Source organism: Dasypus novemcinctus, chromosome 23, assembly GCF_030445035.2.
Source record: "Dasypus novemcinctus isolate mDasNov1 chromosome 23, mDasNov1.1.hap2, whole genome shotgun sequence".
Classification (NCBI taxonomy): domain Eukaryota; kingdom Metazoa; phylum Chordata; class Mammalia; order Cingulata; family Dasypodidae; genus Dasypus; species Dasypus novemcinctus.
The window spans coordinates 8,220,575-8,291,616 of NC_080695.1; the positions used below are offsets into that span (position 1 = coordinate 8,220,575).

The 71,042-nt window shown below is 51.6% G+C and overlaps 1 long non-coding RNA gene across 2 annotated transcripts; it reads left to right on the forward strand.

Annotated features, from left to right (window-relative positions):
• Positions 1-8,403: 8,403 nt before the first annotated feature.
• LOC101430758 (uncharacterized) lies at positions 8,404-14,354 on the forward strand. 2 transcript variants are annotated; one of them, XR_188063.4, is made up of 4 exons: positions 8,404-8,635; positions 11,321-11,447; positions 11,952-12,197; positions 12,923-14,354. It is a non-coding gene; the product is annotated as an uncharacterized lncRNA (long non-coding RNA). The 2 variants fall into 2 exon arrangements; XR_009182898.2 differs by having other exon boundaries at positions 8,405-11,447.
• Positions 14,355-71,042: the final 56,688 nt, after the last annotated feature.

Consider the following 71,042-nt stretch of genomic DNA (forward strand, 5'->3'; position numbering starts at 1 on the left):
ATTCTTTTGCATGGGGTGATAGCCAGTTGTGCCAGGACTTTGTTAAAAAGACTGTTCTTTCCCCTATTGAATTGTCTTGGACCTTTTGTCAAAAATCAGTTGATAGGAAGAGGACATGGCTCAACTGATAGAGTGTCCATCTACCATATGGAGGGTCCAGGTTTGGTCCCCAGGGCCTCCTGACCCGTGTGGTAAGCTGGCCCATGCACAGTGCTGCTGCGCGCAAGGAACGTCATGTCATGAAGGGGTGGCCCCATGTAGGGGTGCCCCATATGCATTAAGTGCTCCCCACAAGGAGAGCTGCCCCATGTGAAAAAAGCTCAGCCTGTCCAGGAGTGGCACCGCTCACACAGAGAGCTGAAGCAGCAAGATGATGCAACAGAAAGAGACACAGATTCCCAGTGCCGCCGTATAATGCAAGCGGACACAGAAGAGCACACAGCAAATGGACACAGAGAGCAGACAATGGTCGGGGGGGGGGAAAGGGGGAGAAATAAGTAAATCTTAAAAAAAATCAATTGACCATAAATGTAAGGATTTATTTCTGGACTCTCTATTTTATCTGTTATTTAGATGTTTATCCTTATGTCTTGATTGCTATAGCTTTTTGGTAAGTTTTGAAATTGGGAGGTGTGAGTCCTTTATTTTGTTCTTTTTCAAGATTGTTTTGGGCATTCTGGATCCCTAGAATTTCCATATGAATTTTAGGGTCAGCTTGTTGATTTCTATAAAACACCATCTTGGATTTTGTTAGGAGTTTTGTTGAACCTGTAGACCAGTTGGGATGTATTTCTAGTTACTTAGATCTTTAATTTCTTTTAAGAACGTTTCTGTAGTTTTCATTGTAAAAATCTTGTGTTTCTTTTGTGAAATTTATTCATAAGTATTTTATTCTTTTTTGTTTTCATAATGAGTTGTTTTCTTAATTTCATGTTTTGTTTGTTTATTGCTAGTAGAAATACCATTGATTTTTGTATATTGATCTTGTATCTGCTCTTTGTTGGGTTCATTTCCAGTTTTTTGTTTTTTTCCAGATGTCCAGGGATGGATCCTGGGACCTCATACACATGAAGCTCAACCACCGAGCTGTATCCACTTCCCTTGTTTAATAGCTCTAATAGTTGTTAGTGAAAATTTTCAGGATTTTCTATATACAAGCTCATCACCTGTGAATAGAGGTAGTTTAACTTCTTCCTTTCCAATATGGATTCCTTTTATTTTTTTTTCTTGCCTAATTGCCTTGGCTGGAACTTCCAGTAGAAGTGGCCAGAGCAGACAACCTCATCTTTTCCCCATGGGCACTGACTCTTGAAACAAGCATGTGTAGCTGAGTTCCTGTGTACTGGGGATAAACTTGCACGGCTGGGAGCTCTCTGAATTAACTTCCATGTTGGACACAATATTTACTAAAGTTTCAATAATAAAAATGTGCTCATTTAAGGCTCACATATAGATCATTAAAACTCAGTAGTAAACGCAACGATTGTTAAGAATTTGTCCACCAAAGATTTTTGGGGGGAGGAATACTTTCTCACTGAGATGGTGTCCTCGTGAAAGCAAAAGCAGACCAACCTCAGTTGATTTTGTACTTGCTTTTAAATTCTTTGCGGACCTGTACTTCTATTGCCTGCCCCTGCTTGGACACTAGTCTCCACTAGCTCCCCCTACAGGGAGGAGCCGGGTCTTGCCCACTGCTGCCTTCCTGGCACACACCTGGGCAGCTGAGCTGAAACCGTTTGGAGACTGGCCGCCGCCTCTGCTCGGCCCCGAGGCACCTCTTGGGGCTCCGCGTTCCCGGAGCGCAGCTCGGTGCAGCTCTGAGCCTGCAAACCTCTGGGCGGAGCGAGCAGGCACAGGGATGGCAGCCTGAGTTTCTCACTTCCACCGTGAGCTCACCGTGTGACCGCGCCCACGCGGCGGCACTTTCGGTTTCTCATCTGCGAAACTGGGGGGTGAGTGGCGCAGGCCCGACCACTGCCCCCACGCCCGCCCCCCCCCCCTCCACCTCCTCCCCAGACCGCCTGGAGGGGAAGGTTTTGTTCACGTGGCTTGGTCCCCGAGCCCTTGGAAGGAGTGAGGAGTCCTGAAGAGGAAAGGGGAGAAACAAATGGTTACCAACAGGCCTGCCCGCTGGGGTGCGTGTTCTCGGGCTCAGCAGAAATCTGTAAAAAGGCGTCTTGTTTTTTACGTGGGTGAGGAGAAAATGGAGAGGGTGTGGTTTCCTGGCACGAGCCCACTAATCGAGATCAGCTATTTCCAGGACACAGAGCGGTGGACACTTGCTCTGAATAAGGCTGGGCGTGCTCCCGAAGGAGCTGTGCAGCGGAGCGAGCCCCGCCGCCCCCGCGCCTCTCCTTTCTGGGGCCAGGGCCCCGCAGTCGCTGCTCTGGACATCTGGGTCCACCTGACACAGCAGTTTCAGCAAGGACTGACGGCCCTTGGAGGACAGACACCCCGTCTCTCTCCCCTCCTAGTGGGGAAAGCCTGGGGCGTGTCCTGCCCTGGCTGCCAGAGGCCCCCGGCAGTGCTGGCCCCAGTGGAGCTGCCCCAGCGGAGCTGCCCCCAGCGGAGCTGCCACCAGCCGTAACTGGCAGGACTACGACCCCTTGATCCTTGCCTTCCCACTCCCATCTCCCTGTGCCCCGCCTCTCCTGGGAATTTGTGGGACCATTTCCTGTATCAGCAACTCCCCTTCCAGTCTTTGTTGCACAGGATCTGCTTCTGGAACCCTAACCCAAGACCTGGAAAAAGGCAAAGGAGGGTCTGGGCGGGAGGTCTTCCCAGGGCCGGGAGAGGACAGCCCACCTCCACCTTTTAAGGTTGCGGTAATTCTTAACATGTGCGAGCATCCCCAAATAGTTACAAAATTGAATAGATGTAAAGTCTTCTCCTTAAATAGACTCACTCCTTAACACACAATGCAAACAGTTGTGCCATTCGAGAACTGAGTGGAGGATTTGTTTTAAAATACGGTGACTCAGTTTGGCGGTTCCTCAAGTCAAACCTGGAATTACCATATGGCCCAGCAATTCTGCTCTAGGTATATAAACATGCACAGAAGAACTGAAGACAGGGACCCAGACACTGCCTAGCAGCGCTGTTCACAACAGCCCAAGGTAGAAACTCAAGCGTCCACCAACAGATAAGTGGCCTCTCCACGCAAAGCACAAACAGGCAGCGCTGCTCCACGCTCCGGCTTCCGCACGCCTTGGAAACGCCGTGCCGAGTGAAAGAAGCCAGACACAAAAGGACAACTGCTGTATGATTCCACTTCTATGAAATAACGAGACTATGCAAATTCACAGAGACCGAAAGTAGACTGGAGGCTACCAGGGGCTGGCAGAGGGGAAATGGGGGGTTATTGCTTAACGGGGGGGAGAGCTTCTGTTTGGGGGGATGGGAACTTTGGGTTGTGAATGGTGGTGATGGCAGCACAATCTTGTAAATGTCATTAATGTGACTGAATTGCACATTTAAAAATGGTTAGAATAGAGATTTTATTTATGTCATATTCATGTTAGGCAACAAAGTAAAAAAAGTTGACTCATTGTGCAGTCCGGGGGTGCAGGCAGAGAGTGGGGCGGCGTTCACAGCTCTGCGCGGGAAGGCATCTTCTTTCAAGCCCATCTGCCTGCCGTGACCGCAGGTGCAGGCGGCATCACCTGTCCAGGTGGGGAGGCCTCTGGAAATGGGAGGTCTGGGTCGAAGGACCTTGGTTTGAGAAACCAGTTGGTTCACTCCTGGAAAGCTCTTTTCTGTGGCTATAAAACGAGGATCATAGTTCCTACGTCACCGGTTTGTTGTGCGAAGTCAAGGAAATACTGTTTATGAAAAGCTCGCCTCGGCGCCTCGCAGCGGGGGCCGGTCGAGCTGGGTGTGACCCACTTCCTTCCCTGCCCCACGCTTGCCTTTGAGATCAGGATGGAGAGAAGCAGAGCTCCGAGCTGCTTCTTTAAAGCTTCCAGGGCCCTCTGTGAGTGTCAGCCGTGTGTCAGATGAAAGGCTGCTTATAAACATAAGGTGCTGTACTGATGACGGTAAATCTTTATGTCCAAAGTGATCAAAATAACGTGATAATAATAAAGAGAGGAAAGAAGCGCAGTCAAGGGGGAGTCCAATTCTCCACCGACCCTGCTGGCTGTGGGGGAGGTCGCGGGAGTGTGAGACACACGCTTGAATAGGACCCGCTAAGGGTGGAGAGGACCATGGAGCTAGAGCACGAGGGGTGAGACCTGGAGATCAGTCCAGCCACGCTGGGCTGAGGACATCGGGCTTGAAGAGGGGAACCCCCTCTGCCATCCTCCCGTGGATGACCTCGGCCAGCCCTTCTCCCAGGGGGACCTCTGTTCTCCTTGCTTCACACCCCTCTTTGGCCACTTCACCCACCGCCATGGTCTCAGCCCTCCCTTCTCCACCGACAGCGTCCAACTCTTCCTCCAAGGCCAATCTCAAGTCACATCAGTGAGGGCGGATTTTACGGGTCAGCTTGGCTGGGCTACAGTGGCCAGTTGTTTGGGCGAACCCTAGTCTAGATGTTTCTGTGAAGGTATGGTGTAGATGGGACCAGCATCTACAGTCAGTGGACTTTTAGAAAAGGAAGTTGCCCTCGACGATTGGGAGGACCTCATCTGATCAGGTGACTGCCTTAAGAGCAAGAAGGAATTCTGTCTCAAGACAGCAACAAGACTGCCGGACTGCCGGACTCACCTTTGGGTTCAAACTCAAGACTTTAGAATCCCCTCTTGCCTGAGGGTCCAGTCTCCTGACCTGCCCCGTGGATTTCAGATTTGTCAGCCCCCCCCCCCCAGCTGCATGCGCAATTCCTTAAATAAATCTCCTAATACGTGGAGAGACAAGTGTCCTTGAGAACCCTGCCTGACACAGCACCTCTTCCATGAAGCCCTTCCAAAGTTTCTGGCTGCGTCTGATATTAATGAATCTTTAGATATGATCTCCATCAATCTCATGGTAACTTCTGTCTGAGTCTGGCCTCTCCCAGGAGCCAGTGCTGAGACAAGGATTTCTGTACCAGTGGTTAATTTGAGAGATGATTCTGGAAACACTGGTGGGAAAGTGGACAAGTGAGGCTGGGCCTGGGGGACAGCCGATGGAGAGTGCCTTGGTGGGCCACCACGCAAGAGCCGAGTCATTGCACGGAGCAACTCTGGGAGACAATCTAGGGTGCATGGCAGAATTAGCCCACCTGTGAGTGGGGAGCTGGGGCATTTACACAGCCATTCTTTGCATATCTGGAAAACACCCCTTAGGCTTAGAAATGCAGAAACCAGTCAAGGGGAGTCGGCAGGGGCTCTCTAAAATGGTAAGTTCCCAAAGGAGCCGGGAGACGCAGGGCCTGGCTGATTGTCAGACACAGAGGGAGAAGGCCATGGAAGACGGAGGAGAAGGTAGAGCTTGAAGGGGGCAGCTGCAATCCCAGGAGGGTGGCCACCACCAGACGCTGGGTGAGGCAGGGAAGGAGGGAGCGTGGCCCCGCCAACACCTTCGTTTTGGATTTCTAGTCTCCTGAACTCTGAGAGAAAGAGTTTCTGTGTTTTAGGCCACCTGGAGTGGGGTCTCTTGTTATAGCAGCTGCAGGAGACTAATACAGATCAGGAGATGGAGGCTGAGTGGGAGAAGTCGAGGCACTGCCTATGGACCTGGGAGTCAAACCCAGGTCAGTCTGATCCTGAGGACTCTGTGCCTCCCTGGCTCCTGTCATCCCACTGTGTGGTCTCCGTCCCTGTCCAGGAGTGGCACAAAGGAGCAGGTGTGGCTCAGCTTCGTCACCTTTGTTTCTTTATCTGTGTGCTCCACAGGGCCTCATGCGACGTCTTCCTTGCCCATCTAAGGAGGCTGAAGCTCGCGTCTAGTTTGAATGGACAGGTTACCGGGGGCTGGCGGCGGTGGGGAATGGGGAGTTAATCCTTCACTGGTACAGAAATTCTATTGGGGATGATGGAAAAATTTTGCCAATGGCTGGTGGTGATGGTAGCACAACATCGTGAATGTCACTAATAGCTCTGGATTATGTTTAAGTTGGTTAAAAGGGGAAATTTTAGTTGAGATATATATATATATATCTTTCTGAATAAAGGTTTTTAAAAAAGTGGTAGGACTGTACAACACAAAAAAAAAATGAACCCTAAAGTAGACTATGGACTGTGGTTAATAGTAAAATTACAATGACATTCATCAATTGTAACAAAGCTGCCACACTAATGCAAAGTGTTAATAATAGGGGAGGTATATGGGAATTCTGTATTTTCTGCACGATTTTTCTGTAAACCTACAACTTCCCTAATAAAAAGATTATATAAAAAATTTGAATGGGCCCACACTTTTAACGTGAAGAAGAGCTCATTGTTAGAGCAAGAAGATCGATATGAGAAGAAAACAATGATAAATCCCAGGGGGCTGAGCCTCACAGCTCAGTGTCTGCCTCGGAGCTGTTAAAAGCTCAGGCCCATAGTCAAAGGAAATGAAACGCATTTCATGCCTAAGCCACGTCTCTCCCAGCATATTACAGGGAACTTGATTTTAAGCCCACATGAGCAACTCTGAAAGCCCTCTTCCTCCTGCTTCCCATCCTCGGCCGCCACCAAAGCCCTGGTGCCTCAGTGCCCCCAGCCCCCCACTCTTGCCCTGAGCCCCGCTCTCCCCTTACAGACCCCCAGTCTGCAGTGTAGGTCGAATTCCAACCACCTCCCTGCGGGAGCTGGAAAGGTGACCCAGATGGGGAGAGGGGGCCACCCACACTTGACTTATTTGCATGCCGTCACGTGGGTGCCTAAGCTATATATAGGCTAGGGAGGAGCGTGTGCCATTTCTGCTTGGAGAAATCGCTTTTCAGGGCGAGATGACTGATTTGCTTCTCTGGGACCCAGATTTTGTCCCTTAGAGTTTAGGTTCTGTCCTTGGGTTTTATTTTCTGCTATTGACCCATGATGAGCACAAAGGTAGGAAATGGTTGTGTGGGGATTGGAAACCAGGACAAAATGAGCTGGGAGACCCAAAGCCTGAAGTCCTGCCCGTGTGTCCCTCTGGCGGTTGGGGCCAGAGGCCACATTCTTAAGGAGGCCTAACTGCCCGCTGCGGTTTGTGCTATCTGATGGCTCTGCCTAAACACTTCCACAGGAGCCAGCAGATGACTCATAAGAACCTTCACACTCGTAAGCAGCAAAGAAACGGAAGAGAAGAGCCGGTTTGTTTGGCTGCGAGCTATTGGGGTCAAGCAGGGTTCGGTTTCTTTCATTTATTCATTTGTTTCTAAAAATGAATTTGGGGAGACTAGAACCTTGAGAATAGAAGATGACCCAGGACACTGGAAAAATGTTTGGGAAACAAATAAAAAGGCGATAAAACATGCAGTTGATTGTGGTTGAGGGTTTTGCTCCTGCCGTGGACAGCAGCATTAGAGAGAGGCTACTTAGAGAGAAGCACATCCGTGGGAAATGCCTCCTGGCCTCCTCCAGCTTTCCTGGGCTAAAGGTCCCCAACAGGTAGGCACAAAAGACGGGCATGCTGCTTGTGTGTAGACCCTGGAATCTGGCGTCCTTCTGCAGTAGTCATTTGAGGTACACCACAAACACAGGTGGTCCTCATCATTCCTGCACTCCACATTTGCAAAGTCACCTACTCACCGAAGTTTATCTGTAACCTCCAGGTAACGTGCCGAGGGCTTTCACCGCCAGTGGAGGACGTTTGCAGAAGAGTGAGAACTTAGAGTCGCCCACGCACAGACTCCAACTGAGGTCCACGCCCCTCCCAGCATCTGGGGGCTCCCTGCCGTCCTCGGCTCGGGCACATCCCCCCATTCTCTGCCTCCCTCTTTACTGGGCCGTCTTCCCTCTCGCCTGGATCTTGGGGTTCACGTGTCCCTCTGCTCACGAGGACACCAGTCACGTTGGATTTAGGGCCCACCCTGTCCAGTGCAACTGCATCTTAGCCTGCTGTTGAAGAGACCTATTTCTGCATGTTCTGGGGTTCCAGGTAGACATGGATTTTGGGGGGACTCTATTCAACCCAGGACAAACCATTTCGTCCGAGTTGGGGGACTCACTTTTGGACTTTCTGGCTTATTTTAGCATCTGTAGCCGGCGTGCTGAGGCCCTGCCTGCACCCCCCTGGGCACCCCTCATTTCCACGCATGCCCCCCGCCCCCGATGGCTCACACCCACTTCCTGAGAGCTGTCTCTGGCACCTGCCTGGCTCACTGAGGGAGCTCCTCCAGAGCAGCCTCGAGCCCCTGGCTGAGCGGAGGCACCCCCGGTCCCCAGTCCCCAGCCACGATGACTCTGCGTTGCCGCAGTGACCCCGGGAGCCCCTCACACCCCCGAGCTCTGCCTGACCGGTAGGCCTGCCTGGTAACATTGGCTGACTTCCTGTATTGGTTTCCTTGGCTGCGGTAACAGATCACCTCCAGTTTGCAGTTAGTTTGGCTGGGCCGAAATCCAGATGCCAGCAGGGCCGTGCTCCTTCCGGACGCCGCAGGGGACAGTCTGTTCTGGCCCCTTCCAGCTTCTGGGGGCCGCAGGTGTTCCACTCCACCCCAGCCGGTGCCTCCTCTTCTGCCTGTCTCACCTGCCTCTGCCTCCCTCTTGGAAGGACACACAGGAGGCGTTTAGGGCCCGCACAGGTAACCTAGAATCATCTCCCCATCGCAAGGTCCTTAACGTGATCAAGCCTGCAACAGCCTCTTCCACCCCTGAGGTCCCACGCGCACGTCAGGGATTAGAGCGCAGACGTCTCCGGGGGGCGGGCACCTGGTGGTTTAGCCACTCCCTTGCCTTGTCTCCCTTCTCCCTCTCAGCGCTTCTGGGATCAGCTTCCCGCTCATCTGCTCGGGCTCGCCTCCTTCTCTCAGGTCCCAGGGGCCCTCACCTCTGACGACATCCTTTGCAGGGCGTGCGCTTCCGTCTTTTGCGAAGTGGTTTACCAATTTGTTGCCTCGCATTTCACCAATGATTATACTTGCACGAATTTGAACAAGGCTGTTAAATTCTATGAGGGTTGTTTATTAAGCCACAATCACAATCGTAAGTTGGTGGTGACGGTTGCTTTCAAAGGGCTTTTTTATTTTAAAAGATTTACTTTTTATTTATTTCACTCCGCTTATCCCCCCCCCCGCATTGTCTGCTCTCTGTGTCCATTCGCTGTGTGTTCTTCTGTGTCCGCTTGCATTATCCGGCGGCACTGGGAATCTGCGTCTCTTTTTGTTGTGTCATCTTGCTGCGTCATCTCTCCATGTGTGCGGCGCCGCTTCTGGGCAGGCTGCGCTTTTTTCGCGCGGGGCGGCTCTCCTTACGGGGCGCGCCCCTTGCGTGAGGGGCTTTTGAATGACAATAACTTAAGTAAAAGAAGATAGCGCAAGAGGAGGACTCTGACTACTGCTTGAAACAGGGCTCAGCTTCAGGCCTGTGGCTTAAAATTTGATCTCTCTAGGGGACAGAAGTTTGGGTGGGAGGGTCGTAGGCCCAAGAGAGCCTAAATGCCAAAAGCTGTTGGTCATCGCCCATGTGTAATGGTTTGACTTCTGTCCCCCAGAAGATGTTGAAGTGCTACTTCCCAGCACTGCAGAATGGGACGTTGTTTGGAAATCAGGTCACTGCAGATAAAATTGGGCAGAGTGACATGAAGGCGCAGTGGAACTGGGTGGGCCCCATAGCCCAGTGTGACTGGTGTCCTTAAAAGAAAGTTGGACACAGACAGACAGAGGGGAATGCCACGGGATGGCTCAGGGAGAGAGCGCCCCGGATTGCCCATGAACCACCACTGGAAGCCAGGAGAGAGGCGAGGAGCAGGTCCTGCCCTTTTGGGGTGCGGCCGGCCGATCCCTCGGCCCCATGCTCGAGGCCTCTGGGACTTGAGACGGTGAGTTTCTGTGGTTGGAAGCCTCCCAGTTTGTGGTATGTTGTTATGGCCGATCCAGGAAACAGACACAGTGGGTTGAGGACCTAACAAGTCTAAAAAAGAGGTGACCCCTTCTGGTAGAAAAGGGAAGAGAACACCCCAAATCCCTGCGGCTGTCTTCCCCCTGTACCCGTGTTGACGTCGCGAGAGGCTCCAGGTACTGTCTCTGGAGACATTCGTTTGTTGGTCCGTGTCTCTCCATCTACCCATCCACCCATCCGCTCGCCTAGCCAGGCATTTTCTCTGCAATTGGACAAGGATCTTTGAGCCCCTGCCATGTGCCAGGCTTCTTTGGATCAGGAGGAGTAGATTCAGGGGAGGCTTCCCGGAGGAGGAGCAGGAGCCAGCCAGGCTACCACAGGCAGAGAGGGCTCTCTGGGCTTAAGGAACTGTGCCCGCCAATGCCCGGAGGCAGAGAAGAAAAGACCTCGAAGGTTCAAGGGAAGGAAACGGGCGGGCGATGTCTGGGGGCGGCGGTGGAGAGCTGGGCAGGGGCAGCTCCCCCCGGGCCCTAAACGCCCTGTTGAGGAGCGGGTCTTTATCCCAAATGCGGTGGAAGAGCCTCCGCTTGGGGGAGTGACATGACCTTGACGGTAGGCTTAGGTCTCCAGCTCAGGCGAGCGTGGGAGCAGGGAGAGCAGGTGGGGTGGGCCAGCATGGCGGCTTGGAGGGATGGCACTGGGCTTGGGGCTGTGGATGCTAAAACCGAGCCAGCCCAGCAGGCAGGCCTCAGCCTGGCCCCCTGCTTTCTCCAGATGCCTCCTCTCTCTGCCCTTCACAGCTGTCACTTGGCTGTCAGGGCTAAATTCCCCTGGACTTGCCTGCTGGGGTGTCCTCTCCACCAGCAGACAAAGGCTGTCCTCTCTGGAAAGCTGGTTTGCCTTCTGTCCTCTCCTGCTTCCGTCCTTGATTTCTTACAAAAGACCCGGCCACACTGGAAAATTCTGACCTGCCCCTCCTGCTGCCCCAAGTCTCCTATATACCTACAGCAATTCCCTGACCGAATGAATGTCACTTTTACATTACAGAGGCAGGCCAAATTAGCATTTAGCAGAGAAAGGGTTTTGTTTTTTTTTTCTTTTTGCAAATCACATAACTCTAAATTACCTTCAATTTCCTAAATGGAATTTGGCTGGAGATTCACTCTGCTATGGAGTAGTCTGTAATGAGATTATACTATGTTTGGGGGAAAACATTCAAATGACCAAGATAATTAATTTTGCATAACAACTAACATATAGCAAGACCAGGGCCTTAACTCAAGCCTGCAACCTGCCAGGGCGCTGGGGGTGATAGTGCTGCTTTCAGAATGCAGCAACAAAGACAGTTCCCGCGACCTGGGCAATGCAGGGTTTTAGAGCTGGAAATGCCGGGTGCTCTCTGTTCTGGCCACAGTCCCTGTATTTTCTAGGAGCTGTCATTTACCGCAGGAACTCTCCGGGTTTAGGAAGAAGAAAGGACCCCAAGGCCCGAGAAAGCACCCTGGATGAGCGAGAGGAGGCTTCTGAGAATGGTTCCCGAGCACCCAACAATTTTTGGTGCAGTTTCAGGGTTCTGCCTATAGTGGGATGGTGTGTGTGTCTGTATGTGCATGCATGTGTGTGTAACTTTACGTGTGTGCACGTATGTGGGCATGTGTGTTCATGTATGTGTGTATTATGTGTATATAGGTTTATTTGTGTGTGCATGTGTATTATGTGTGCATGTGTATAGGTTTATTAGTGTATGTGTGCATGCATACATGTCTTATGCATGTGTATAGGTTTATTTGTGCTTATGTGTGCATGTGTGTATTATGTGTGCACGTTTAATAGGTGCATGCATGCATCTATTATGCGTGTGTGCATAGGTATATTTGTGTATGTGTGTATATATATTATGTGTATAGGTGTATTTGTGTATTTATACATGTGAGTGCATGTGTCACGTGTGTATGTGTATAGGTGTATTTGTGTGCATACATGTATTATGTATGTACATGTATAGGTTTGTGTATGTGTGTGTGTATTGTGTGTGCACACACACATGCTCATCTTTTACAGGAAAGAATACGCTCCAGCCCCCTCGGCTCACTGACCCCCTGCCAGGGGGCTTTATTTGTGTGCTATTAGACTCGTCTGAAAATCTGGGAAGGAGCCGATCAGGGGCAATTTCCTTGTTCTGATTCATTGTTAGAATCACCTCAGAAATCGGCAGCACCTGGCTGGTGGCTCGCCTCCAAGTCCTGTTTCTTTCAGCTGCATCTGATTCTAACAGAGGAATAAGCCTTCGAGCAGGCGCCGGGGAAGGTACATTATCTTCAGGACTGCTTCTAGCAGCCTGCATGGCCTTAAAAATAAGCTTCTGTGCTCACCCAAATCCTTGTACATGCATGTTCACACAAGAGCCCAATGTCAGTAACAGACCAAGTGTTTATCACTGATGGAAGGATAAACGGAACGCACCGTATCCGTACAACAGAATATTATTCAACCGTAAAAGGAAGGATGCTTCAATCAGCATCCTTTCATAGGGTGAACCTTGAAAATATTATGCCAAGTGAAAGAAGCCAGGTGCAAATGGTCAACGGAGTAGATAATTCCACTTACAGAAAATATCCCAAATCAGTAAACCCACAGAGACAGGAAGTAGCTTCGAGATTAGCAAGCTCTGAGGACAGGAGCAAATGGAGAGACTGCCCATGGGTACGGCGCTGCCACTGGGGGGAGAAAATGTTCTGGCAGCACGTAGGGGTGGTGGCTGCAGAATCACAAATGTCCTAAAGGCCACCAGACTACATTGTAACGTGGTTAATTTTACATTTTGTAAATTTCACCTCAATTTAAAAATGATTAATCTCCTTCCCATCCCTCTCTCCTACCAGATCTTGGATTCTTTATCTGGGAAAATTAGGGTATTAGGTTAGAAACAGAGATTTCATCCTTGCAGTTCGTAGACTAAATTTGGCCTACGTGTTTAATTTGGCCTCAGCAAGGTTGTTGTTTTTAATTCGACATCTGAATTTTCTTTCTAGCTGTTCAGTGACGATGGCCCTCAGCTCCCATAAACCATGCTTATGTAGCCCCCTCCTCTGACTCTGGGATGGCCTCATAATTCACTTTGACAAGAGGATGCAGAGGTCCAAGCTGGGCCTTCAGACGTCTGCAGCTTCCGCCTTCGTCTCGTCAAACGCTCCCTCTCAGATCCCGGAGGCCTTGCTGGCCACACGGAGGGGCCCCCTGGGGGATCTCCCGCTGGTGGTCTGGGTGAACCATCTTGGGCAGCCTAGCCCGCCCGAGCCTCCAGACAGTACTGCCCCGGCCGACACGCGGGGAGCGGAAGAGCCACCCAGCTGAGCCCAGCAGCCCACACAGTCATAAAGCGGCTACTGTCTTGAAGCCACCAAGTTTCGGGGTGGTTTGTTACGCAGCAACAGACAACAAGAACAGTTGGGTATAGAAGGGCTTTGGCGGTTTCTTCAACTCACCACAGACCTCAGGACCCCTCGCTGCTTCAGCTGGCTCTCTTCCTGTGGCTTTCATCACCTGCCTGACCCCTGCAGGCATCTGGGCTCAAGGATGACCTTGACGTTCCCATCCAGGTCTCAGTGGACATCTGGGCTCAAGGACGACCTCGAAGTTCCCATCCGGGTCTCAATGGGCATCTGGGCTCAAAGGCGACCTTGCAGTTCTCATCCAGGTCTCGGTGGGCATCTGGGCTCAAGGATGACCTTGAAGTTCCCATCCAGGTCTCAGTGGGCCTCTGGGCTCAAGGACGACCTTGAAGTTCCCACCCAGTTTTGACACTCACAGTCTCCCCATGTTCCCATCCCCCATGGTCAGGGCCACTTGGGGACAGTGAACCAACTGAGAGTGACTCCCACCTGGCTGTGCCAACGCCCAAATTAAGCTTCCGGCTAAGCTCCGCCCAGACCCCTGGGATGCCTTCTATACTCCTGGGCACCGGTCTCCCAGCTCAGCACGCCTTTGCCCCCAGCCCTTCGTCTGGGAGCTGCCCCGGCTCCTCTGGGCACGGCGCTGCCTGAACACGTGGCGCGCTGGAGCGTGGGCGTTTATGTTCCCCAGAGCAGCCTTCGCCAACCACTGAAGAGGACCGGAGGGGAGTCCCAGCTCCCTTGGCACCCACAGGGTGCCGCCACCTCCCCTTCCCAGCCGTGCTTGGCTCCTCCCCCTTCCCCGGAGGCCCCCTGCTCCCCTCAGCCCCCCCACACTTCCTCCTGGGACCACCCTCTTAATAAACCGTGTGCACACACATTCTCATCTCAGGATCTGCTTCTGGGGAACCGAACGCGAGACAGATGTCAGTGTGAGGAGAGCGGCAAGGCGTGACGCCTCCCCTTCGCTCACCAAAGCACCTTCACCTAGCCCATCCTGTGCACCCCACGTTTTTTCTCCACGCAGGAGGGAGCCGTGGACGCAACAGACGTCCGCGCTGGAGTTGGCATTCTTCCGTGCGGCTCGTAGGAGGAGATTTTTCTAGGCTAGGAGAATTGCTAAGTCTGCGCTGATGGAACTGGCCCCTGCTTTGTCACTGCCGGTCCAGCCTGATCCCCATGAGGCCTTGGGTTGCACTGGAGAAAGTGACCTCCGCTGCCATCTGATGTTTGTACACCGTATCTCCTGGTGCCATTCGGTGTCTTGTTCCTACAAGCAGAGATAAAGTGCATGTTGTCTCCACCGCGGGCAGGGGCAGCTCCCACCCCTGGCTGGTGGAGGGCAGCTCCCACCCCTGGCTGGTGGAGGGCAGCTCTCACCCCTGGCTGGTGGAGGGCAGCTCCCACCCCTGGCTGGTGGGGGCAGCTCTCACCTCTGGCTGGTGGAAGGCAGCTCCCACCCCTGGCTGATGGGGACAGCTCCCACCCCTGGCTGATGGGGGCAGCTCCCATCCCTGGCTGGTGGGGGCAGCTCCCACCCCTGGCTGGTGGGGGCAGCTCCCATCCCTGGCTGGTAGAGGGCAGCTCCCACCCCTGGCTGATGGGGGCAGCTCCCACCCCTGGCTGATGGGGGCAGCTCCCATCCCTAGCTGGTAGAGGGCAGCTCCCACCCCTGGCTGGTAGAGGGCAGCTCCCATCCCTGGCTGGTAGAGGGCAGCTCCCACCCCTGGCTGGTAGAGGGCAGCTCCCACCCCTGGCTGATGGGGGCAGCTCCCACCCCTGGCTGGTAGAGGGCAGCTCCCACCCCTGGCTGGTAGAGGGCAGCTCCCACCCCTGGCTGGTGGAAGGCAGCTCCCACCCCTGGCTGGTGGAGGGCAGCTCCCACCCCTGGCCAGCGCGTGAGGCTCCCCACGACTCCTGAGGGCGGCCTCGCTGCTGGGGGCCCTCCATCCTCACACCTACCCCTGCAGACCTGCCCCCAGTCATCTGCAGGCTCAAAACTCAGACACCGTCCCTGGGGGGAGCCTGCAGCTCCTCCCGCGGCCCGAGGCCACGCGTGAACCAGCGCTCCCGGGGGGTGGCGACGACTTTGCGGGCACGCGTACAGGGACGTTGTTGTCTGGTGACCAAAATGGAAATTCAATAAAAGGCAGTTCATAAATAGAGAACAGGCCGTTGCCTGGGGCGGTAAAACGGGCCTGCTTATTATGTGGCAGGGCGTCCAGTTAGAGGGGACAGAGGAGGGGAGAGGGGCCTTTTCCTTGGGGTCTGTTTGACAAAACCTCCTCCCGAGCCCGCGGCCCAGGGGCGGAAGCTTCCAGATGGGCTCGGGAGGCTGGTCCTGGGGCCCCAGGGTGAGGAAAAGCCGCAGGCCGGGAGCTCCGGGACAAGGCGGGGATTGTGTCTGCACCTGCTTGGGCTCCCAGAGCAGGAGTAGCTGGTGCTCGTTGCCATGGCAACGCTGTGACCCCCCCCCCCAACGCCCGACCGCGTCCCATGGCCCAGGTGTGGTTCCACCTGGCGTGGCCCCTGCACCACCTGTGCCTGGCAGGGGCTGGCTCCAGCTGCTCCTCGGCTCCCGTGGGCGTCCTGCTCCACCAGGGGCCCCGGGCCCGTCCCGGGGCCACGAGGGGGGCTCCCAGAGCGGATGTGGGAGTGCACAGGCCTCTTGGGGCCAAGGCTCCCAGCGGGCATGCCGTCACTTCTGCCACATCCTATTGGCCAAACACGTGGCTGTCCCGGATGCAATGGCTGGGGGCTCAGACCCCCCTCTTGATGGCATTTGCTGCAGGTGGCACGGCAAAGGGCGAGGGCTAGAAAGTGGGTCGTTTCTGCACTCAGTCTAGGGGATCACTGGGCATTTTACTTTGAATGAAAACATTTCCTTTTAAATATAAAAATCTGACCTTAAATATGAGTAACTTGGAAAACTAACCAGGTGAAAAAGGATTCTTCACTTTACAGGAGTCACTAGAGGATTCTCCAACGCCGGAACCATTCCGGGGCAGATGAAGGATCGCTGGCTGGGCAAGGGGAGATTGGGGTGGTGGAGAGGGGACAGAAACGCTGGGAAACACGGGGCTGCACTCCCCGCCAGGCAGCGATCAATCCGAGATGAGCGAGAAGGCTCCCTGAAATTAAGTTCCGCAGGAAAATCAGAATCGATTCACAAGATTTCTACTGACATGGTTTCCTAATGTTCATTGTGTACCCCAGGAAGCCTGTACGTGTTCACTAATAAAGTTGCTGATAATCCCTGAGTCGGGTCCAAGAGAAAAAGCGCAACTTTGGCTGCTGTGGTCACGATTTGTCTCAGCTGAAATGCCGCTTGCCCAGAAAGCCCTTCTTTGGATTCCGCTAGTGGGGGCGTCCCCTGCCGCTGCTTCTCCTACACCCCTGAAGAGCGCCCCACAGTGCCCCTCTCCATCAGGCTATGTGCTGACTTGCAATGATGCTCATTGTCGGCTGGACTGCGAGCTGCTGGCAGGCAGGCACCGAGTCTCTTGTTTACCCAGTGCACAGTCAGTATTTGTTGATTGACTTTTCCTCCCCGTCCAGGGAATTTGCTTCCTGGAAAGAAACTGAGAATAACCTTGCTGGGCAAAGTATAAAGTCCTCTCCTTCCTTGGCTGCCCCATTCCTTTTGGGCTGCCTTGGAAAGAAGCGGACATTTATTTACAAGGAAATAAAAAGGTTTGCATTCCTAATGGGCTAGGAACCATTAACTTGATGCCATCTCCAGCTTGCCTGCCAGGGATGGGAGAGAGACAGATGGTAAAACTGTGACCAGCTTTTGAAGCTAAAATAAACGGCCCCCCAGGTCCTGCAGCTGCCCAGTGGGGACCCTCCCTGAGGGGTCCTAAACTAACAGCGGTTTGGTTTATAGCTTTGTTTGAACCTGGTTTTGTCCAGCAAGATGTTTCTCCAAAGGCTCTGAAATATGTGCGTACATTTCTTGAACACTTGTAATTTAGTTCCAATTGCTGCTTGCCGGTGGAACACTGCAAATGAAAATAAACAAGATTCATACTTATTTTCCAGTACGTTGCAATATGAGCAAAATTAACTTTGGTAAATAAGACCTTTCTGAAAAAAGATCGCGTTGGTAGAAACTGCTCTGTACCCTGAAAACTAATTCCAAAACTGAAAAGACCTAGTAATCAAGACAAGAATAGCAATTTTCAGGATGGTAATGCAGCAGGCGAATCTGAGCAGGCAGGGAGCGTCGCACTCTCTCAGGAGTGCAGTACAATACACTGTAATTTATTTTTCTCCATCCCCTTTCACACAGAAGTTTAACAAAATGCTCCACGGCTAATTACCAACTTTCCATGCAAATACAAGCAGAGGAGGTAGTTCCCAGTTCATCCGGTGGGTGGGATCGATGATGTCGTGGGTGGTATCGGAGACAGAGGATGGGGCAAACCTCCCTTCAGCCCAGGGGACTGCTGATGGCTCTGCTAACCAGCTGAAGAAGGGCCTCCTGGAGGGGACATGAGGACACAGGGAAGCTGACGGCAGATGGACCCGGGAACCCAGGAAAGGATTAGAGCGGAGGAAGAGGTGACCTCAAACAGCAGAAATCTACGGCCTCGCAGCTCTGGAGGCCAGGAGGCGGGAATCGGGGTCCCCAAGGCGGCGCTGGGCCTGGGGGTGGCCGGCCGTGGTGCTCCTTGGCTTGTGGCTGCCACGGCCTCCCGTCTCTGTCTCGACATGGACACACGGCCTTCTCCCCGGTGTCTGTCTGAGCCCGTGTCTGGAAAACACCAGCCATGCTGGGTGCAGGGCCGCCTGCCCCGATCCAGTCTGGCGTCATCCTAACCAACCACGTCCTCAAAGACTCTGTTTCAAGCAGGGGTGCGCCCACGGGACCAGGGGCTGGGCCACGAATGTGTCTTTTGGAGGACACGCTCGAGCCCTGACGAGACGTGGGTCCTCCTCGGGCAAGGGCGGGACTCTCGGGCACCCCCTGGCGCGGACGTTTTGAGTGAAATCCCGACGCGGCTGAGAAGCCGGAAGGCTTTGTAGGGACAGCAGGTGGAAGGCGCGCTGGTGTTTGGCTGAAGGCTTGGAGGTGGGGAGAGGGGTGTGTGTGCCCCGGGAGGGGTCCAGCGGCGGGAAAGATGGCCGCGGCGGCCCTCGGGGCCCAGGGACGGCCAGCCTGGGGGAAGGCAAGGAAGCCAAACGCAAACCCTCCTTGTTGCTCCGGATCTGGAGAAGAGGAAGGCGGAGGTGGTGGCTGTAACTTGACCCTCTTTGCGTCCAGAGCTGCCAAGCCACGCAAGTCCAGTGGGCACAGGCCTCTTCAGCCCCGGGGAGGCGGGAGGGAGGACCGGCTGTCCCCCACCTCCAGGAGAGAAATTCAGGGCCTGTTGGAAACACCACCACGAGGCTGCCCTGGAAATCCAGGGCCCACTCGAAATCCAGGGCTCTTAAAATGAAAATGACTTCCCGCTTAAGCCTGATAAATTGATCTGAAATGAGCCCACACACACACAAAAGCAAAAATAGAAATTAATGTTTGAGAACCTCAATGTGTCCAGAATGCTAAGCATTCTGGAAATAATAGAGGAAATCCGTCAAATCAGCTTTTGGCATCTTATAGATGAAATTATTTTCCAGAGTGAAAAACAATCTCGAACAGAAACCTGATGGCTAGACTGATATGTTCCCCCACATCTGCTGTTTGGGTGTTTTGTTTTGTTTTGTTTTGGCCCCACCATCAGAAACACTGCTCATTTTCAGATTAGAAGATGTGAAGGGGGTCTCAGAAGTTCACGGTGAAGAGCAAAGAGAGCCTTCACGGAGGGTGCAGGCTCCCATCTTAACACTTCAAAGCCCCTTTTCTTTGAAATGTCTGAAAGACAGAGCTCAAACCACTTGAGAGTCAAGGTCAGACTCTGCTAATATCCTCCAGGTAATGCTTTTCACCTTCACAAAGAGAAGAATTACGAGGCTCTTCCTCGCACGTCCTCAGCCGATGGCCAGAGAAGAGAGAGAGGATATTTACTATTTTGTCCTTACGAAGCACAGACAGGGATGCCAGCCGTATATTTGGAAAGCGGGGACTTAATATGTTGAGAAGGCTTGTCGGACCAGACGTCGGGGACGATGGCATCTTATTTATTTATTTAACCGCGACAGCGTAACCTTCTCCTGAGGAATTCAAGGCCACGCCTGCGAGATGCGGCGGCCGGCAACGAGGCCATTGCCAACACGGGAAAGAATTAGTTATGATGTACTTACAAGGCAAAGAAGCCAGGAGAGCTGGAAGGTAGTGGAGCGCCATCGCGGGCAGGTCCTGCTGGCTGAGCTGAGCCCGGGATGACAGCTCTGCCTGGAGGCTACAAGCAGGCATTCTGAGCCATCCGGAGCCAGCTTTCTTTTGTATTTTGCTGAGCTGAAGAGTGTCACTTTTCATTTTGTGTTTTAGAGGCTCACGTCCCCTCCTCGTTAGCCCTGAGACGAGAGCTGCCCTGGGCCCCATGGCCGGCTTCTCCCGACGGAGGGGGAGAAACCCTGGAGTCCAGCGCTGGCGGGAGGCAGCCCCTTAGCTCTTGGGGTGGGCGCTTAACAGGGCCGCGGCCGTCAGGGGTTTGGGACTCTGCGCCGCACCTGGGCACACCTGGGAAGCTCTCGTTCTTACCTGAAAACGGCGACCTTGACCCTAAACCCGAATGTGAAGGCTCTGGGGTAATAAAGGCCTTTCTCTTTCCACCTGGGGCAGAGCGGCTCAGGCCAGGACCATCCCGGGAGCAGCCACCCTGCAGTGCTGGAGACCCCCCGCCCCCAGCAGGTGTGGATTTCAGCACAGGGTTGTGCCAGCGGCGGGAAACGGGCGCTCCGGCTCCTGGCGGCGATGGATGGGCTCTTGCTTGGCGGAGAGCCTCTGGCCGGGCCCCGCGGATGTGTTAGGAGAGAATTTAGGGGTGTTTCAGAAGCACTTCTCCGGGGCTACGCCCAGGCCAGGAGACGCAGTGGGGTGGTCGGGGCTGGCACCCACCTCCCCCGGGGTGGGGCCAAAGGGCTCCTGCGCCTGTGCCTTGGTGCAGCAGCGACTGCGGAAGAGACCGGACACCGGCAGCTGCTGCCGCTGCCCTTGAACGTCAGAGGGGGGCAGCCGGCGCGGGCCCCGCTTCACTGAGGACGCCGCGGCTCACCCACACCCCTCTTTGTCCCCCCAAGCATTCCGGGGCCCCTCCACGGCTCGGGCAGCAGATCAGTTGCTGCGGACTGAGGTCAAGCACTGAGGACTGTCCTGGCCCTGCTACACGTGGACTGTCCCCAGTCCTCCCCTGCGCACAGCCTCCCTTCCCCACCACACTCTCTGTGGTCAGCGGCCAGTCCCGGTGGGACTGCAGCGGCTGCACCCTGGGGGAGAATCCAGCTCTGGCTGGTCCCTTAGCCTCGGTTTCCTCCTCTGCGCAGCACACGGGGTAGAGCCAACCTTGCCAGTTGCTGCAGAAATCAAAGGGCAGGCCCGGGACAGCTGGGGGCCTGGCGGAGGGCAGCCAGCGGGGCTGTGAGAGGCCCGGCACCGGGACGAAGCAGGGAAGATGGGCTCTGACGCTGTGGGAACGAAGCCAGAGGCTTCCTCCTTGGAGGCTGGTCAGAGTCAAGGTCAGAGTCACCCACCTGGGTGGGGCGTTCACCCAGGCACCCCGATTCCTGACCTCCCAGCTTCTGCTCTTTGACACGTGAGCCCCGGGCACACGTGGCTGGGAAGGTAATTCCTGCTAGGAAAGGATTCTGTGACGCAGCCCACCCGGACGCCGGGGCTCCCCCCGGGGGCGCCGTCCTCCCCGCCCCCGTGAGCGTGCTGACCCCACTCCCACCAGAGGTCAGGCCCCGCCGTGTGTCCACTAGAGCCACTCACTAAATCTCCACCACCCGTTATTCGTGTCCTCGCTTGGAGAAAGGCGCACCTCCCGACCCCACTGCCGCTAGGTAAGCTGCGGGGTGGCCACTCCTTCACGGCTTTCAGAGGACCCGAAACCGTCCAGCTCTTCCTTTTCTCCTTTTTAAACCATCAATGTGAATACATCACGAGTTTCCTGTGCTGCCCTCCCTTGTGGGGAGTCACCCGTCAAGGACTGGCATCCATGTGCATTCATTCATTCAGCAAACACTTGAGTGTCTGTTATGTGCCCGGCACGTGCAGTTCTCTGGGAGGACGATGGTGAAGCAGCAGCAGAGGTCCCGGGCCTCGGGGCACTTGGTAAAGTGGGAGTCTGGACCGTCATGGGATGACCACACACACCCATGTAAAATGACCAGCTGTGATGCACTACAGCACATCGGCAGCACACGGTGCCCTAACAGTCCCTCCTAGGAGGCCGTGACCTGGCCAGGGAGGTCGGGGGCACTGAGTGACCCTGGGAAGATGAGACGGAGCCCTTAGGTAGGAGCAAAGCAGGAAGAACGATGCAGGCTGCGGTCGCTGCAGTGCAAAGGCCCTGTGGCAGGAGGGAGCGTGGCCAGTGCGTGGTTGTGAAAGGGGTCAGGGTGGTCGGAGCAGGGAGGGATGGGGGCTTGGTGCCAGCTGGGGCTGGGGAGGGGTCAGTGCTGTCAGGGCCAGCAGAGAAATTTGGGGCTTCACCCTAAAAACAATGGAAAACCACGGAGGGCTGGAGGGAGGAGGCGGGGTCCGACCTGTCCTTTAGAAGCTCCCTCTGGCTGGTGGGTGGAGGCCGGCGTGTGCTGGCCAGATCCCCTGCAGAAGTAGAGGCTAATTCTCCCCGCTGCGCCCAGTGCTGCTGGCAGGAAGTCCTCAGCCCAGCCCTGTCAGGTGGCCTCCGCTGGCGAGCCGCTGGCCTGGGGGCACCCCTGCCCAGCAGTCAGCACCTGGCGCTGATTCCCACGGGGTGAAAAGACCCGGCTCCTTCTCCCCCCAACTTGGGACAAATCTGAGGGGTCATCCATCTCCAGAACTCACCTGGGGCGGCCGCGACCCTGGGGCTGTGTGGAATTTCCATCTGCCCGCTGCCCCCTCGGGCGCTCCAAGAGCCTCTGCGGCCACAGCTCTCACATGCACCTCTCCCTCTCTGAGTCTGCTTCCTGGGACCCCCAACCTGCCACCCAATGGCAGAAGAGATCAGAGAGGGTGAAGAGTGGAGGCCACGGCCTTACGAAGGCGGGTGAGAGGCGCCGGCAGCTGGGTGAGCAGACAGAGGGGGTGTGCCCCGGGCAAGCTGTGTGGAGTGCCCCTGACTCAGCCCAAAGGCTCCCAGAGGGCCGAGGCTGGAAATATCAGCAGATGTGGAAAAGAGGATGCTTTTTGGGAAGCAGATGTGGCTCAATGGATAGAGCATCCGCCTACCATATGGGAGGTCCAGGGTTCAAACCCCAGGCCTCCTGACCCATGTGGAGCTGGCCCATGTGCAGTGCTGATGTGCACAAGGAGTCCCCTGCCACACAGGGGTGTCCACCGTGTAGGGAGCCCCACGCGCAAGGAGTGCGCCCCGTAAGGAGAGGCACCCAGTGCAAAAGAAAGTGCAGCCTGTCCAGGAATGGTGCCGCACACACAGAGCTGACGCAGCAAGATGACATAACAAAGAGACACAGATCCTGGTGCTGCTGGCAAGAATACAAGCAGACAGAGAAGAAGACACAGTGAATGGACACAGAGAGCAGACAACTGGGTGGAGGGAGAGACCAAAAAAAAGCGGTAGCTGCAAAAGGAAGGATGGGCGCTGCCCAGCCCGGCTGGGGAGGGAGGCCATGTGATGCTGTGGCGCTCGCTCCTGCATGGTCTTTGGGTTTTGCTGTCGTTTCTGTGTGCACGGAGCTCGAGGCCTCTTCATCCCAGAGCCTCAGGGCTCCTGCGGGCAGCACCTACACACAGCGGCCAAGGCCACGGCCGCACCTCTCCACTCAATGCCCCCGATCTGACGCCCCCCGGCCAGTGCCCCCCATTCAACGCCCCAACGTTCTGCTGCACACGCCTGTTTCCCGGCTCCCCCACAGACCCATGTACCTGAAGGCAGAGCTCCCCACCAAGGACCCCAGACGGGGCTGTGGGGGGTCTCAAGTGACGCTGTTTCAGCAATGCCCAGTGTCATGTGGACGGGGGAGATGGTTTCCAGTGAAACAGGAAACAGGAAAAGAAGGAAAGACTTTCCAAGTGGGTGTCTTCATGACACCCACTTCACGACAGATCTGTGAGCACGCGGGTGTGTGCTGGGCGTAACCGTGATTAAAGTTAGACTATTTCCCTGTTGAAGAATTCAGAATGTCACTAGAACAGTCTAAAGAAAAAGACCGAAAAGAGAAAAAAAGAAAGAGAAAAGAGGCTTGGCTTTGAAACAGGATGAAGTTAAAGAAAAAGACTAAAATCATCACAAAGGTATGATTTAAGCCTTAGAGTGCTATAAATATTAATAAGAAGAAGACTTTATGTTGAGAGATGTTATTATACAGTATAATGTTAATTTTATGGAAGTCAGTCCTTTTAGTACTCATATATTTTTTACTCCTCTTTTTGGCTTCTGCTGACGATTTAAGTTTTACACGCTGGATGAGCGTTTTTCTACTTCAACAACTATCGCCCTGCACTGGGGCATAGCTCGGAATTTTGACACTGCAATTATTTCTCTGATGACTCTCTGTGATTTCCTACAGATGAGAAGAGGATATCGCTGGAGCAGGGCAAGCAGGTGAGCCGCCAGTTGGATGTTTTTAATCATAACCATGATCCGATTTACATCACACGCTTCAGAGATGCCGAGGCCACCTCCAAACCCGGGGGTGGGACCCTAAAGAGTGAGAGGGACAGGAGAGCAGCTGCATCCTTGCCTCCTCCAGCCCTCACGGCAACCCCAGAGCGGGGTGAGGTGAGTTTGCCAGATCAGGGTGCACGGCCCCCCGTTCACCTCACTCAGACTGCAGCTGCAAGTTTGAGGGTCCCAAGGCCACCGCACTTCTGACCAGCTGGCTACAAATTCGGGGGTGCCAACTCCCTTAGGTTTGAAATTCATTTGAAGGACTCACAGAACTAAAATAAGCACCAGACACAGGACTACAGCTTGTTATAGCAAAAAGGACACGAATAAGAACCAAAGAAGACACCATCGAGCGAGGCTGGTGGGTCTCCCACATGACGCGTCCATCATCCTCAGGGCGTGTCTCCTGCCCAGCACATCAGATTGTGACAATACTCAAAGTTCTCCCAAGCTTGGGTGTCCAGAGTCGTCATGGGGCACCATCGCCTCGGTGTGGCCGGTGGACCCCAGGTCCACGTGGTTGAACTCAACCTGTAACCCTGCTCTCCTCCCCAGACGCTGCGCTAGTACGACATGGTTCAAAACCCCAAGCTCCTAGTCCCACGGTGGGTCTTTCACTCCATTCCTCGGGAAACTCTTGGGGTACAGAGGCTCCCTCCCAGGAACGGGCGACAAGGGCCAGCCACGTTCTTCATTACACAGTAGGGTTGTGTGACCCCCACTTTACAGATGAGGAAACTGAGGCTCGAGGACTTAAATATGGCCAGCATGAATTGGATACCCAGGTCCACTTAGCTCCCTGGCTGGGCTAAGCCGCTAATTACAGCCCAGCCCTGCAATAGATGTTTCAGGGGGTGAGCAACAGGGGCCCCTCATTGTATCCAGAAGTGACCCTGGTGGATCACCCCAAGGGCCGCTTCACGAACCCTTAGGCCCAGAGCAAACTGCCTGCTTAGTTTTCTTGGCCAGTGATGCATTTAGATGGGGTCTATAGGAGAACTTTTTGGAAAGCTTCATTAAATATTGCAAGTGTTCATGAGACGGGTAACTAGCTGAAGTTCTTAGAAAAAAGAAGTTAGCCCCGTGACAATGATGAGGAGAAAGGGGAGGGGATAGAGCATGAAGTTACATTTGGGACCAATTTCAACTCCCATAGAAAGATCCAGAAGCCTTGCCAAGAACCCATTACAATAATCCGGTGTGAGAGCGCTGAGACGTAGCTGTCGGAATCATCTCCCATTTTTCTAATTTGCGAAGCAAGAGCTGATCGTGCAACCTTGTTAGAGAACGAGTGTGGCATAATAGGGGACACGTGCGTGTCGAGAGTAACACGCCGGCGCCTTAGCGAAGGTCTAAAGAACAATCAGGCTGAATTAATTTCTAAGAGACCCCTTGACAGATTCCTGATTATGATCCCCAATTAGGGAAACCTCAGTTTCGTTTTTGTTTAATGTCAGGAAGTTAAGAAACTGTCAGCAGCTGGCTGCTGGCTGCTGACGACCGAGCGGGGCTGCCTCCCCTCATTTGAAAGGTATCGCATCGGCGCAGCCTCTGCAGATCCTTTTATGCTTTCTCCAAAGAGGAAGTCGTGAAATCTATGTCTCGATCAATGCCCAAAGATGGAAGCGCTGTAATGAAAAGTATAAAGGGGTTTCTACTCACCCCCCGGAACCCGCAGAGGCTTGAAACATGAGAAAGAGGTGTTCTATGAAAAAGGGAAATGAAAGATTCAGGCTTGGACCAAAAGGAACGTGCTTGCCTGAAAATGGGCCAGGGGAACCAGAAAATGCAGACAGAGCCCTCCGCTGAGCTTACCCCGAATCACCGAATGTCCTCCTGGAGGGGTCAGCCTACGCCGTGAAGTGGGGGGTCACGTGCTCGAGGCCTGGATAGTGGTACCCGAGGTTAAAGGAAGGGGGTGAGGTGGACGAGTCGGGCTGGGATGGGGAGAGATGCCCACGGGCGGGGGGGAAGGCACAGGGTGAGAAGTCAGGTGCAGGTGCTGGGGGAAATCCAGTCTGGGGGGCATGCTGTGGATTGGACCGTGTCCCCCAAAACTTGGGGGCATTGGCAGGTCGCCAGGGCAGAGATGTAGGCTCAGGGCAAAGGTCTGTGTGTTAGAGCTTAGAGATGGGGTGCAGCGATGGGCCTGGGGCTCCCAACAAGGTTGCAGTGGGGGAGCGGGTCAGTGGTGGGGTGAAAGATCACGCTGAAGCTGGCTCAGGAGCACCAGGCTAAAGGCACCCAATCCTCTCTCTTTCAGGTGAGGGCTGATCTGCAGGAGAGGACGGGGGAGGGGACTAGGGCTTCCGAGGCAGATGCAGTTGATTCTCCCTCGTGGTAATGACAAGCAGTAACTCTGTATGAAGTTGCTGAGAACATCAAATTAGCAAATACTGAACCAGTGCTTCCAGGGGAAATGCAGGGCCAGGTTCCTCTGGTCACACCGTTTTCATCAACCGATCAGCAAATACCTTGTTTTCTGGGTTTCTGTTTAAAGACAATTTATTTAGGATCTGTTGCACTTTAATGTGGTTATGAATTCCAAAAATAGATATTGGATTATGTTTGTAATCTGGTCTGTACCTGGGCATGATTGAGTTATGATTAGGGCTTTGATTAGGCCACATTATTAGGGCACTAAGGGGTGGAGACTCACAGATAAAAGGCAAAGGACAGAGGTGAGGGTTTTTGATGTTGGAGTTTTGGTGTTGGAGTTTGATGCTGAAGCCTTAAGCTGGAGTCCTGGGAAGTCAGCTCACAGAGGAAACAGAAGCAAGCCCCAGGAAGAGAGGATCCCTGAGCCCAGGAAGAAGCAAGCCCTGGGAAGGAAGGAACCTTGAACCCAGGAAGAAGCAAGACCCTGGAAGGCAGGAACCCAGGAAGCCTGAACCCTCACAGACATCAGCAGCCATCTTGCTCCAACACGTGAAAATAGACTTTGGTGAGGGAAGTTACTTATGCTTTATGGCCTGGTATCTGTAAGCTCCTACCCCAAATAACTACTCTTAATAAAAACCAACCAATTTCTGCTATTTTGCACCAGCACCCCTTTGGCTGACTAATACGACATCTATTATTTGTTCATTAACATGGCACTCACGGCCAACAGCTCCATCGCTCACACCAGAGCAAAGCTCACTGAGCACACGTATTTTCTCCGTAAGGCACTTCACAGCCTTCTTGCATTTAGCAACACTAGACAGCACCTCAGCACTACACTTGGAGCCATTTTAAACAGTGAAATCACCCACAAAAAGCATGAAAATGTGAAAAATGCGGCACCACCGAGACAGCAGAAAGGACACTTGTTTACAGCACTAGCGCAGAAACAGGAAGGCAGAGCACGGCCTTGTTTGACGTCAGCTGGGAATGTGTGCATCGGGTGGCTCAAATTTTCCACCACTCTGTACACGTCTGCAAAAAACCTGCAAAAGCACTGCCTTTGTATTTTGGGGTTACAAATAAAATTTAGCGAGTAGACAAATACGTAGACACGGAATCTGTGAATAACCACGATCGGCTACGTGGGAGCAAGCCCGATGGGCCCCGGCTAAGTCACGGTGCAGGCAGGAGTTCTGTAAGTCCCCGCAGGAAAACTGGTTCCCAAAAAGGGACAATTATGTGCAGGCGAAGACCACACGGCCCCTCTGGTACCAAAGTCACTGGGGACAAGTGTGAAAAGTTCCGATTGCTTAGCCCTCTGTCAGGCCTCGGGAATTAGAGTCTTCGGGGATGGACCTGGGAATCTGCGTTTTACACGGCATCTAGTGTTATAATTAGCAGCCAGGTTTCAGGGACACTGGAGGGGGAATGGCCTCCGCCTCCTCACCTGTAAAATGGGATGCTAACACGACGTCACAGGACTGGATGAGACACCCAGCAGGCATGCCACCTGTGTCTCTTGAAGTCTAGGGAGAAGACTTCTCCAGTGTTTGGTTGCCTTTGCAGACAGGGGAGCTCCTGGGTGCTTTGTGGCAAGATCCCCTAACTGTCCTTTCTTGCCCCTACCCCAAAGCCTAAAGTCTGCAGGACTCACCTGAACTCCAGAATCTACGTGTGGGGGGCTATCACCGCACCGCGCAATAGGTCCCCTTCCTCTGGGGGATACAGACTGTTTATAGAGACTTCCTGAGCAAGGTATGCCTTTCCTGTAAAGGCAAATTTTGCAAAGTAACGCAGGCAAAGCTGGTTCCCTGGTTCCCGGGGTCCCGGACCTCCTCCCCCAAATGATGCACTTTTTATTAAGTCCATGAGGGCCCCCTGGGAGAGCTGGGCCAGCCAGGGCCGGGGGGACCACACCCCAGAGAGGTTTTGCGAAGACCACGCCGGGGAGACAGAGCTGCTGCCCGCGCAGCAGGTGGGCCCCGGGCACCCCTTCTGGGTTCAGCGTAGTCTCCCCAGAGGCCAAACCCCAGCTGGGGGCCCGGGACCCCCCAACACGTGACACCTTCAGCCGTCAAGCAGAGGGCAGAGGAGGAGCAGCGGACGCCAAGCCTGCTCTGGGCATTGCATTTAGCAGGTGTAAAAGCCTCACCGCTGCGGAGGTTTTCAGCCTCTTTCCGTCTCCTTCCAATTAAATAGTCAAGAGCAGCCTGGCCTCGATGGGGCGTCACCTCGATTTGGGGGGCAGGTCACAAAATAAAGCCCATTACTCGGACGTCACTTTGAAAGACGACTCAGGGAAGTGGACTGCCATCGCAGAGGGGTGCAGCCTGGGCTCCCCAAGGCCGCTGCCCTTCCAGTGGGAGATTCCAACCCCGGAAGCGCTCCCTCCCCTGCCCCCAAAAGAGATATTGCCAGGGAAACGGTCTTTAACTGTGTTGTGAAAAAGACGGGGGAAAAAACCCAACCTTGTTTCTAGCCAAGGTGTTCAAGTTTTACAGAAAAGTGAATTGCTCTCCGCCTCATTGAGATGCTTATCCTCCCGCTGTAGCAGGCATTAATTACACATTTAAATGCGGCAAGATGGGTCTTCAGTTTCCTAAATCGAAGACAATCTCATCACCAGAGCAGCTTATCCTGAATATTTACAGGTCTCCTGCCTTGCAGCCTTCCCCCCTCCAGGCCCAGGTTCTGGTAGGCTCTCCAGGGTGGGGGCCCACGCTGGAAAGAGCTGGAAAAGCTCGTGAATCCCCCCACTCAAAGTGGAGGGGCCTCAGGGTTGGAGGACTGGTTTACCCAGCAACCTTGGGTTGTCTCAAAATATCTCAGGAAAGAGGGGTGCCAGCATTCCCTTTTAGCAATGGGAAGCTGGGGTACTGGAGTTTGAACCCAGGATTTCAGTGTTTCAGGAAAAAGGACCTTCAGGCCTTATAATCTCCAAATGCAGAGCTTTTGTGATTGTAACATTTTGAAAATGCTTTATTTGCTTTTGATCAGAAATGATTTGCTTATAGAAGTTAGTACAGATCTGAACATTACTTTTTTGTGTCTCATTAATGCAAAAACATTATTTTAGAATTCATGGGGACCAGGTGTGGCTTAAGTAGTTGAGTGCATGCTTCCCACATGGGAGGTCCCTGGCACTTCCTAAAAACAAAAACGAACAATAAACAAACGCATGAGAGAAAACACCTCAGGGAAGCTGACATGCTCAGTGGTTGAGCGCACATGAGATCCTGGGTTCAGCCCCCAGCTCTGGTACCAAAAAAAAAAAGCATAGACAGTGGCAGAGGATGAAGTGGGGGTGGGCTGTCAGGCACCCTCCCTCCCCCCCAGAAAAAAGTGTGGAAACCACAGGTCTAGGCCAGTGTTTCCCCCAGCAAGTTTTATGTCTGTGTCTATGGGAGGGAGGGAGGAAGGAAGGAAGGAAGGAAGGGAGAGAGGGAGGGAGGGAGGGACGAAGGGAGGGAGATTCTGTGTGAAAAAAGATTCCACAGTCAAGGAACTTTCCAACAGGATAAAAGCCTCCTATTTTGAGATTGACAAAGTACCGGTGGGCAAAACAGATGAAGAAGCAGAGTGTTTGTGTGTTTTTCCTACTGCAGGACTTGTCAGAACTTTTAATATACTGGTCTGTGTTGTGAATCTCCCAATTGCAGGTGTAATATGCAGTGCTCCCCAAAGTCACTTGGTTGTCATCCAGCCCCCTCTAACCTTCTGATGAACCTAAACTCTAGGGGACATGCTTTGTGCTCGACAAGAGTCTGCAATCAGACGCTCATGCACAGTTCTGCACCGCCGGTGGTCGCAGGCTGAAGCGTGTCCCCAGAAGGACACGGGCACGTCCACTCTCCTGGTTGTTGGAAATCGGTCTTTTCATTCGTGATCAAGTCGAGATGAGGTCATTCTGGAGGAGGGGGCCTTCAGAGAGAATGACCACTGTCCCCATAGGAAGGGAAATTGGGGTCCAGAGACAAGGCTCGCCGGGAGAAGATGGAGGCAGGCACCGGAGCGCGGCACGGGCCGAGGGGCGTCTGGGGCCAGCAGCGGCCAGAGGGGGCCAGGCGCCCGTCTCTGCCTTGAAGTTGGACCTTGAGCCCCCAGAACTGTGCTGCTCTAGTTTCCAGCTGCCCAGGTTTCGGTCGTTCGTTTCGGCAGCCCTGGGAAACGAAGGTGGGGGTCACACGACGAGCCACCTGAAGGACACCGACAGGCAAAGGAGGCAGGCGGCTGGCCGGAGCCGGGGACTGCTGCCATCCCCTCGCTCCGCCAGCTGCCGCCCCCTCGCTCCGCCAGCAAGTGTTTCCATTTCTTTTTTTTTTTTTTCCAGCCATACACAGAATTTATTTATTTATTTATTTTTCAAAGAAGAGTGTTTTTTTTTTTTCCCATCCTGGCACATTCATTGCATTGGTGAACACATTTTGGAGCACTGCTGCAGCACATGGACAGTGGTCTACATTGTAGTCCACACTCTCCCCCAGTCCACCCCGTGGGCCATGGCAGGACACACAATGTCCAGCATCTGTCCCTGCAGCACCACCCAGGACAACTCCAGGTGCTGAAAATGCCCCCCACATCACATCTCTTCCTCCCTCTCCCTGCCCTCAGCAGCTACCGTGGCCACTTTCTCCACATCCATTTCTTTTTAAACACGACTGCTTTGTTCTTTTTAAACACGACTGCATAAAAAGAACAGGTGTCTCCGGAAGCTCAGCGAAAGCAGGGCCTGCGCCTGTCTTGTCGAGTTCAGCAAACGCGCGGAAAGAGGGAACGTGCCCTGAATGAAACCATCAGGTATTGCAAAGACAGTGTTCTCACCACTAAGCCAACCCCTCCTGGTTCCAGTTTGCATTAGCGGGACTCACCTGGGTGGGCGCCAATCTGGGGGACGCTGCCACAGGGTCCCCGGTCGGAGGGCTGGGCACGTCTGGGCTCCAGCCCAAGCCCTGGCACTTACTCGGGGCTGGGTATGGGTGGCGGCCGTTAGCGGGGCTGGCTAAGAGGTTTCTCTGAGTTGACTTGAGGCCCGAAGGGGAGCAAGGAGCCCGTCGAGGAAGGCTGGGGTGTCTTAGCTTGCCTCCTGGAGGCAGACCCCAAGATGGAGTTTTAAGTACAAAGTGTTAGCCTGGGAGGGGCTCCCAGGAGCCCGTTAGAGGGCGCGCGATGGAGGGCAGGGCCACGAGAACTGCGCGGGACGAGCGTCCTGGGCTCTGTACCCCAGCTCCTGTTGGGCTTTGCTGGGGCTGGGGGGGGGGCCCTCCTTCCCTGGTCCCCGATCTGCCACAATGGTGGCAAAGAATGACCCGAGAAGGGCCTCGGGTGCAGAGTGAGGGTCCAGCCCGAAGCCCGCAGGCCCCGGAGGGTAAGGGCAGGGGATCGACGCATCGGCCCCAGCAGCAGGGTGCTCCACACCAGGGGGCTCGGGGACGCAAAAGCTCGGGAGGAAGGGGCTGACGGTGGTCAAGGCCCAGGGGACGGTCGGCGTGGCTGGGAGCCGACGGCGGTGGGAGTCAGGCAGCGCTGCGCCGGCAGGTGCTGGACCCCAGTTCCAGGGACAGCCCCGCTCCGAAGGCGCGCCCACTGCCAAGGCGTGGAGGCGCCGCCGCGAACCCCGGCTGCCCGGGAGAGAAAGGGGGTGCCTGCTCAGCCCTTGTGAGCTGGTACAGACCAGCTCCAGCGCCCGATCAAGGAGTGAAAGCCAGGAGCTGGGAAAGGAAAACGGGAAGCCCTGAGGGGCGTTTTACGCAGACAGCAGAAGAGAAGATCTAATTTCTTTTATTTATTTATTTATTTCCTCTTCCCCTCCCCCTCCCCCAGTTGTCTGCTTTCTGTGTCCATTCGCTATTTGTTCTTCTGTGACCGCTTCTATCCTTATCAGCGGCCCGGGAATCTGTGTCTCTTTTTGTTGTGTCATCTTGCTGTGTCAGCTCTCCATGTATGCGGCGCCATTCCTGGGCAGGCTGCACTTTCTTTTCGTACTGGGCGGCTCTCCTTACGGGGTACATTCCTTGCGCTTGGGGCTTCCCTATGCGGGGGACACCCCTGAGTGGCAGGGCACTCCTTGCGCGCATCAGCACTGCGCGTGGGCCAGCTGCACACGGGTCAGGAGGCCGGGGGTTTGAATCGCGGACCTCCCATGTGGTAGATGGACACTCTAACCAGGGGCCAAGTCCGCTTCCCAGAGAAGATCTGGTTCAGGGTGTCGATGAGCCGTGAGGCTGGGAAGCCGTGGGGTGAGTGGAAACACCTCCAAGTCAACCTAAGGCAGAGCCGCTGAGGACCGTGATGCTGAGGACCGGGGCCCCGTGTCCGTTGGCTTCTGAGAAGCAAGTTCCGGAGAGAAGAGGAGACAGGTCCGTGGCTCGAGCTTCTCATGCTGGACTGAGAGCACCTCTTCCCCTGAGCGTCCCAGGTCGCCCGTCAATTACCCAAACAGGGGTGTGCAAATAAAAATGGACACACCCCGCGCCCAGCGGGGCCTTCCCCCGTGGTCCCCATTTGCCAAATAAGTCAGAGGTGGCGTGTACCTTGACACAAGCTTTGGCAACTTTTGTCAGCTTAAGCCAGCCCTTTAATGCTCCTCAAACATAGCTTTCTGTAAGTAATAGCATCACGGCAGGGCAGTGACGCGCTCGGTCATGTAAACGCCAGCACAGGAGGACCAGGAGGATAAAAACGGGGGTGCCGGGCCACCAGGAGACCTGTGCAAATGAAAATTGATTTTCCTGAAGACTCTTCGCCTGGCGAGATAAATTAAATCTACACTTACTTCTATTTGTTTAAAAACCTCTTTGTTAAAATAAATACGGCGGTATATAGACATGATCTAATAAATTAGAGGAGGATGAATTGAGCCTCGTAGCAGGCCGCACGGAGGCTGTGCGCAGGGGAGCCCCCCAAATGCTTGGGCTGATTCTGCTGGTAATGGTAAAATTGGCACACAGAGACGGTAGAGCCTTCTTTAGCTTGTTTTATTTTCCTTTTTCCAAATCGGGCTTTATTATTATTTTAATTTGGAAAAAAACAATCCACGGAGTTTCCACTTCGCCTGAAGAAAGACAAGCTTAAGTGGGTCTTAAAGTTTAATGCAGCTCGAACGACGCGCCAACAGGCGCCAACAGTCTTTAAGGAGAGGGAACAGCGCTCCCGGCTTTATTTGGAAACACATTAAATAAAGTCCCATCTCCGAGCACGAGCGCAGGGCCTCCCGCTCGGGCTTCCGCATTCCCTCCTGTGAAAGGGACCTTTAAAGGCAGCGAGTCTTTTCCGAGGGCCCAGGGAGTGCTCGCGCGCATCCCCGGGTGGCGCTGGGGGGCGGGGGAGGCTGCATTTACCCATGCGTTCCTCTCCCGCGACAGCGTTGATGAGCACTGGCTGTGTTTATTAATGCACTGTTTTGCCACAGCAGTGTTGATTGATACATGATGAAGGAGCTGTAAATAAGGCTGCTCTAAGGCCGCTGGGGAGAAAAGGGACACAACCCAAGGGGTATTCTTTCTGATTTCAAGTGTTTGGGAAAGGGGAGTTGCAATTTTTTGAGTGCCTCTGTGTGATGGTTAATTTCATGTGTCAATTTGGTTAGGTTATGGTGTCCAGCTGTTTGGTCCAGCAAGCACTGGCCTGAATGCTGCTGTGAGGATATTTCCTAGATGGCTACACATCTAAGAATCAGTTGATTGCATCTACGGGTGATTGCATCTACAGTCAACAAAGGCGTTTACCCTCAGCCGTGAGGGGAGTTTTCTTGCCCAACCAGTGGGAGGCCTTAAAAGCCAGAATCGAGGATTTCAGAAGGCAGCCTCTCACGGGTAATTCAGCTTCACCTTTATCACAGTCCCAGCTTGCCACCCACCCTATGGAATCTGGATTTGCCAATCCCCGTGGTCACGTGTGCCAATTCCTGCAATAAATCCCTTAATATATAAATCCTGTTTTTCTGGAGAACCCCGATGACTACATCCCATAATGCCCACTCTGAAAATATGTCTTATTTCACCCTCAAAGCAAGGCTGCTCCCATTTTACACATAAATAAATTCATGCTTTAGGTAGAAAATAGCAACTAACAAGTGTCGTCCCAAAACCCACAGTCCCACGTGACCTCGTCTTCTCCTTGGAAGGTGGCAGGAGGAGCCTGGGAGCATCTTTTTCCGCTCTAAGGGTTTTGTTGTGGTTTTAAGAGAAGATGAATTCTTGAGCATGTAAAATGGTGGTTGCTTTATGTCCTTAAGTTTGGGGTGTTTTGATACACAGCACTGATAAATGGGACAGTGGCCACCACATCCCCATCCCTCCACCTCTTGCTAAATGAACTCCGATTTTGTTTGAAGTGGCCCTGCACCCCTCTAGATACCGGCTCCCCCAGCCTCTCTTGCAGCCTGGGTTGGCATGTGGCATTGGATGTCTGCTGGGCAGGTTTTGGGAAATTTTTTTCTTTTCTGTTAAGACAGAACAGTGCAGCTTATACTCCTTTCCTTCCCTTTTCTGCTTAGAAGGAGAACATGATGGCTGGAGCTGCAGCAGTCATCTTGTGACCCTCAGGGAAAGGCCAAGAGATTTGCCAAGAGAGGGGCTTCGACCTCATCCAGTGTCTGAACCAACACCTGTAGCCCCTTACCTGGACCCTCTCGTTAGTGAGAAAAATGACCCCCCCTTAGACTGAACTTCTGTGGTCAGGATTTTGCTCCTGGCGGCCGATGCGTCCCTGACTGGTTCTGTGCCCTGCGTGAGGGTGAGGCCCGTGTCTGCCCTGGGTCTGGCTGGCGATGCTCAGGCATCTGTGGAATGATGTTGACTGAGGAAAGGACACTGGAGCTTTCTCAGGCCTCCAGCAGGAGAGGCTGCGGCGGGTCCCGGCTGCGGTTGCAGAGCCTCCTCTTCCCGAGGACACGGGGGAGCCTTGCTTCTCTCTGGCTGGAATGGGCTGAGAAGGAAGCTTCCCTCCCGTGGGCCTGGATTGGAAGCTTCCTCTCCCGCGTCTCTTTTCTCCGGTATTAACAAATGTTAATTTGCAGCAATGATCACTGGCCTTTCGGGTGCCCTTTACGGTACTGTAATTTTGTGACTTCACTGCAAAAATCAACCTTGTAATTTCACTTGGCCTTACAGAAAAATCCTTGGAGGATGTGTTCTGAGGCAGAGAGGAGTCCAGATAGTTTTGACTTGTGGGGTTTATTCGGCTTTGCATGCAGATTTAGGTTGTGTGGGTGAAAAGGCATACTCATTTTAAAGTGGAATAAATATGCAGTCCATTTTTACAGCCATTTCACTCCACTGCATTTCTTTCTGAGGCTCTTTAGTCACAAATTGTAGTTACATAGGTGGCCATGCTTTTAGGCTATGTGTCCTTTAGTGTACTTTTAAAAAAATTAATAGACAATTTTTTAAAGAGCAGTTTTAGGTTTACAGAAAAATGGAGCCAAAAGTACACAGAGTTCCTGTTATCCCATCAACCCTCTCTTGCCCTGCACAGTTGCATTAGTGTGGTTCATTTGTTACAACTGACAAACCATTATGAATAAAGCTGCTCTAAACATTTGGCTGCAGGTTGAGTGGACATAGTTTTTTGTATGCTTTGTTTTTTAGGAGGTACTGGGGATTGAATCTGGTACCTTGTGTGTGGAAGGTAGGTACTCAACTGCTGAGTTACATCCACTCCCTGCTGGACATAGGTTTTTAATTCATTTGGGTCAATTCCTGGGAGCACAATTGCTGGATGATATGATAAAACTATGTTTAGCTTTGTAAGAAACTACCAAGCTGTCCTCCAAAGTGGTTGTGCCATTTTGCGCTCCCACCGGCAACGAATGAGCGTTCCTGTTGCTCCACGGTCTTGGCAGCATTTGTGCTGTCAGTGTTTGGGATTTTAGCCATTCGAACAGGTGTGCAGTGGTAGCTCGTTGTGCTTCTAACCTGCAGTTTTCCTAATGGCTGCCGCTGAGTATCTTTTCATATGCTTATGGACATCTGTTCACCTTCTTTGCTGAGGGGTCTGTTCAGCTCTTTTGTCCATTGTTTAATTGGGCTGCTTTTTTTCTTGTTATTGAGTTTTATTTTCATGTACTTTTAATTTCATAACATGCAGTAAAGATCTTTCATTTTGCTTTGCCTCATGGAGAAGTGCTTTGAGGATTGGGTCGAAATGATTGGAAGCTCATATCCCTCACTTAGAGCACTGCTTCAGCTCGGGCCTCTGAGCCATATGTGCACCCGATCTGATGCACGTGTGCCCATGGTCTTACGCATGTGGCCCTCTGCATGTGCATGCATTGTCTGCTGCCCGTGTGCCCGTGGTCTGCTGCACGTGGTCTGCTGCCCGTGTGCCTGTGGTCTGCTGCCCGTGTGCCTGTGGTCTGCTGCCCGTGTGCCCGTGGTCTGATGCCTTTGTGCCTGTGGTCTGCTGCACGTGGTCTGCTGCCCGTGTGCCCACGATCTGATGCCCATGTGCCCGTGGTCTGCTGCATGTATGCCTGTGGCCTGATGCCTGTGTGCCTGTGTGCCTGTGGTCTGCTACCCATGTGCCTGTGGTCTGCTGCATGTGTGCCCATTGTCTGCTGCCTGTGGTCTGCTGCACGTGTGCCCATGGTCTGATGCCCGTGTGCCCGTGGTCTGCTGCACGTGTCTGTGTCTGGTGCCCATGTGCCCATGTTCTGCTGCCCGTGAGCCCGTGGTCTGCTGTACGTGGCCTGCTGCACATGTGCCCATGGTCTGTTGGACGTGTGCACGTGGTAATCTGTACATATTTTCCTGGAGGACAAATCATTTCTCGCCAACCTCATGGATCGTGTAAGGTGTGGTGAGCACAAGCACAAGCACTGGGTTTACATTCCGGCCCTGTCCCTCAGGAGTTTTGTGACCGTGGGTAATTTTCTTGGCCTTTCCGTGCCTCATTTTCCTCGCCTAAAACGTGGTGATGAAAATTACGCTGCACTCACGGGGTTGTGATGAGGATCTTCTTTAGTGTATAAAAGGCGCTGGCAGCCTGGCCCGTGCACATTCAGTGGAGACAGTAAGGGGTGGGTGTCGTTACCGTCATCTGAGCGCTGGGAGCAGGGGGGCAGGAGGTGCTCCGTGGCTTGGAACGCCACAAGGTTCTTCATGCCTCAGTTTCTCTACTTGTAAAATGGAGAAAATGAGATCATTTTGTGAAACCCATTGCAACCTTGGATAAAATGAGTGGCACAGATTCAGAACGATCCTGTAATTATGTGATTGCGATCTGGGCATTGTGCAAGTCGGAGGCTCCCCCCTGCCCCCTGCTGCCTACGCACACCGTGTGTGTGTGTGTGTGTGTGTGTGTGTGTGTGTGTGTGTATGTGAGAGAGAGAGAGAGAGGCTGCTATTGAAAACAGAAGCCTCAAAGGCAAAATACCCATCAGCAAGATAACGGAAGAAGCTAGAGCATGGAATTCAAGGAACGCAATACAAATAAAGTTGGTTAATAAATAAATCCGACTTCAGCCCTTCCCCAAACACCCAAGTTAAATTTCATCTCAGAACAGTTTGCATAACAAGCGCTTTGAGGCGAGGCTGCCCCTGAGAGCTACAGGACTTTCAAATGACAGACAAATACTCCCGACGGTTGTTTGGAGAACTGGCCTTTTGAACTCCATCCTTACAGTCTAACAACTTTTACCGGCTATGAACAGACTCTAACTGTTTGCTTTTGTAGGGCTTCCGTTCCACCTGGACGTGGCTACGGAGTGGCAAGAGATAGCTTTCGAAGCTGAAGCCGGCAGCTGCGGTGTGGAGCTGGCGGGGGAAGAAGCCGGGGCCAGCGCTGGCGTTTCTTTCTCCCGAAGGGAGCACCGTAGTGGTGGGAGGCGGCCTCCGCTTGACCCGGGAGGCTGGGGCAAGGAACGAGCAGCCGGGATCCGTGGCGAAGGAGGGGACTGTGATGCTAACGTCACATCTCCAGGCACCTTGTGCAATCCATGGACATCCCCGGGGGGGTGCACGAACCCAGAAAAGGAAAAAGGTGATAAACTGGGCTTCATCAAACTAAAAAATTTCTGCTCAACTGAAGACACTGTTAAGAAAATCTCACCAAAGACTCATGCGATAAGCCCAGACTGGAGAAACACTGGCAGCACAGGAGGATGACGAAGGGCTGGATGTAAAGAACTCCTCCAGATTACAATAAAAAGACAAGAACTCAATTTAAAAAATGGACACAAGATTTGACACAGTGTCTTTGCAAAAGAAGATGAAGAATGGCTCACAAAGTAAAAGGTTCTCAACATCTTTAGGCATCAAGCAAATGCAAATGATAACAACAGTGGATGGGGTGGCTAAGTAAACTAGAGCAGCGGTACCACGTGGGAGGAAGACGCGCGGGACGTGGACCTCTCTGAAAGTTGCTGGTGGGAGTACTGAACGTGCACGCTCTCTGGAGAACTGCTTGTTAGAAGCTGAACATGTACCTACTGTGCGGAGTTTCTGTCTTGAGCGATAAAAACGTTGTGGAAACAGGCAGTGGTGATGGTAGTGTGAATGTAATTAATGCCACTTGATTGTACACTTAAAACTGGTTCAAATGATGCGTTTTATGTTATATTTATTTTACCACAACAACATAGAAAGCAAAAACAAACAAAGAGAAAAATACCCACTCCCCGTGTGACTCAGCTATTTCTCTTTGGTATTTACTCAAGAGAAATGGAAACGCATGTTCATAAAATGGCTTGCACGAGAATGTTTATAGCAGCCTTACTAATCAGAGCCCGAAGTGCATCAAGAGGAAAACGGGTAAATATGTTGTGGTGTATTTACGCAATGGAACACTGTTCGGCGGTGGAGAAGAGCCGACTACTGATATGTGCCACAACCTGGAGGAGTCACAAAAATAATCTCAGCAGGACAGGGAAGAGCACGTCCTGCAGAGTCCCATTTACATGCGATCCAAGAGGAAACAGGCTGTCTCTCCTATGAGGACAGAAACCACGGAGTGATTGCCTGGGCGTGGAGGAAGGAAACTGATGGGCCAGGGGCTCTTGGGAGCTTCTGAGGTGGATGCAAACTTCCAAGTCTTCATTGTCCTCTGCCCATGAAATGTGACTATGCAGGGAGGTACTAGATTCTAAATTTTATTTAATTCTCATTAATTTTAATTTAAAAATGGAAGCAGTGCAAACTTTTCCATTAAACACAGCTCTCCTGTTTTGCAAGGACCACATTCCACTTTAGTAGCTGAAAAGTTTGTGTTCGTACTGAGATATGCTCTAAAGGTAAAATATACACCTATTTTCAAAGACCTGTACCAAAAAAGTTAAAATTTCTTATACTTTTTATATTGATTGTGGGTTGAAATGAGAATGTTTTAAATACATTGGGTTAAAAATATAGTTCTAAAATTAATCTCACCTGTTTCTTTTTACTCTTTCTAATGTGGCTACTCGAAAATTTTAAATTGCTTATGTGGTTCCTATTATATTGCTATTGGACAGAGTTGGTCCACAGGTTGTGGTTACCTGAGCATAAGGGATTGTCAGAACTCATGGAAGCGAGCACCTGAGATCTGTGCATTGCAGTATGTGCTAATTACAGTGACGCCTATCTCATGGTATTAGAAAACAGGAGAGTGGAAGGGACAACGAGAGGGCTTGTAGGGGGCTGGCAATAGTCTTTTTTTTCTTGGCGTGGTTGCCAATTACACGATTGGGTTCAGTTTGTGAAAACTCATTGCACTTTGGGTTTGTGAAATTTAGTATATTTTCCACATAATGTTAAGAAAAACCTGTTGGATACTTTCTGTGAGTCTTACTTAAAAATCGAATTTGGCTTTTGTATCAATCAGGATTTTCCGGAGAAAAAGAGCCAACAGGATTTCTGTGTGGGTACAGAGTCAGAGCTTTATTTTACAGCATTGGCTCCTGCAATCGTGGGGGCTGCCGAGTTCGAATCCCACAGGGCAGAGGGCAGCCTGGGAATTCTGGCAAAAGTGATTTTGAAGTCTTGAGCCTGAAATCGGTATGGGAGGCCCACGGGTGGGAAACTCACAGAGGAGGAGGGGTGTCTACTGAGGCAGAGCTTCTTCTTTCTGGAACCCCACCCACGCTGCTGAGGCCTCCATCTGATTGGATGAGGCCCACCCACGCTGCTAAGTGTGCTCTCCCTTCCTTAAAGTCAACAGAGTACAGCTGCTAATCCCATCCGTGAAACACCGTCCCAGCAACATTCAGGCCAGCATTTGACCAATCAACTGGATACCATGACCAAGCCAAGGTGACACATAAAACCAACCATCACAGCTGCCGGTGTGTCCAAGGAATTTGAGCCTCTTGAATATAAAAGGCACGACAGCTGGCCGATTGGTCAGCACGCTGTCCTGAGAGTCCCTATGCTCTCCAGGCAAGAGGTACCCACAGCCCGATGCCGGTTTTCCTAGACCCCAGTCCCTCCCCGGGAGGGAAGACCTCCCCCATAGGGGAAGGCTAAGATCACGCCAGCTGCTAGCTCAGCTCACGTCCCCATAGAAGGCCCTGGAAAGAACCTGCTGCATCTGCTGTGTTCACCCTGTTAAAGAAACACTCGGGGTCAACATGCTTAGGCTCGAGCACATTTTTCAGGGCAAGCAAACTCTTCTGGCCAGGAAGAGGCCTTTGCACGTGCAGCGGGCAGGCCTGGCGCCTGAGATGTGAGGGCAGGGCTTCCCGAGCCCACGGGAGTGGGGCTGAGGCTGGGGCTAATCTCCAAACTTATGTGGCATGCCCAGAGAGACCACGCGTCCAGGCTGCCTCTGGCAGGGCGGGCGTGGAGGGACAGGAAGGCAGGAGCAGGCCAGCGGGGGAGAGGACCTGGGCCCAGGGTGGCCTGCAGTGCAGGAGACGTGGCCCACCCCAGCCAGATCCCCCTCTGTACCCTCCTGGCTGCAGGTGGAGAGGGTGAGCCAGGAGCAGCTGATGATGCAATGGAGGGACAGACGCGGAGCTCTGCACCTCTCCAGACCAGCTCTGATGTGAGCAATGCAGGTTGCACAAGAACTCTAAATCTCAGTTTTCTCTCCTATAAAATGGGGATAATAATAGCTGCTTGAAAGGGATAGTTGGGCATTAAGTTAAACGGGGTGATAGATGTCAAGTGCTGGGTGAAGAGAGTTGCTAGTTCTGGGTGGTGGCTCTCTCGCAATGGCTTGGCGAGGTCAACATGCCCGAATACGGGCCTGGCCCCCCGGAGCGACACCTGTGCTCTCAACCGCTGTGCTCTTTGGTGGTCCCAAGCGCCCCATCCCAATGCCCACAAAGCTTCCATCTTTCCCGGGCCGTGCCAACTCTGCCCATGGTGACAGGTGTTACCGGCACTCAGGCCCCTTTGCCAGGCTTGTGCATGTAGGTCCCCGGGGGGCTTTCAATCCCAACATCCAGCACCTGCGTCTCTTGGCCAGAGGCTGTCCCTGGGCTGCTGGAACCCCCTTTCCTGCCTCGTGAGAAGCCAGGGCTGCTGGGGAGCTGTGTGCCCATCCCTCTCCCAGCAGCTCCTGACCAGTGACTGGAGGCTTTGCGGTTATACATTCTCGCGCCCCCAGCCCCAGCCCCAGTGTCCCCTGTGCGAATGAGTCAAAGCGACTTCATCGGTTCTCTATTGTTGTGTAACAAATTACCCCAAACTTACCAGCTTCAGATAACAATAAGCACTCATTACCTCACAGTGCCTGAGGGTCAGGCACCCAGGGGCGGCTTGGCTGGGGGGTTCTGGCACAGGGTCTCTCATGAGGTTGAAGTCAAGATGTTGACTGGGACTGCCTCATCTGAGGGCTCCAGGGACTGGCGCCTCTGCTTCCAAGATGGCGCCCTCATGTGGCTGTCGAGCTGGGCTCTGTCCCCCCAGGGAGCCTCTCCACAGTCTGCTCGAGTGCCCTCACAACATGGCGGCTGGATTCCCCAGAGGGAGTGATCCAAGAGAGCAAGAGAAAACGGCAACGTCCTGACGACCTGGCCTTGGGACCTAGCCTTGTAGCTCTGTCTTTCCCGCAACATCCTATTAGGTACCAAGATTACCCCTCTTTTCAAAGGGGCTCCCCACCAGGCGTGACGACCTGGAGGGGAGGCTCATTGGATGCCATCTTGGATACCCTCTGTGAGACTTTGCTTGACATCATCACCCTCATTCAGCTCCCTCCCCTCTGGTCCCACTTCCTCATTTTTCCATCAGTTTTTTTCCTGGAAATGCTTCCTATCAGGAGATTTTCACTTTCACAAAACTCTTCTCCTGTAGAACCAGCCTAAGATGTGTGCTGTCAATGGCTAATCACCCTCTGTTAGCGCTCGGCTTTCTGCTGGAAGTGAGCTCTGCTGGGAGCCTCTGCGCCCTGGTCTGTGGCCCTCACCTATTCCCTGAGGCTTGATTTTCTCCTTGGTCTCTACTGTTGCACTGAATTCTGCCTTAGCTGAGCTCTTAGCCCTGCTTTCTGGAGCATATGCCCCAGTCTATGGCGATCCGGCCGGTTGCTGAGGATGGCGACTCCAATCATGCGTTCTGTAATTGCAAAACCACAGAGTGGACTCTGGGACCCACTACACCTGCTGTGAGATGGTCTGAGCTGAAACTCCATTGTGACCTCCATAAGCCCCTCCCCTGGTGGGGCACAGTGACATCTTGGGACTCCTGGAATTAGTGTCAATTCAGAGCCAGTATCCAGTAATCCCTGAGTTGCCTGGTTTTCCCCAATGCACAGGCACCCTGGTTCAAAGCTGTGGGTCCTTTTGGGATAAGAATGGGAGAAAGATTAACTGTAAATTTAGCACTGTAACAAGGTGCTTCCTCAAGGGCATCAAACCCCCTCCCCTTCATTCCAGGGTTCCTGGGTCTGTAACCAGCTCAAGTCCGGGAATTGATTGAGGAGCCGTGACTTTGCTTTAGTGGTTCAAGGTAGACTTGTATTCACTTGACTTAGAACTCTCCCATTATTCAGATGCAGTCGGAATATAGTAGATTGCCCATCTGGTTCTCTTCTAGGGACACCATGATCGACCAGCCAACAGCATCGGGCTCTGCAAGTCAGACGTCTGCTTTGATTCTCCCGTCTGCCGGGATGGACCTGGTGCTGGGACCCGGGAATGGAGTCTGGGGGTCAGAGGTAACGTGCCTCATTTCAGAAACGTCGGCTTCCTTCATGGAACATCCTCTATTGATTTCTGTTTCATAATGACTGATGCAGCTCTTAGGGCCTCGCTCCGATGAATCCAGGCTGCCTGTCAAATGTGAGAGATAGGGCAGGAAAGGAGCATTATTATTCTAAAGCACATCATTGGATTAATAGGAAGTGCCAGCAACACCATTAACGTGGAGAATCAATGGAATAACAGAGGCAAGCCTGTCTCCAGGTAAGATCGCCGCTTCCCAAGCCCGTGCGCCCTTCCTGGCTCGTGCGTGTGCTTGCCAGCCCTGTATTCGTCTCCTGAGTGCTCCCAAGCACACCGAGGATCATCTCTAAAACTAGGTAGCATCAACCATCTCCGTCACCGCTCTTCATCACTGCCCCATCTTCTTCAACTCGCCCACCAGGAAGATTAGACCAAACTCTTGTGTCGGAGCAAAGGCATTTTTCACAACCTTTCCGAAAGAAATTTTTATCTCACCACAATTGATCTTTTCCTCTAATTTGAGAAAATTAAAACTTTAAGGCCACAAATAGACAGCAAACTTTAGAAATAGTTTCCCCAATTGGATTTCCCCTGTGCCCTACTCCCCATAAACATTTAGCTCTCCCAAGTCGTAGTTTGTCAGCAAAAGACTTATTTTTTTTGGTCTTTGTTTATTTTTTTAATGTTACATTAAAAAAATATGAGATCCCCATATATCCCCCACCCCCTCACCCCACTCCTCCCCCATAACGACAACCTCCTCCATCATCGTGAGACAGTCGTTGAGCTTGGTGAATACATCTCTGAGCACCGCTGCACCGTCTTTAAGTTTTACCTCTGAGATTTATTATGTGGAACGGGCGGAGGTGAAGGGGGGAGGCGCCTCTCTCTGGAAGGTATCGCCTTAGAAATGTCAGGGAATGATCCTCTAGTTCTCTGTTAGATGGAGCTGAATGAGGCTAAAGGTGGTGGTGCTGAGAACATGGGCAGGGCAACAGCTGACAGGCTATTCGAGCATCTAAGTGTGGCATGAAATTGGGAATGCATTAGAAAAAAAAAAGTGACAGATGAAATGTCCAGGGTCTCAGTGGAACACAACAGGGGAGCAGCTTTACGAGATTCCTGTCAGCCTTCACATGCACCCCTGCAAGCTGGAGAACAGCCCTTCTGTTCAGAAAGTCCAGAATTCTCTCCCTGGTCACAGAGCCACTCAGTTCTGAATTGCAAGCTCCACCCCGGCCACTGTCTTCTTTGGTGTCCTCCCTGCCTCTGAGCTTTTTGATTGAACACTGATGATTTTTCTCTTTCTAGCCTCCCCTTGCCCTTTGACCTTGATGCTTCCCCGTGATCTCGGTTTTTGTCGAGAACTGAGGTGAACTTCCTCCTGGCCCACCCCGTCACAGCACGCCCCCTCCCCACTGGGGCTGCTCTCCCCTTTCCCTTGCAGAGACTGGGATGGGAGAGACCCTAGAGAGTCACTTTTGGCCCAGCCTGTCGTCTCCTTCTCTTGGATTTTCTCGCTCTGCTGTTGTCCCTCTCTAGCTTCACGTTGGCAAACACAGCCCGCAGGAGACTGGTTTTCTCCCAGTCCCCTTTGTATATTGGCAACGGTTCCTAGTCAGATCTTTTACGATCTGCACCACCCATGCCCCCCTTTTGAAGCTGCAGATCAGAACTATGGGCTTCCCATTTATGGCCTATTAAAATGTATCTCGTAATTAAATTGTACAGCTCCTCACCAAACATTACAGCTCAAGATAATGCATAGAGAGGAAAATAGGTGCATAGCTCATAAAATCTTAACTGTCATGACGCTGCTCCCCTTCCCTTGAAGAATTTAAGATCACGGCTCCTAGAAACCTGGAAACAATCGACATGCTCAGCGGTGGGGGATGGGTTGACGAATCGCCCAGTCATGCCAGGCAATTAACACTCGTGTTTTCAAAGACGAATGACTTGCGGGAGCGTTGCCAGGCGAGAAGCAGATATTCTGTGGGAACCCAGTTCCGCTGTGCTCTGCCGCCTTGGCTGGGGTGCTGGCAGGATGGGGGTGATCTCTGGCAGGATACTCCAAGTCAGTTCGGGGAGCTCAGCCTTAAGGTGGGTGGGCTCAGGAACAGGGCAGTTATCAGAGTGTCAGCTCAGGGGCAGGGAAGAAGGCTGCTGCTTCCATCGGGGGCTGCAGATGCAAAACCCAGTGTGCGTGTGCCGGGGAGAGCTGGCAGGTGGGTGGGTGGTGGTGGGAGCTGCCACGGCTGATTCAGTCACCGTGGTTCTCCTCGGGGGACTATGCTCAAGGCTCCTGTCCACTCTTTAGTGGCTAACTTGATTTTTTTAAATGTGATTTTACTGAGTCACAGAATGAACTGACTCGTGCTGTGCTCACAGTGTACAAGGCTGATTTCAGACACTGTTCGGTTTTACCTGCTATCGTTTCCCAGGCACTAGTCACAAGCCATAGAGATTTGGGGACACAAACATGGGAACAGGCTGGGGCTATTGTGAAGAAGCGAGGCCTGGGGTTGCCAGATCAAATGTGAATTTCAGATACACAACAGATCCTTTTTTAGTGTAAACACTTTTTTTTTTAAGATTTATTTTATTTATTTCTCTCTTCCCTACCCCCACTCCTCTGTTGTCTGCTCTCTGTGTCCATTCACTGTGTGTTCTCCTGTGTCTGCTTGCATTCTCATTAGGCGGCTCCGGGAACCAATCTGGGATCTTCTGGAGTGGGAGAGAGGCGATTACTCTCTTGTGCCACCTCAGCTCCCTGTTCTGCTACATCTTATTTTCTCTCCTCTGTGTCTCTCGTTGCATCATCTTGCTGCACCAGCCCTCTGCATCAGCTCGCACTCCTGCGCGGGGCAGCTTTCCCACGTGGGGCAGTGCTCCTGCGTGGGGCAACATTCTCGAGTGGGTCGGCACTCCGCGTGGGCCAGCTTGCCATGTGGGCCAGCTTACTCTCACCAGGAGGCCCTGGGCATCGAACCCTGGACCTCCTCTATGGTAGACGGGAGCCCAGGTGGTTGAGCCATATCCGTTTCCCAAGTGTAAACCCTTATTTGCTAGATCTGGCAACCTGTCCGGCCCACCTCCCTGACCTATCAGAAGAAAAGCTCAGGTTCGGATCCACTGGTACCCTGGAGCATGTAAGAGCAGCTGCTGCTTCCTCCCCGCATCTGGGCTGAGCACAAAGCCCGCTGGGACAGCCTTTCTCCAATCATAAAGTTCCTCTGTCAATTCGCTTCCCATGCCTCCCTGTATTTTTCCCTGTTGGAGAGAACTCTCTCTCGCTTTCTCCCATTTGACTGGAATTTACATAAAATGAATCTCTTCACTGTCTCCCTGGCAACTGGGGCCTCTGCTCACCAGCAACTTCTCTTAAAGGGTCTCAGACAGAAATCCTGCAAAATGCTCCATTCTGAAAACGGCTAGTTTCGCTTCCCACTGAACATTTTGAAAACAACCTTTAAACAAGATTTTAGAAACTGGTTTCTTCACATATTAACTTTTCCCCTTTTCATTTGTTGGAGGAAAGGCCCGCTGGTATTCATCTTGTAAGAAATTGGAGCTGCTTTGTGCTCAGTTCTCATCCTTATGATTGATGAACTGATATCGATGTATGATTATTGACTAAAGCCCACAGTTTCCCTTTGGGTGCACTCTTCGTGTTGTATAGTTCCATGGGTTTTGACAAATGCATGATGTCATGTGTCCACTATTACGATTTCATACAGAAGAGTTCTGCAGCCCTAAAAATCCCCTATGCCTCACCTATTCAACTCTTCCCCAGCCTGGACCCCTGGCAACCATGCATCTTTTTAACTGTTTCTCCAGTTGTGCCTTTTCCACAGTGTCTTCTAGTTGAAATTCCCCAGTATGTGACCTTTCAGCTTGTCTTCTTTCACTTGGCAATCTGCATTTAAGCTTCCTCAATGTCTTTTTGTGGCTTGAGAACTCATTTCTTTTTATCACTGGATAATATTCCATTGTGTGGATGTGCCGTAGTTTGTTCATCCATTCACCTAAACAACATAACAGCAAAACAGTTTGAAAATAGAAGTAAAATGTCCTATGAATTGAAATAGACAGACAAGGAAATAAAAAACCCTACATTACCAGCCTCCCTTGCAGCTGGGAGTGGCCATGTGATGCCTTCTGGCCAATGAGATTAAGAGGACACCTGGGCAAACTTTGCTTTCCCAATAGAGTCACCATCCATATCTCCTAGTTGCTTTTGTCCCCTTCTTAATATGGACAGGAAGTTGGGAGAAGCTTAACTTCCTCCTAATCATGAAGACAAAAGTCACCTAAGGAACAAAAAAGGAGTCTGGGGCCTCAAGGATATCGAGCCCCGGGCTGCCCGCTGCAGGATCTTGTAGAGGTGGAAAACGCCATCCCCCACTTGAGCCACTGAAGTTGGGTTTCTGCTGCATGTCGGTGAATACAAGTCCTAACAGGACATTGCTGGACATGACAATGCCCCTCTACAGATGAGGAAACTAGAGAGGTGACGTATTTACATCAAGTCTGGAATTGAAACAGGCTCCAAAACCATGCTCCTTTCCCATACCTGCGTCATGGCAAGTCTGAGCATTTTATGCTCCTCTGGCAAGAGGGTTGTGTTGGTCAGTGTTCTCTAGGGAAACAGAATCAACAGGAGATGTGTGTAAATAGTTTGAGATTTTCTAAAATTCTCTCATGTGACCACGGGGATGCATAAATTCAGATTCCGCAGGCAGCCTGCAAACCAGGGGCTCCGATGAAGTTCCAGTGAAAGTCCTTGATGAGTTCCCAGGAGACAGTGATTGTCCAAAGATGAGTTGGAAAATTCTCTCTCAATGCTGAAGTCACTTCCCCTTTTAAGGCATTCAACTGATTGGCTCAAATGTCACTCATTGCTAATGGCAATCTCCTTGGTTGATTGTAGATATAATCAGCCATCTATGCAATCAACTCACTTGATGACTAAAGTCCATAAATGTGCTTGTATTACAGTTAGTCCAGTGCTTGCTTGACCAAACCACTGGGTACAACTATCTGGCTGAGCTGACACATTAGCCGAACCATCACAGGGGTCACAACCCTCATTTCCATCCTAGATTCTCAGGGCTCCAGTTGACACCCCAGGTGACTGGCTGAGTATCACCGAAGGGGTGGCTCTTGTTGGAACTGGCACCACTCTATCAAAAGGACTAAGAAAGTTGTGACCCTGTGCTCTAAGTACTTGAGGTCAAGGCTGAACTTTCAGCGTCTCAAGACTGAAAGCTACAGGCTCTGAGGCAAAACCTCAGAACTGGGGACCCATGGCAACCCCAAGCCAGAGGACTTGCTGTAAGCTATCTCCAGGAATGAAATCTCTCCAGAGTACATACATTAACATTCAAGATGCTCTTAAAATATTCAATGTGTCACGAAGGTCCTGATTTTCGGAGATGCCCTTCTTTTGCCTAAGTGAAAATGCCACTGCTCTGCTTCCTGAGCCAACCTCCCGGCTCACATCGCCCAGGCTCCGGTCTCACCCAGCCACCCTAATGAAGTTAAGCGCTTTCTATATCTTTCCTGCTTGAGACGAGCCTTTCATGGTCATCTCTGTTAAAGCTGCAGGGTGAGGTTCAAGCTGTGAGCCATTTATTTCCTCCTTGGGGAGGAGATTGAGGTACAGACATACAAAGAAGGTAAACAAAGACAATCTTCCCCTCCAGCGTTTACTGCCAAACTCTCTAGCCTGAGCATGTGCAGAAAAAGAGACAAGGTTCCTTTAGGACAACCGTTCTCAGACTCAAGGGTCCCTCTAAGTTCCCTAAAGAGCTATGATGAATGCTGGTGCCCAGGCCATATCCCAGGCCAGTTAAATGAGAACCTCTGTGGGTGGAGTCCAGGCACCCAGACACCCAGGCACCGGTATTGTTCAAAGTGCTCCAGGCGGTCGCAGTGTACAGCCAGCTGCGGGACCCAGTGCTTCAGAAGCCTTGCCCCTCAATCTGTGGTCCACAGGCCGGCTCAGCCATATCCCTGGGAGGTGGTTAGAACAAACAGACTCTCTGTCCCCATCACAGATATCCTGAATCAGAATCTGCATTTTTAAACAAGCTCCTCAGTTGACTTGTTGCACATGAGAGTTTGGGAAGCACTGGATGTTTTCACCAACTGAAGGCAGCTTGAGTAGAGCTGACAAGCCCAAGACTTATGCCCCCATCCTTGGGTCATTACTCTCTGACTCCTTCCCACTTTAGGGAGCTATGGTCCAGTGAGATTGGCCATCCCAGGGTGGGGTGCTGCCAGAAGGGCAGCTCTGACTTCTTCACTGTTACATGACACAGAAGGGTTGATTGCTTACAGAGCTCTGTGACTATTTTAGTATAAATTGCAGTCTGGCGCTAATGCCCAGATAATAGTTGTTAATAGTTACATTTACAGAAAACCTACCACGTGATAAGCACTTGGCAGATAGTATCTTATTTGACCCTCAGCAATCACATAAACCATATTCTCAGAGTTAACAGAGGCTCTGAGAATTAAGCCACTCGTCCAAGTTCATGAGGCTGGTAAGTAGTGGGTGGTAGGTGGCTCGTTGTCCCTCACCCCACTCTATCTGGAAATCTAATGGTAGGGTGGTGAGAATGAAGAAGGGAAGGGGGAAAGGCAGGGCAGGGAGGAGAAGGAGGGAGAGAGAGCGCAGGGCAGTGAACACAGGTGAAGGAGAAAAAAGGCAGGAGTGAAGGCTCTTGGTGGCAAGTTACAGAACCTGAACTTACACTAATGTAATCAAAACGTGGACCTTGTGGGCTCATCTGAAATGTCCACGATAGCATCTTTCTCTCTTACTCTCCTTCCCTGGGCTCCACTTTCCTCGGGGATGGTTTCATTCATCAACAGGCACTCCCTCATGGGAATGCCCTGCTCTTCCACTAAAACTCTGAGGACTGGCCGTGGCTGGTCAGACCCTGGTCATCTGCTTTTCCCCGTGGTGGGAGGTGAGAGGTTACATGGCTTGAGAGCTGAGAGAGCTGGAGAGGAAGTTCCTCAAGGAAACCTGGAGTGATGTTACCAAAGGAAGGGAAAAAGAAGCTGCAGGGCAGACGGGAGTCGGCGGTTGAGCTGGATGTTCTATACCCGCCCCTCCACCCTCTCCACCGCCCTCTCTTCCCCGAGCCTGATTTCTATGGGCTCCATCACCAGGCTGCCCTTTCTTTCCCCTCTGGCTTTTCTTTTTTCTTCTTTTTCTACAAATTTATTGAGACACCAAAAATTTATTTGCATACCATAAAATTCACCCATTATGAGTGTGCAATTCAATTTTATAGTGTCTTACATCAACCACCAGAGTTGTAGTTCAGAACAGTTCCATCATCCCCCAAAACTTACTCGAATCCACTTGCAGTAGCACCAGCACCAGTGTTCAAAGTTTGCCTTTTCCTGGACATTTCATGTAAATGGAATTAGCCACTATTTAGTCTTCTATGTCTTGTTTCATTCAATTAGCATAATGTTTTTTGAGGTTCATTAATTCATCTGCATTTTGTTCCTTTTCATTGCTGCATGGCATTCCATGGTATGGATATACCATATTTTGTTTATTTACTCACCAGTTGATCGATGTTTGGATTATTTATGAATAAAGCTGTTACGAATATTTGTGTACAAGCCTTTGTGTAAACGTACTTTTTCAGTTCTCTTGGGTAGATTCCTAGGAGCGAAATTGCTGGATGGTACCATAAATTTATGTTTAATGTTTCAAGAAGCTTCCAAACTGTTTTCCAAAGTGACTATATCATTTTACCTTTCACCACCAACAAATGAGAGTTCCAATTTCTCTATATCTTCTCTTTTACTTGGTATTTTCTGATTTTTTTTTATTATACCATTTAATGGGTGTGTAGAGGTATCTTATGGATTTAATTTGCATTTCTCTAATGATTAATAACGTCGAATGCCCTATCAACTGCTTATTAATCATTTGGATGTCCTCTCTAGTAAAATGTCCATTTAAGTCTTTTATCTATTTTTAAAATTTAGGTTCTTTGTCTTCTTCATGAGTTGCAAATGTTCTTTATATATTCTGGATGGATGTTCTTTGCCAGATATTTGATTGCGAATATTTTCTCCCAGTGTGTGCCTTGTTGTGAAAAACTTGGCTGACCTTTGTCCCCAGTTGCTGGGGAAACAATTTCTGAATCTTTGGAATTTTCCATGGTAGACCTATCTTTTATTCTATCGATCATGCCATGTTATGAGGTCCCATGTACACTCAGATACTCGAAGTCACGATGAACTTCCATGATTAAGAAAATACACCAGGGGGGGTGGCTGCTGACCCACGTGTTGGGGACACGGACCCTGCCCTCTGAGGCCTCCCGGACCCCGCCCTCTGAGCCTCTTCCTTTGGCCTCTTCCACGAGGCCTTTTGCTGTAATAAAATGACAGTTGGAAGGGTAGCACTTTCAGGGAGTTCTGTTAGTCTGTCTACTGAATGGTCGAACCCGAGGGGGTGGTGGGAACCCCCGAGTTTGTAGCCAGTTGGTCGGAAGAGCGGGCGGCCTGGGCTCTGAATTCGGGACTGCTGCCTGAAGGGCGGTTCTGCCCAAGGCGGGCGGCCTCTGAATTCAGGTGTTTAGAGTCAGAAGAGAATCCGGTTGCGTTAGGGCTGCATTTGCAGTTGGTGTCAGAAGCTGTTGTGGAAGTTGTGGAAGCTTTTTGAGAACCTTTCACTTGTCTGTTCATTTCCTTAACGGTGTCTTTTGAAATGCAGAAGTTTTCCATTTTAATGATGTCCCATTTAGAATTGGCTCATCTTTTGGCTGTGTCTGAGAGCTCTTCGTGGAACCTGAAGGCATGAAAACTTTTTTTCCTGTGGTATGTCCTAGAAGCTTTATTCTTGTGCTCTTACATTTGGATCTATAATCCGTTTTGAATTTGTTTTTATTTATGATGATATAGGGACCCAAGCCCCTGTGTGTGTGTGTGTGTGTGTGTTTGTGTGTGTAATCCATTGTTATACAGCACCGTTTTTGAAAAGACTCTGACTTTTCATCCATTGAATTGTCTTGGCACTTTCGTCAAAAATGAATGGATCACACGGGTCAAGGAGGCCCGGGGTTTGAACTGCGGGCCTCCCATGTGGTAGGCGGACGCCCTATACATTAGGCCAAGTCTGCATCCATGTGGAGCTGGCCCGTGTGCAGTGCTGATGCGCGCAAGGAGTGCACTGCCACGCAGGGGTGTCCCCCGCGTAGGGGAGCCCCACGCGCCAGGAGTGCGTCCTGTAAGGAGAGCCGTCCAGTGCGCCCTGTAAGGAGAGCCGCCCAGCGCGAAAGAAAGTGCAGCCTGCCCAGGAATGGCGCCGCACACACGGAGAGCTGACACAACAAGATGACGCAACAAAAAGAAACACAGATTCCTGGTGCCGCTAATAAGGATAGAAGAGGTCACAGAAGAACCCAGCAAATGCACATAGAGAGCAGACAACTGGGAGGGGTGAAGGGAGAGAAATAAATAAAAAATAAATCTTTAAAAAAGAAATGAATGGATCATAAATACAAGGGTTAATTTCTGGATTCTCAATTCTGTTCCATTGATCAATGTTCCCATCCTTACTCCAACATCACATCGTCTTGGTAGTAAATCTTGAAATCAGTTAGTGAAAATCCTACAACGTTGCTTTTCATTTTCAAAATTGATTTCAAAGTTCTAGGTCTTTGTTTTTCCATATACATTTTAGGATCAGTTTGTCAATGTCTTCAAAAAAGCCTGCTCAGATTTTAACGACGATTGCATCGAATCTATAGATCAATTTGGTTTGACTGACATCTTAAAAATGTTGTACCTTCTAACTCAGGAACAGGGACTGTCTCTCCATTTATTGACATCTTTAAAATTTCTCTCGCAATGTTTTATGGTTTTCAATATACAAATTTTATACTGCTGTCATTAAACTCATTCCTAAGTTTTTCATTCTTTTTGATGCTTTTGAGAAGGAATTTTTTAAAATTTCATTTTCAAATTTGTTGTTAATATAGAAAAATAAAATTGATGTTTGTGTACTGATAGTATATACTGCAATTTGTTAAATTTATTAGTTCTAAGAGGATTTTCTTGGTGGATTACTTAAGATTTTCTACATATAAGAGCATGTCATCTGTGAATAAAGGTAAGTTTACTTCTTCCTTTCCGATCTAGATGGTTTTGTTTTTATTTTTAGTTTCGCCTGTTTCACTGATTAGACTCTTCAGTGCAATGCTGAATGGAAGTGGCAGGAATGGGCATCTTTGTCTATTCTTAGGGGTGAAGCATGCAGCTTTTCATGTTTTAGTATAAGGTTTGCTGTGGGTTTTTCATCATCGACTTGAAGAAGCTCCCTTACATTCCTAGTTTGTTGACGGTTTTCATCGTGAATGGCTGTTATAGTTTGTCAGTTGCTTTTTCTGCATTTATTTAGATGACGCACCATCTGAGTGGAGTATACCATCTGTTTTTTGCTAGGACCCTCGCTGATAAAACATGCTCACTACAAAATGAAATGTATATAATGGAGCTAGTTTCCTTAGGCCCCGCTCGATGAATTATCATAGTGATTTGGCACCCAGCCACCCAACTTTAGCGGCTTAAAGAGATGCGGTTTTCAAATAGGCCCACAGATTACTAGATACTCCTCCCTTAAAAAGGCAGAGCCTACTTTCCTTCCCTTTGAGTGAGGAGTGTGCTTAGTGACTCACTTCCAAGGAACAGAAGATGGGAGAAGTGACTGCGATTTCTGAGACCAGGTCATAAGAGGCAGTGTGCTTCTGCGTTGTGGTCCCTCTTGGATCAGCCGCCCTGAGGGAGCTGGCTTCCATGTCTGCTGTCACTCAAGTGGCCTGATAGAGAGGCCCACAGAACGAGAAGAGGAGACCTCCATGCGTGCGCCATCTTGGAAGCAGATCCTCAAGCTTTCAGGTGACCTCCTCCCAGCCAACATCTAACCACCATCTCAGGAGACTCCCCAAGCCAGAACCACTGATCTACGCTGCTCCCTAATTCCCAGTCCTGAGAAAATGTGAGATAAAAATGTATATCGTTTGAAGCCAATTTGGGGAGTAGTTTGTTATGTAGCAGTTGATAATATATAAGCTATTGCACTTTTTCTCAGGAATTGTTAAACTCAAAAAAGATAAAGATGGTTCTGAAGGAAAAAGAATTTCTGGACCTGGGGATCTGCAAAAGTTAGGTCCCATAAAGATTGGTTAAAATTGCTCTAAGAAGAAGGGCTTGGAAAGCAATATATATGAAAATATTCTAAAGGTGATAAACACCACATAAATGGCTTATTATTAGCAGAAGTAGCATTGTGATATTAATCTTGCACTCAACGTCATCTTGTCTAGCATCATTCTACCCATTCCAACATGTTAGGTATCTTGGTAATTTGCACTGGTCTCAAAAAGGAATCCAAGGTCCTGCCCTCCTGGGACAATGTACTGGCCAAATAGCTGATGTTGCTACTTGAGGCCACCCACATTCTGCATCTGTCAGTTGCTCTTTCTAGAATTCCAGCCAGGAGGGGCCCCTACACTCGGAATTTTGACCCATGGGGGCGGGGGAGGCAGTGACCTGCTTTTTACTTAGACTTCCCTGCTTGGCCCTTTCTGCTAAAAGCTTCATCCAGGAAGGAAGATCTGAAACTATGGTGCAAAGGTTACAGAAATATTTAAGCCAGCATGTGAGGGCTTGCCTAACAATTGGGGAAAAAAAGAAAGAAGGAAGCATTTGCCCCAGGCTACCATCCTGCATGTATCATTTGTACAAAGTGGAATATGTTTCTGTTTTCTGAAAAGGGGACAGGTCATTGATGATAAACAGGAGGCCGCCATCTATTTCTATTATTTGCATATGAATTAAATATCATTTTTCATCTTCTTTCCAGATGGGAGGAAGAGAAAGTTTATTGTTCTAAGGAGCAGGATACTTTCCCAAATAGCCTTGGGTATTTGTCAGAACTTTTTGGATACAAGTGACAGACACCCAACCCAACCCTAAGTCACTTAAGCAAAACAGGCAACTTTCTTGACTATCTAATCAGACTATCAGAGTGGACAAGACCTTAGCTGTAAAAAGGGATTCAAATGCCATCCATCATCTGACCTCTTTATAATTAGCATTAGTCTCTCCCCACCAGGCTAAATCAAAATCTCCAACTCTGAACTTATATGTACGACTCTCTACTTGACAGATCCGTATGGTGTCTGACAGGGCTCTCATGTTAACTACGTTACACCTTCATTCGTGACCTTTCTCCCATAACCTGCACCTCCTCCAAGATTACCCTGTCTGAATAAATGGTACCACCGCCTGCTCAGCCAGCTGCATAGGCTGGAAGCCTTAGCATCATCACTGACTTCTTCCTCTCTCGTACCCTCTTAGCCAATCAGTAAATACCTTTCAAGTCCAGTCACCTCTCTCTCTATTGCTTGCCACTCCATAGCCTACGCCTTCCAAGGTAAAGTCTTGATTCCCTTCTGTGATGGTTAATTGTATGGGTCAATTTGGCAAGGCCACGGTACTTAGTTATTGAATGAAACACTTGTCTAGGTGTTGCTGTGAAGGCATTTTGTGGATGGGATCAACATCTACCATGAGTTTATTTAAGTAAAGGGGAGTACCCCCAACGATGTGGACGGGCCTCATCCAATCAGCTGGAGACCGTAAGAGCAAAAACTGAGGTTTCCCAGAGAAGAAGACATTCTGACTCAAGACTGCAAGGTCAACTCCTGCCTGCATTTCCAGCCTGCCCTTCAGATTTCAGGCTTGCCAGTCCCACAAGAACAAATTCCACTTACTACCTGTTGGTTCTGCTCCTCTGAAGAGCTCTGGCCAGTACCAGTGGGTGTCCCCATGTCCTGCCCTCTCTAACTCATTCGCCACATGGCCACCTTAGAGACCTTTAAAAAATGCACAAGTAGGGAAGCAGATTTGGCTCAAGTGATAAGGCTTTTGCCTACCACATGGGAGGACCCAAGTTCAATCCCTGGGCCCTCCTGATGAAAAAGAAGAAGAGAAAGCATGCCTGCATGGCAAGCCAGTGCCCACGTGGTCAGCCAAGTGCCTGTGCAGTGAGCCAAGTGCCCGCGTGGTGGGCTGAGTGCCCGTGTGGTGAACTGAGTGCCTGCATGGCGAGTCATGTGCCCATGTGAGTGCCTGTGTGGTGAGCCAGTGCCTGTGTGGTGAGCCAGTGCCTGCGCAGTGAGATGAGTGCCCACGTGGTGAGCCAGTGGCCATGCAAGTGAGTCACGCAGCAAGATGATGATGCAAGAAAAGAGAGACGAAGGGGAGAGTCAAGGTGAAGCACAGCAGAGACCAGGAACTGAGGCGGCACAGCTCACAGGGAAACTCTATCCACATCAGAGGTCCCCAGGATCAAATCCTGGTGAATCCTAGAGGAGAAAGACGAGAAGAGGAGACAAAAAGAAAAATAGATACAGAAGATCACAACAGCAAATGGACACAGAGAGCAAAACAGCAGGACTGTGGCAGGAGGAAAAATAAATAAATAAATAAACAAACCTTTAAAAAAAAATCACACGTGACCCTGCCAGCCTGCTAACCCCAGCGCCATGTTGTGAGGATGCTCGAGCGGCCCTCTGGAGAGGCCGTGCAGTTCCTGGGTTTGGAGGTGGATTATCTAGCTCCCGTGAAGCTGTTAGATGATGGTCACCCTGATTGCCTGCAACCCCACCAGGGACCCTGAGCCAGAACCACCCTGCTAAGCTGTTCCCAAAGTCCTGACTCTCAGAAATGGAGATAATAAAGGTTTGTTATCTCCGTTCTTTTAAATTTTAAGCACAGATGAAAACTCACAACAAGTCACAAGGCATGGTGGAACTGAAGTAACCTGAATTCTGTTTCATTGTCTCCGCAATACCTGTGCCATTGTTTATTCTGAATTTTCTGTTGAAACACAGGACTACAGGGTACCGCAGGGGGTGGAGATCCGACCCGCACCCCAAGCAAGGGCCAACAATTCCCAACCTTTGCCAACTCCTGCAGACGAAAGCGTGCAGCTGAGTCCGTGAGTGCTGCGGGCCAGCTCTGGCACGGGCGCGTCTCAGTGTCGCCGCCACGGAGAAGATGGTGCTCATTACAGCTGCGTCACGCGCACCTGCGGATCTGAGCTGTGATGGTAAAGCGCAACGGTCTCCGCCGTGTCGTTTAGAACTCAGACCAACGACAGGTTTTGGGGGGAATCTAGGGGAGAACTGCTGGCGCGCGGTGATAGTGAAAAGTAGATAGACTTGTTGTCAGTTTTGTTATCGTTTTAGAGTTCTCTACAGACAGGCATTCCGATCACGGGCAGTGGGGTGGAAAGCGCCCAGCCTCGGTCCTCCCCTCCTGGGAACGAGGCAGACACTGGGGTGACGCCTACTGTGGGGGGACAGGGCCCGCGTCAGCCGTCTGAGGATGTTGTGGCCTCCTTGCAGACACACTCGGAGGACCTCTGCTCTCCAGGCTCCCAGGATAGTGCTGTGGGCGGCTGTCCCTCTGGACAACCCTGGGTCCCCCCGGTTTTGGGTGTCACCCCATCCCCGTGCTCGTCTGCAGTGCTTTAGGCTGCTCATCCATCCCCTTCAGGGGGCCGGGGCAAAAGCCCCCGAGCTGCGTCTGCGCTTCTGAGAGGCCCTCGGATGTTCTTAGGTTATAGCTCCATTTCCTACGCAGAGTCTTTAAAAATGCATTTCAGCATTTCAGATCGTCTCTAAATTTTTTAGAATTCATAAATTTGGAACAGTAACAAGATCATTAAAAAAAGAAAGCCTGCTCCCAACCAATAAGAAACAACTGACTTACATTTATATGTTTATCATTTATTTCCATTTTCCACCTGGGTAGTCCACAGAGATTTGATTTCCTTCTTCCTGGAGACTCTGAAGACAGAAAGCAGAATGCAGTGTTAAATAATCTCGGCCCTCTACCTGCCTGTCCTACCTGCAAGACACTGGTCGTCTGTCCTTCTGCACAAACATCAATCCAGGGCATGAAATTTTAACTATCAATAAATATTCCAACATCCGCACACATGGAACATCTAATTCCAGCATCAAAATGCAGATGGGCATGAATATATATTTGGATTTATGGCAAAAGGAGTCTTTTCTGGATGCACCTCCCAGAAAGCGTATAAAGGGTATAAAATGGGTGGGATGCAGCCTCCTTCCCCAAGCCCGTTCCTACCCAGTTGGTCCTACAATCCTGTTTAATGAATAATAAACATTGCAGGGGCTTTTATGCTCCATGTGAATTATGTTTGAAAATGAGATGGCTGGATGCTTCTTATAAAAATGCTTTGAAAAATAAACCATGTCAGAAATGAGTGATTTACTATCACTCAGAGCGGCTGGCAGGAGAAATCCCAGGAGAGAGGATGGAGGCTGCTTCCTGCCAGCACATCTACCCGAGAGCAGGCCCTGTTTGCTCGCTTCCTGGGCCCAGGCCCGGCAGCTCTCGGGGGGCGCTCCCCTCTGCCGTCCCACGCCTCCTCTCTCCCCTGCCAGGGCTTTGGGACAGCTGGGCGAAGCGGCCACTGGCCAGTCGTCCACGTCAACAGTCACAGTGCTCCCGTAGCCGGGAAGACTCCCAGGGCGCTCCACTGTGCCATGAGCCTTGCTTGGTTTGGGGACCCTCCAGGCCAAGCTTCCTGAACAGATTCTGCCCAAATTACTCGGTGACTCTGTCCTCCACGAGTCACGCTCTCACTATTAGGAATAAAATCCATGCATGGAGGAAAGCGGACATGGCTCAGCTGATAGAGTGTCCGTCTACCATATGGAGGGTCCAGGGTTCGATTCCCAGGGCCCACACGCAGTGCTGCCACACGCAAGGAGTGCCATGCCATGCAGGGGCAACCCCATGCAGGGGAGCCCCACGCATAAGGTGTGTGCCCTGCAAGGAGAGCCACCCTGCAAGAAAAAAGCACAGCCTGCCCAGGAAGTGGCACCACACACACGGAGAGCTGACGCAGCAAGACGACGCAACAAAAAGACACAGATTCCCAGTGCCGCCTGATGAAGCAAGCGGATGCAGAACAACACACAGTGAATGGACACAGAGAGCAGGGCAATGGGGGGGTGGGGAAGGGGAGAGAAATAAATAAAAATACACCTTAAAAAAAAATCAACATATGGAGCACTGTGTGTCGTGCACGGCTCTAAGCCCTTCACGCGCACGGCCCCTGTGCACTTCACGACTGGTGTGATGGGATTCCCATTTCACAGATGGGAAAAGCAAGGCCAGGCCGAAACGGAAACCCAGATAGCGGCTCCAATAATCGTCAGCCCTCCCTGCCCACGAGAGGCCATGTGGCGTGGGCCTACGGGGTGGAAATCGCCCACGATTTACACTCGGGGAAACTGAGGATCAGAGTGAAGTCGGTTGTCTAAAGAAAGTGTTAGAACGAAGACGTGGACTCAGACCTGCCCAACTCCGTAGCGCGATCTCAAGCTCCTCATCGCCGCTCCTCTGCCTGCCGCTCGGCTGGGAAGGAAACCCGAGGGACGGCAGCCCGGGGTCAGGGTCCTGAAGGTCAGCCTCGGAAGTGGTCAGCCTCCCCCGCTCCAGGTGTCCTCAGGCTCTTGGGTCCCCGCTCTGCTTCTGTCCCCTTCACTGCCCTTTAGTAGCCGACAGAGCCAAGGCAAAGCCAAATGATAATGATTTCCAAACAGCACCCCCCCATCAGATGGCTCAAAATAAAAAAGAAAGGTGGGGGGTCCAGCACTGGAGAGAACGTGGGGAGGAGGCACGTTCAGCCCCGGGCGGCAGGGCAAGCCAAGTCGGCCTTTCTGGACAACAGCTTGGCAGGATGCAGCAAGGCTGCCAACGTGGGGAGCGGGTGCCTAGAGATGCCACCTGCACGGCGCAGTTCTCAGGGGGCTCTGCACCAGGAGGGCAGGGATGCGCAGCGGTGACACCTGCCCGGAGGCAGCCTGATGGGCACTAGCAGGGCAGAGGGGACCAAAACCTGGTATACTCAGGGAGTAGCCGCGGCTCGGTGGTTGAGCGCCTGCCTCCCACACATGAGGTCCTGGGTTCGGTCCCCAGTACCTCCTAGAATAAATGAATAAAAACAAAATCAATCACTATTCAAAAACAAACCTGGTGTATTCACAGGCTAGACCTCTATCAGCAACCCAAATGAATAACCCACACGCACATACGGGGGATTACTAAAATGCAGTGTTGAGTACATGGAAGCAAGTTCCAAGAAGCTTAAAGCTACCCACCCAACATCACGGATTGTTCGTGGACACACAGCCAGGAGCGTAGAAGCATTTGCACGTCCCCCATTCAGGGAGGGTCAGGGGGGTTGGCCTCGTGAGTAGGGTCCAAAGGGACTTGACTTTTTATTTCTTCTACATTTTATAACGTTTTATTTCTTCTACATTTTAAAAAAACAAAGAGAGAGAAAATGTTGGCAACTGTCAATTCTGGGTGGTGGGAACCCTGGGAATTTGTTTGCATATTCTCTGCACTTTCTGTGGTTTAAACATTTCTAAAAATAAAACCGTACGTGAAACTGCCTGCTGAATTCATTTAGTGTGCTTCTTCCAGTCCTGCTGAATTGTTTTGTAGCAGGCCTGGTGGCAGAATGCGATGGAAGCGACCTGCTCGAGCAAGTGCAGATCTGGCTGACATGTGCTCCCTGGCAATAGCGAGCACGGAGAGCAGAGCTGTCTGTGTTTACAGTGGTATACAGGAGACGACTTTTAAAACTCTGTACATCGGAGGCAATATTGATTAACATACACACAGCGACACTAATGGGGATTCGGGGTAAGGAGAGAATCAATAAACAAATCATTTATTCCGTCCCTGACCTTCGTTGATGTGTGCTGATGAAGGCGGTTGTCACTTGTTTTGAAAACCAGTGCTAAATATTAATTATGAGTCGTCCGGCTCCACTGCGGGTGGGGGCACCATCCTCCCCCCACCGCCCCCTCCCCTCCCCCATTCTCCCACGCGATTGGAAACCGCCGTGATTCTCGTTCCCTCTACCAGCACATCTGGGGACAGGACAATTATGGAAACAGAATTCATCGCTGGAGCAAGCTGAGCTCATAATATTAGGGTCGATTTTAAAAAATCATTCCCTGGCCAGAATTAGATAGCGCTCGCTCTCCTCTCCCCAGTCCCCGCCCCTCTCTCTTTCTCTCTCTTACCCGATTTAGAGGCTGAGGACCCTTGCTAGGTCACCTCCTAGTTAGCATTCCTGAAGCATCTGCAGCGCGCCTGAGAGTCGTTTTATTTTAAATACCAGTTCTTTACACTATTCCTGGGAGGACCTTCCGTGTTATTAGCTGAGTTTTAAATGCAAGGAAATGAAGCAGAGGACAAGGGACCAGGCCAGGGAAACTAAGAGCTGATTTGAAGATTCCATGGGCGCCCGGGGCCTGAACCCGAAGTTTGAGCCTTGGGGAGTGAGGAACTTCAGCCGCCTTCTCCTGGTCGGCCTTCTTTCTGTCTGCCCTCGGTGGGTCTCCGCCACCTTAGGATTTTAAAAAATTCAGTAAGGGCCCTTGAGGACGCTTTGTCAATAGACATGGAAACCGAGGCTGGTGGATCGTGCCAGCGGGCACTGCCCGGCTTCCCAGTGCGCTGCCCGGGTTTCGTGCCGCTCCGAGTCCACCTGCCTTCTCGTCTCGCAGAGGCATTGGAAAGCGTACCCCCCACTTTACGTCCACCCAGCTTCTCAGAAGGCGGCCTTACTTGCAAATACAGTTCCTCACCTGCTGGAGTGGGTCGGCTTGACGTGTCTGGCGACTGGCGTGGCCACGAGAAGGCCCGGTGAGGACTCAGGGAAGGGAGGCACAGAAGAGGGGGCAAGGCTGAGGGATGGGGCTCTAGGCCGAGGGGCTCAGGAGCTGGAGGGGGAGAGCGGCTTCCTTCCTCGGAGCCTTCCGAGGCCGCGTGGCCCCGACGGCTGCTTCCCGTGGACCTCCGTGTCCATCACCGTGGAAACACAAATGCCGGTGACTTCAAGTCGCCGGGTTTGGGTGCTTTGTTACAGTAGCCCCAAGAGATGAAGGCACCCTCTCAGCTGCCTCCTCCTTTTGTCTCCCGGTGGCACTTCTTGACTTTGGCTTCTGCTGCGGGCACGATGTGAGGCAAGCCCACGCCGTTCTCCACAGCTAGAACGGCATATGGACCAAGCCCAATCCTTGGGGGCTACTGCACCCAGCCAACATGTAAATAAGCTTTTAAAATCTTGTAAACAAATTATTCTTTCTAGCCACAGTTGGAACATTTGGCAAAAGTTGACCTTTCTTCTCTCTTGCTCTTTCCTCCCGCCTCTTCTTCCTCCCTCCCTCCCTTCCTTGCCTCCTTCTTTTCTTTCCTAATATCAGAATACCAGCTTGCCTGAGCAGTATTTGGGGACCTAAGCCCAGCAGATTTGATACAGAGAAAGCTCCCCGAGCACTTCTTTCAAGTTCATGTACGTCCCCTGGGAAGTGATTGCTGAATCCCAGTGATTCAAAATGCTGAGGAACAAAACTGGACTTAGCTGGAACTCCCAGGCACTGGTGGGTGCTTCCGGCTCTGCCTGGGGCAGTGCTGCCTCAAGAACTATGGCCTGGGATTGAGGCGGCCCTTTGCAGAGGAACCTTCTAGAAGCTGCTTCCTAAGCCCATGCTTCTGACTTGCTGTGCACACGAGGCCCTGCCGGCCCTGCCTCCTGCGGCGTCTGAGTCGGGCTCGGGAGGCCTGCCCGCCGACGACAGCCTCCGGGGTGCCTGCTGACAGGCTCTGGGGTGCCCGCTGACTGGCTCCGGGGTGCCCGCTGACAGGCTCCAGGGTGCCCGCTGACCGGCTCCGGGGTGCCTGCTGACAGGCTCCGGGGTGCCCGCTGACCGGCTCCGGGGTGCCCGCTGACCGGCTCCGGGGTGCCCGCTGACCAGCTCCGGCTGCCTGCTGACAGGCTCCCAGGGTTGCTCCGGGGGTGCCCACTGACCAGCTCTAGGGTGCCCGCTGACCGGCTCCGGGGTGCCAGCTGACCGGCTCCGGGGTGCCCACTGACAGGCTCTGGGGTGCCCGCTGACCGGCTCCAGGGTGCCCGCTGACCGGCTCCGGGGTGCCTGCTAACAGGCTCTGGGGTGCCCGCTGACAGTCTCTGGGGTGCCCACTGACAGGCTCTGGGGTGCCCGCTGACCGGCTCCAGGGTGCCCGCTGACCGGCTCCGGGGTGCCCGCTGACCGGCTCCGGGGTGCCTGCTAACAGGCTCTGGGGTGCCCGCTGACAGGCTCCAGGTGGCTCAGGGGGTGCCCACTGACCAGCTCCTGGGTGCCCACTGACCGGCTCCGGGGTGCCCGCTGACAGGCTCCGGGGTGCCCGCTGACAGGCTCTGGGGTGCCCACTGACCGGCTCCAGGGTGCCTGCTAACAGGCTCTGGGGTGCCCGCTGGCCGGCTCTGGGTGGCTCAGGGCATGCCCACTGACCAGCTCTGGGGTGCCCACTGACCGTCTCCAGAGGTGCCCCAGCTGCGCCCCTCCTCACACGCCGGGGGTGGCCAGCACCTGCTGTCCTGGCCCTGGCTTTGACAGGTTGCCGGCACCACCTCATGGCCTCAGGGCAGAGGACCAGTCGCGGCCGAGGTGAAGTAAGGAAGCCACGAGCCCGGGGCGGCGAGGCCGAGCGCCTGCTTTGCTCGGGCGTCTCATCCCTCCTCCACCTCGAGCAGCTTCAGAACTTCATCAGCGAAGCCGAGAAAGCCGGTGCCGAGAGGATCCCACAGCGGCGCCTCAGATCTTCTGGTAACCCAGCCTTAGTGGGCAACGACACTGTTCCCACCTTGAGAATCCTCGCAAGCAGAGCCCGCCCCAGCTGTCCCCGCTCCGGTGGCCGCCACGCTGCTGGGGCCGCCCGGCCCTTCCCTCCCGGCGACCCCGTCCTCTGACTGCCGGGGCTCTGGTCGCCTGGGCCTGCTCGTTGCCTTCGAGGAGTGCTCCTGCGGGGGTGGGTGGGCTCCATCACCTTCCCGGACCCTAACTCGGAAATTATAAGAGGAAATCATAATTACGACAGAGAACTATCACCCCAGTCCACGCAAATGCACTTACCTGTCAAGCAGAGAGATCTTCAGGGCGATGAAGCACACACCACGCAGGAGAGAAACGAGCAGGGAAAACACGGCTACTATTTATCCTGAGTGATCGCTCTCGTGGAAGAGATCGCCTTCCGCTTTGTAATCATTTACTAAAAGGAGTCTTTGCAAATTGCGGGGGAGGAATTCGGGCTGTGGAAATCGGCGCAGGGCCAGGCGGCACCGGGCTGCCAGTTTGGGGCTTCTACCAAGGGGACCCCAGTTCACATCCACCCTGGTGCCAAGGGCAGGGCACGGGTGAGAGAGGAGGGCAAAGGAGTGCCTTGACCTGAAAACCTTCAAGGCGAGAAGGAGAATAAAGACTAACTATAGTGCTTCACGGACAATTACGGGACACTGTAGATCCCCCCAGGGCCCACTGGATGGAACTTGAGAGAGTCTGGGCTATGATGTGGACCATTGACTATGGGGTGCAGTGATGCTCAGAGATGAACTTACCAGGTGCAATGGATGTGTCATGATGATGGGAGACAGTGTTGCTGTGGGGGGAGGGGGGGAGTGGGGGGTGGGGGCGGTGGGGTTGAATGGGACCTCATTTTTTTTAATGTAATTAAAAAATAATAATAATAAATAAATAATTAAAAAAAAAAAAAAGACTAACTCGCAGGGTGCTTTCCCAGCCGTGAGCTCACCGCGCCCCCAGTCCCGGGGGAGGATTCGCCCCAGATCCTCATCTTAGGGCTGGCCCAGCAGGCTCAGAGGACAGGAGCCTCCCTGGCCCGCTCGGCGCCGGTCCCTGTGGGCCTCTGCTCACCGCCGCCCTGGCTTGGGATCAGTGGGTGACTCGTTCCAAGTAATTCCAGCGGGGTCCCAGCGTCCGTCACAGCCTCTCCCCTTCTCACCACCGAGCGCCACTCGGTGAAAACTCTCATGAGTGCTATTAGCCGTAAAAAGGAGTAAAGTCCTGATAAGCAGAATATGCACATTCACGAAGTCAGAATACAGGTTCCCAGGGGCCGAGGTGGGCAGGGGAAGGGGGCATCAAAACTAATTCGTCAAGAGTTTCTGTTTGGAGTGAGGGAAAAGTTTCCACCAGGGCTGATGATGATGGAGGCACAAGTTTGTGTATTTCATTAATAGTGCTGAATTGTATACGTGAAGAGGGCACAGAAGGGAAATTTCAGGTTGTATAGAAGTTATCACATGCACACAAAATCCCATAGAACTGTACAGCACCAAGAGGGAGCCCGGATGTAAACAGGGGCTAAAGTTAATAGTATAATTGTTTCATGAATTTTAGTAAAGGTGCCACACTGACGCAAGACGTGATAATAGGGAAACTGTGTGAGGGAGGTATGAGAGAACTCTGAACTTTTGCACGATGTTTCTGTAAATGTACAGCTCCTATAATCATTTTATTTTTAAAGTTCCCTTCTTTATTTTCCTCTGATAAGTCTTGTTTATATTCAATATGTCTCTTTAGCATATTACTTCACTATTTGTTGAAAACATCACTGTAGGGTTTGCACACGTGCACACCCTCTCATGAGTTCATTAAGTGCTAAATAATTAGGTGATTGGTGTTTTAAATGTTTTATGATATGCAAAAATACCTGGTGGGCTGTTAATAGGTGTTGAAAGAGTTTTAGTAAATTCCGTGGGGTTTTTGAGTGGCTGGGTGTGCCTTTGTATATTTTCCCCTTTAAAATAATGGAATTTCATCTTCCATTGTCCAAAACCCTGCTCCCTGACCAGTTCACTCTGAGCAGAGCCTGGAGAGTTTCCCGCACTCTTTTCAGGAGCCGCACGGAGCCCCCCCTCCCAGGGATACCCCGACATTTACCCAGCTCCTCCCTGCCGGTGAGCATTGCGCGTATTTCCCCACCCCCAGTACAAGCAACACTGTATCATCCATGGGTTGTTTTCATTTGTATCCTTCACTATAAACAAGGCTAAAAATCATTCCTTTCCAGCCTCCAGCAGTGCTACATAAACATCCTTGAACCCATCTTTCATGCGTTGTTGGTTTTACTTGTGCAGATTCCCCAAAGTGGTATTGCTTGTTCAAACGGCATGCGTTTTAGACTTTCCTAGCTACCCTAAGGTTAATTTCTGTAAAGTTCACAGCAATTCACACTCATTCACAGGAGAGCTAGTACCTCATTCTGCACATTCTTGCCAGCCTTGGAAGCTGTTGCTCTTTTAATCTTTTGCTAATCTGATAAATGAAAAATGGTGCATCACAGTTAATTTAGTTTGCATTGCCTTGAAGCCTTGTGAGGCTGAACAGCTCTTCCTAAGGTTGATAGGCAGCTCCGATGGCTTCTTCAGTGAGCGGCCTGTTTATATCTTTGGGGACTATTTTTCTGTAAAGTCAGGTTTTCCTCTTTCTTCAGTGCACGGAAGAGCTGTGATGACGTACCGGGCCACGCGTGGACGGAGCCTCGCCAGGCGATTCTTGGCATCAGCTACGTCCCGGGTGCGAGTCGAGTGGCTCTTTCCAGCACTGCTTTGGGGGTCTCCGTGCAGCGGGGCGGGCTGGGGAAAGGGCCGGGGCCAAGGGAAGGCAGGAGCAAGCCATGGTCAAGGGTGGCCAAAGGCAGGCACCGGCAGCCCCGGCCCCGGACCAGGCAGCAGAACCTGCCAGACAGAGATGGCCAGAGCCAGTCGGCTGGAGCCACTGTGGGGGTCGACAAAAACGGGGCCGACCCGGAGCAGAGGCCATGGGACAAGCACGGACCAAGCCCGTCCCGCGAGGGTTACCCTATTTTGCCTCGTCCCCCGGGAGGTGGGCTGATGAGTTGCCCTGTCTCTAGGCGGGGACTTGGCCAGGGGCGAGCCCGCGGTGCCCCGCGCCCGGTGCCCGCGCACCCCACCCGCCCTCGGGGCCCAGCGACTGCGCCCATCCAGAGGGGCCTCCGGGCTCAGGCCCGAAGCCCACTCCATGTCCTTCCTATGTTTCTTGGCTAGAACTTCGGGAAGAAAACAAAAAGCGCCTGTCGCCGTTGCCCAGCCTCCTACACTCTCTATCAAGCAGGAGACGAGTTTGTTACAACACTAATTAGAGCAGAAATTAACTGAAATGTGGGTTTTAGGAGAGAGCGAATTGACTGCAGGTGTCAGTAATTAGTGAGGAATGAGTCATCTGATGTTTGTAGACACAGCCTTCTCCACTTTCTATCAAAAATAAACTTGGTGGGCGCTTGGTTCAGAATCGCTCCGCTCTTGCATGTGTCTGTCTCAGCACAAATATTTTAAACAAATCAACAGTGTTGTCCTTCCATGGCAGGACACAAATGAAATTTTCTGTACAAAAATGAAATAAGAATAAAATATGCTGTAGTGAGATCAGCGGAAATCTGTAAGACTGCCATACAGAAACTCCTTTTTCTTGCTTTCTCTCCCTCTCCTCTCTCTCTTTTTTTACCTCCCTCTTTCCTTTGGGTTCTTGGGGTATAAATAATTCACCTCCAATATTCTGTCCTGAGCTGGAATTGAACAAATAAACAGAATCCCTGTGGATATCCGCAGGCTTTGGAAATGGCCTGAGAAATTCCACTTCCACTAGACACGTACTTGCTAGTCCAGGATTTCTCTGCTGGGCCACGGCCCGGAGTTCTCAGATGGCAGCGTGGAAAAGGGGACGTGCGTGGAGAAAGAGGAAGCTGTGCCTTTAAGAATCAGATTCTATTCTCTTATTAAACCAGATAAGTCAGCCAAGCATGAGATACGAGAGCATCTGTGCTTTCAGCAGGTGGGAATAGGAACCTGGAGACTCTTTTTCCTGGTGTACAACAGTTGTTGTATTAGTTGCCTGTGCATGTGTGCCTATGTGCACATGTATGTTTTAAGGCTTTGAACCATGCCTATACCAGTCCCACAAGGGACATTCCATACCTTGGGGACTCTGCTCCAGGTTCCTCACTTTTGACCTGGAGTGGTGCCTGGCCTCTCCCACCACCTGCTGCCGTGTCTGTGAAGACTCCATCCACATCTGAGTGGGCTTGGGTGGACCATGGCAGGAGACTGGAGTGGCCTCTCCTGCAGCCCACGGCAAGAGGAGGGGACCCTGTCTTGCCCACCCGGCTGGATAGCTCTGGTGCTGAGACCCTGGCTTTCCGTGGGTGGAGGAGAAACTGGCTCAGCAAGTACAGCTTCCTTGACGATAACCGTACAATGGCTTGACATGGAACAAATAAGGTTAAATCCACGAATCCACGATAAGTACAAAGAAAGAAAATCCCTCATTGATTACCTTTTGAGGATGCTAGAGAAGCAGCTCGTTCTTTAGAAAACCGATCGATAAGGGGGAAAATCATCATTTATCCTATCCTTTCCTACAGCAACAATCCATCAGGGCCAGGTGATCAAATGGTTGATGAGGGGAAGGTCCTCATAATAGAGAGATCCAGCTCACAAATGAAGAGGAAACTGGAAGTCAAATATCACCATTCTGCAGCCCCTGGTAAATCAAAGGATCCAGAAGGGAGCATTGAAGGGCACTGACAGTCCCCCACAGGACACAAACCAAGCATTCTCTGCCCCAGTGGAAGGACATTGCCCCAGTAGGAAGTGTTCTTGACAAGAAATGAAGTGAATCTGCCCAAGCCTCTAGATCTAAGAACCAATTCACGGAAAATGCAGGAGACAGAGGAACATGTCCCCTGACACCATGGAGATGCAGCCTCGAAAACCCAGACTACAGCCAACCCTGCAGGGCAAAGCCCCAATTTCTTCATTAAATGAATTGCAAGGAAAAGGGAGGCTAAAGATTCAAGAAGACGTATGGGGCAGATCAACCAATCACAAAGACTGGACCTTTTAAAGATCCCAATTCAAGTTTAAATTAAAGATGATACAAGAAAACATGTCAATGAAACAAGAACACAGACTGGATATTTCATGATATTTTATAACATTAAGGAATTATTGTGTATGTCTTTAGCTGTGATCATGGTTTGGTGCTTATGTTTTTAAAAGAGGCATACAGAATTATATACAGATTAAATGACAGAATGCCTGGCTTCCACTTCTCAAGGAGTAGAAAAACCAGTAAATAACAAGAGTAAAGACTCAGATTAGAACACTTATGCATTGCTGGTAAGAATGTAAAATGGTGCAGCTGCTGTGGAAAGTAGTTTGGTGGTTCCTCCAGAAGTTAAACATAAGCTTGCCATATGGCCCAGCAATCCCATTCCTAGGTATAGATACCAAAGAATTGAAAACATGGGCTGTGGCAGTTTGAGATTGTTTCATGAATTCCAAAAAGAGAAAGGTCATGTTTGTAAACTAATCTATTCCTCTTGGTGAGATACTCTTTGACTGCATTAAATTCAGTTGAGGGGCCTTTGATTAGACTATCTGTTAAGATTGCTTTAGGGGCTTTTTATTGGACTATGTCAGTAAGAAGTGATTCAGCTTGAGTCCCACCCCCCCCCCCCCCCCCTTGCTGGGTCTTTTATCAATGGACTCCCATGGACAGATAGACACAGGAAAAGAGCGCTATCATGTGATGATGCTAAAAAGTCTGTGGGAGAGATGAGCCTTTCACCTGAAGCTTATAGCTGAAATTGGGAAGAGAGGAGTATAGTGGAAACTGATTTGGGAAGCTCTAATCACAAGCCCTGTGCCAGCTTGCAGCTGAAATCTGGAAGAAAGCTAAACAACTGAGCCTGAGAGAGGAAGCTCAGAGGGGAAGGAAAGACTGGGCAGAGATCCCCTGCCATCTTGCCTCAACACACAGCAGCTCACTTTGGTTAGAAAGCACCTCTTATGGTGCCTTGAGCTGGACTTTTCATTGCCTTGGAACTGTAAGCTTTTACCCCAAATAAATATCCTTTGTAAAAGCCAACCCATTTCTGGTTCTTTGCATCGGCAATCCTTTGGCAAACTAAGACATGAACCAAACAAACACTGGTATGTCAATTTCATAGCAGCATGGTTTACAATGCCAAAGGTGCAAACAACACAATGATCCATAAACAGGTGAGTGGATAAACAAAATATGTACATGCAACGGACTAGTATTCAGCCATAAAGTAGTCAAGTTTCTGATACATGCTATAATATGGATGAACCTGGGAAACTTTATGCTAAGTGAAATAAACCATACATGAAAGGACAAATATCAGATGATTCCACTTCTATGAAATGTCTACACTAAGAAAATTGGTAGAGACAGAAAGTTGATTAGAATTTAGTAAGGGTTGGTATAGCAGTTTGATATTGTTCATGACCTCCAAAAAAAAAAAAGGATTGTGTTTGTAAATTGGTCTGTTCCTCTGGGTATGATACCCTTTGATTATATTAGATTCAGCTAAAATGTCTTTGATTAAATTATGTTAAGATTAGGGCTTTGATTTGACAGCATCAGTAGGTGTGACTTAGGGTTGAGTCCCCACCCCCTTGGTGGACTGATAGAAACAGACACTCAGGTAGACACAGAAGATAGACAGGAAGAGAGTGCTCCATAGACACAGCAGAGGAGAGAACTCTGATCCTGGAGCC